Genomic DNA, 72,089 nt, shown 5'->3' on the forward strand with positions numbered 1-72,089 from the left:
AGACCACTGCAACTACTTGTGCCATGGATGAATTTGGCCAATTAGTAACTACAATCATGTAAAATTTTAAAGTTATGGGTTGCATTTTCAAAAGTTAGTAGTGATTTGGGTGCCTCCATTTTGGAGTGTCCAACCTGATACATATTAATAGGACATAATTTTCAGAGGACAGTTACTCATCACTTTCTGAAAGTCAGGCAAAAATCAGCTTGGGCACCTCAAATCATTATTCTCATTTGAAAATTTAGCCCACCATGTACAATGGAAAATACTATGATTTTCTGGAAAACTATTGTTATTTGTACAATCTCAAGCAAAGAGTATTTGTTTTATATTTTCTCATTGTAAAGTTGTATGTTCTATATACTACAGCCTAGGGATGTGTGAACTAGTCTGAACAAAATATATAATCTCATTCTGTACTCAGAACTGAAACTGAATCAAACCTTTTTGGATTTCGGAAACAGTGCCATGCCAATAGAAGTTTGTTCATTAGTAATCTGGTATTTATAAAGTAATTTTGCAATACTAAGCCTACAGACCTGGATTTAAAAATGTCAGGTAAACAATTTTTGCATCTTGTTTCCATGCAATTGGAGTAATTTTGCAAGCAAGTCAGGGAACTGTCCATGTAAATTACCATGTTGGCACCTACAGTTGCTCATGCAATTACAATTCACAAGTCAGTAACTGCACTAACAAATTAGGCATACAAAAAAACCCCAAAACAATTTGTATAGCTTATTTCAGAATCAGGCCCATATGGGTTGTTTTCATAATTATGCCAATATGTTCATAATTAATTAAACATTACTACTTTATACACTTGAAAAATATATAGATTTGCAGAATGGTAACATCCCATATAGCTCTCCCTTTGACCTTCCACTATATATATCTTCTCACCTATTCTTTTGCTCTCATTTCCCTTTGCTGCTTTCAACAATTCATTCTTGCATGTAGCACTGACTCACCAGAGTTAAATGACATTTGAATGTAACCCATTTGCCACGTAATTAATGATACACTAGTGATGTACACTTTTACATGCAAACATTGCAGAACTACAAAACAGCAAGAAGAGGTGCCAAAAAGTAGCTTACGGTCAAACCAGAGAGAAAATATGGGTATGAAATGACCACAGAGCAGTGAAAGTGGAAACGAATAAACTTTAGAGGAAAGTAACAGTAATATTCTAGGTGGTAAATAAAAGTATTACCCTCAAATATTTATACTGGTTTGCTCAAATGAAAATGGGATGTTTGTCACATGTGGCAAATGAAACCAGAGTGCAAAAGAATGAGAATGTGATGTGTCTTTTTTCAGCTGTTCCTACAGCAGTAGGATTATTTCTCTGATGTAGCCCTTTATAAGTTTATAGTAATTTCTAAGAATCATGACATTAAGTATGTGTGCTATGATGGAACAGCAATCTTAACATGCAATGACATCTCATACTTTTAAAAATAATCTGTAGGGACTGTAATAATAGAATCACTAATGCACCACTGCAGAAATATTTACCAATATATTGTCATTGGACAGCAACATTTTATTTTCAGAGAAAAACACTGAAACAGAACAAAGATACCAACCAGCTCAGCATTTTAATATTTAATGGCACTTGAATTAATGAAGAAAATAATTATAATGACCTAAAGAAACAATTACAAGATTATTTAATCTTTGACTATTTAACTTTTTATGAACTTAAAACCTCTGTGTGAGTCCAGATTCTGCCCAGTTTGTTTATTTAAACTGGGAAGGAGAGGCTGGGATTTCCATAATGTAAAAGGGGGACATATTAATATATTAACAAACAAATTAGGGAAATACAACCTAGATGGAGCTACAACCTAGGTGGGTACATAACTGGCTGGAAAACCATTCCCAGAGAGTAGTTATCAGTAGTTCACAGTCAAGCTGGAAGGGCATATCAGGTGGGGTCCCACAGAGATCAGTTCTGGGTTCAGTTCTGTTCATTATCTTCATTAGTGATTTAGATAATGGCAAAGAGAATACACTTATAAAGTTTGCAGATGATACCAAGCTGGGAGGGGTTCCAGGTGCTTTGGAGAATAGTATTAAATTTCAAAGTGAGCTGGACAAACTGGAGAAATGGTCTGAAATAAATAGGATGAAATCCAATAAGGACAAATGCAAAGTACTCCATTTAGGAAGGAACAATCAGTTGCCCACATACAAAATGGGAAATGACTGCCTAGGAAGGAGTACTGGAGAAAGGGACCTGGGGGCTATAGTGAATAAGAAGCTAAAGTGAGTCAACAGTGTAACATTGTTCCAAAAAAGCAACATTGACTGAGTAATGCCTTCAGCCTTCAGTAGAGTATAGGTGGGGTGCCCTAGATTATGTGGGTAACAACAGAGAGTACACATATAAAGTTTGTGGACAATACCCAGCTGGGAGGGGTTGCAATGGATTTTGACAAATAGGTAGAGAATTTAAAAGTGGAAGGCAGTTTAGGTGAAAGTGATCACGAAATGGTAGAGTTCATGATTCTAAGGAATGGTAGGAGGGAAAACAGCCCAATAAAGATAATGGATTTCAAGAAGGCAGACTTTAGCAAATTCAGGGAGTTGAGAGATAAGATCCCCAGGGACACAAGTTTAAGGGGAAAAACAATTAAAGAGAGTTGCCAGTTTTTGAAAGAGAGATTATTAAGGGCACAAGAGCAAATTTATCCCACTGCATAGGAAAGATAGGAAGTATGGCAAGAGAACACCCTTGCTTAACCAGGAGATATTCAATGATTTGAAATAAAAATAAGTAAATAAATAAATAAATAATAAAAACAGACCTACAGAAATTAGGTCAAATTACAAAGGATGAAATAAACAAATAACACAAGTACGTAGGGACAAAATTAGAAAGACACAAAATGAGATTAAACTAGCAATTTAACATGAAAATATTCTACTAATAGGTTAGAAGCAAGAGGAAGATCAAGAACAGGGTAGGTCCATAACTCAGTGCGGTGGTGGGGGAAGGGGGAAACAATAACAGAAAATGTGGAAATGGCAGAAGTGCTGAAAGACTTTTTTGTTTCGGTTTTCACCAAAAAGCTTAGTAGTGATTAGACATCTAACATAGTGACTGCCCCTGAAAATGAGGTCGAATCAGAAGCTAAAAACAGGGAAAGAACCAGCTGAAAATTACTTAGACAAGTTAGATGTCTTCAAGTTATCAGGGCCTGATTAATACATCCTAGATTGCTCAAGGAGCTCACTGAAAAGATATATGAACCATTCATGATTATCTTTGAAAACTCATGAAAGATGGGAGAGATTCAAGAGGACTTGAAAAGGTCAAATATAGTGCCCTTTTCACAATAATCCCTAATACATCTGGGATGTATTAACAGGAGTGTTGTAAGCAAGTCATAACAAGTAATTCTTCTACTCTACTCCATGCTAATTAGGCCTCAACTGGATTATTGTCTCCAGTTCTGGGTGCCATGTTTTGGGAAAGATGTGGACAAATTGGAGAAAGTCCGGTGAAGAGCAACAAAAATGATTAAAGGTTAGAAAAAAATGACCTAAAAGGGAAGATTGAAAACATTGGGTTTGGTTAGTCTAGAAAACAGAAGACTTGGGGGCATCATGATAATAATTTTCAAATACATAACAGGTTGTTACAAGGAGGAGGGAGAAAAAAAATTCTCCTTAACCTCTGAAGATAGGACAAGAAACAATGGGCTTGAATTGCAGCAAAGGCAGTTTAGGCTGGAAATTAAGAAAAACTTCCTAATTATCAGGGTGATTAAGCACTGGAATAAATTGCCTAGGGAAATTGTGGAATCTCCATCATTGGAGATTTTTCAGAGTAGGTTAGAGAAATACCCATTAATCTAAATAATATTTAGTCTTGTGCTGAGTGCAGAGGATTGGACTAGACGACCTTTCGAGGTTCCTTCTAGTCCTATGGTTTTATGATTCTATTATTCTGGGGACATGGGTTGGAATGAAGTCGTTGGAAATGAAATGAGAAAAAGGACAGAAATGAATGATTTAAAGGGCTTTTTGAAAAGTTATCTTTATTGTTGGCTATCAGATTCAAAATTCAGAGTAGTCAGAACAGAAAGAGAATGGAAACCAGTCTAGAGAGATTTACATAGTCACTGTACAGTTATAGAGAAATAACCATCCAGTTAGTATATAAACTCCTGCCCTCCAACTGGGTTCCAGCCATTAGCCAAACAAAGAGAAGCAATTTGCACACTATACAGTTCCAGAAACTGTAACAGGAAAACTAACCATTATGTATCAGTAATTGTAATATCCCTTCACTATGATTGACTGAGACAATATCATTGTAGTATAACAGAGAGCAGAGGGAATGGTGTTTTCCATTCAATTGTTTTAAGCTCTGAGTTTATTTTCCATTGGTAAAGGGATGGAGGGGGGCAGCCACAAAATGTGAAAAAAATTCAGAAATTTAGGTTTTAGATGTCAAATTACTGACAATTTAGAAGGCCCGCACTGTATATAACATATCAATTACACAACTTCATACACTATTATGAGTTTAAATGGCATATAACAATTTATCTGACACAGGCAACTTTACCGGTAAATGATAACATAACAATTCAATAAAAAGAACGAGTACTTGTGGCACCTTTGAGACTAACAAATTTATTTGAGCATAAGTTTTCGTGGGCTAAAGCCCACTTCATCAGATGCATGCAGTGGAAAATACAGTAGGAAGATATTTATTCTTTTGCGTAGAGACTGTCTGGTTTGGCCAATGTACATGGCAGAGGGGCATTTCTGGCACATGATGGCATATATCACATTGGTAGATGTGCAGGTGAATGAGCCTCTGATAATGTGGCTGATATGATTAGGTCCTATGATGGTGTCCCTTGAATAGATATGTGGACAGAGTTGGCAACGGGCTTTGTTGCAAGGATAGGTTCCTGGATTAGTGTTTTTGTTGTGTGGTGTGTGGTTGCTGGTGAGTATTTGGTTCAGGTTGGGGGGCTGTCTGTAAGCGAGGACTGGCCTGTCTCCCAAGATCTGTGAGTGTGAGGGATTGTCCTTCAGGATAGGTTGTAGATCCTTGATGATGCACTGGAGAGGTTTTACCTGGGGGCTATTTCACATTTGGGGACAATGTATACCTTCAAGTCAGCGGCACTGCTATGGTTACTCCCATGGCCCCACAGTATGCCAACATTTTTATGGCTGACTTAGAACAACGCTTCCTCAGCTCTCATCCCCTAACGCCCCTACTCTACTTGCGCTACATTGATGCATCTTCATTATCTGGACACAAATCAGATGTCAAGAATTATAACATTCAAAAAGCAGTCGGAGAACACTTCAACCTCCCTGGACTCTCAATTACAGACCTAAAAGTTGCAATTATTCAACAAAAAAACTTCAAAAACAGACTCCAATGAAAAACTGCAGAACTGGAATTAATTTGCAAACTGGACACCATTAAATTAGGCTTGAATAAAGACTGGGAGTGGATGAGTCATTACACAAACTAAAAACTATTTCCCCATGCTAATTCCACCCCTACTGTTACTCACACGTTCTTGTCAATTGTTTGAAATGGGCAATCCTGATTATCACTACAAAAGTTTTTTTTTCCTCCTGCTGATAATAGCCCCCCTTAATTGATTATTCTCTTTAGAGTTGGTATGGCAACCCCATATTTCATGTTCTCTCTCTCTCTCTCTTATATATATATATAATCTTCCTACTGTATTTTCCACTGCATGCATCTGATGAAGTGGGCTTTAGCCCACAGAAGCTTATCCTCAAATAAATTTGTTAGTCTCTAAGGTGCCACAAATACTCCTCGTTCTTTTTGCTGATAAAGACGAACATGGCTACCACTCTGAAACCTATAACAATTCAATGTAGTGCAATATAAAGAAGAAAGGATCATTTTAAAAGATAAGGTATATTTACCTTTCATGCATACACTATTATTAAGTAGGGTGAGCTGGCTAAGTTCAGCAGTTGCCATTGTTGTGCTTTCAGGGTGTATGATTACGTTTCTCTTTGGGTATTTACAGCTCCAAGCAAACATTGCGTGGTACTGAAATAAGTAATAATTTTTCTTGAGCCACATACACACGTCAGATTGTTCCTTCGCTCAATAAACTCATTTTCTATCCTCTTATAATGACTAGCCTCTTTGCTGGACCATGGACATTGGACACCATCTCAGATAAGCAACATCTGTGTATGTTTCTCAAATGTCTTCATATCCCCTGGTGGTTTTGCACATGCCTCATAAGTGTTCATTGCCTGTGTTGTTCAAGGAGTTAAGTTGTTCTGTGCCTTGTTACTGAGAAGCATATGACAGCAAATGTCTGCAGTAACAAAGTTTTGGAAATTGCTATGATAATCAGTGCTAGGCAGTGAGCTGAATTTTGTAGTATGCCATCTGTGACAGTCACTGCAAGAATAATACATTTGCTTGAAATGACCAAACAGGAACACATCCAAACATTATCCACTGATAGACCAGACAGTCTTTGTCTTTAAAATGTTTTTAGGATTTTTTGTATCAGCAGCTCTCTTATGTCAACTGAAATTAAAACCACCGGTGAAAATGGGGCTAGAAAACTAAAAATGCAACTTAAGGCAATTTATTGAGCGAAACAGAATTTTTAAAACCACCTGGGTGATATTAAAATTATTGAGACCGAGAGAAACAATTGTTTAGACAATAAAAGTATCCTTGGGTAAGCCAGCAACTTTTACTTCCACATATACCACTTTGTGTGAAAAGACCCACTCCACATACCAGTTTGCAAGGGATGCTGGGACCCTAGACAAACAAAATAGGACATCAGAAATAGGGCTATATTAAACAATGTGCCAAATTTAGAGACAACATCATAAGAAATCTTACATTCCCTATACTAGCTATGTTGAAGATTTGCCATCCACTCTGTGCTGTTGCCCTACACTAAACCAGCCTGTTCAGTAATGTCAATGGCACTGATTATTAGTAGCATCAATCTCACTGCAGTGGAATGGGTTCAGTCACTTACGGTTTAGCAAAACGTGAACAACCTGTGGCCTGGAGGTGGTATGCTCTAATCTCCTGTAACACTGAATGCTGTGCTAGTGGAATTTCCTTTACCTTCATTGCAATTTCAGGTGTTTTGTCTACGCTGATGACTCAGATCTACGTCACACCCTTTATCAGATTCCCTTCGTCCACATATCAGCATCTCTGACACCCCTGGATGTTTCAGTAACTTAAACTTCTAAAAGTGAGGTCATTTTCCTCCACTCAAACCCCCTCCTCTTCTTGTTATTCATGACATCCCCACTATTCATTCTGTTGCCCATGCTCACAACTTGAAATGTTTTTCTTTCACCTCTTCTCTCACATCAAAGTTGTGTCCAAATCCTGCTACTATTTTTTCCACAGGATTTGAAGATGCCATTCTTCTTCTCTGCTGTGACAGCTGTATCTTACATCCATGACCCAGTCAACTCCTGACTTAATTAGCCTAATCATCTCGTTTGACCTACAGACATGTGACTTACTTCCTTGCAGCCTATAAAAAATGAAGCTGCCAGTTTTCATCCATGCTGCTGGATCTTTCTTGATCCAGGCCACCAACCACTACCCTTCTCATTTAGATCCCTCATGAAACTAATTTCTTCCACAATAAGTCAGTAATATTCAGTTTGTATCTTTCACCTGTTTGTTTTTATAAAAACAAAGAAAATACGTGAACATGTATGGTCTTATCACCACAAAACTTGCCCTTCCTTGGCCTGCTTCCTCCATACTCTTTTTTAAGTTGATTTGTTATCATACCTAAAATTTAGATAGTAGGTTTTTTGGGGCAGGAGCCATTTCTTTACCTTCTGTGAAGCACCTAGTACATAGGTTCTTAACCTGAGAGTTATGACTCCTGTAGAGATGACAAACAGCTCCAGTTGGATGGTGACCCCTCCTCTGTGATTAAATGGAATGGGGTGCCCAAAACTACTTTATGGTGTAATATGCATTCATAGTATAGAGACATTTTAACACTCACTGACCTAGCACACCGTGGTGTACTATTGTTAACAAATAAACCCAATAATGATATTATAAACCAATGAGCAAAGAAAACACAAAGAATTCCCACACCAATGCTGTTCCTTCAGTGATGTCATCCTTACCTCTTATTATCTTGTAGACTGCAATAAAGAGAGTCCCTGGACCCTATTTTTGCATGGAGTGCTGCTATTGAATATGCTCAATATACTTTCTACAGCAGGATCAGTGAGTATAGTTTGAGGGAATAGATGGGTTGTACATTTTGCTCCCCTACCCTTTCGCATTCTGGTTTGCACTTCATTAGATTATTGGTCCCCTCTCTGTTTACATGATGTGATGGGGAAGCTTATTGTTTAAACAAGTCTCCTTTTCTGCCTTTATATTTGCTAGGCACCATGTTTGCAACTTGCAAGCTAACTTTCCCAGATGGATAGCTCCCATTGAGAGCATGGAGAAGAAATTAATTCATCTTATTCTCCCCATTCATTTTGCCATATATTTTTGAATTACACCGCATCACAGTGAAGCTGCATTAGTTTTTCATCGATTCATAGAATTTAAGGCAACAAGGGACCATTAGATAATGTAGTCTAACTTCCTGTATATCACAAGACACTACATTTATCCCTGTATTACGTTTGACTAAAACATATCCATATTTGTCTAAAGCATATCTTCCAGAAGAGCATCCGGTCTTGATCTGAAGGCACCAGACATGGAGAATCTATCATTTCCTTTCAGAGTTCATTCCAATAGTTAATTGCCCTCACTATTACAAACTTGTACCGAATTTCTAATTTGAATGTCTCTGGCTTCAGATTCCAGCCACTGGTTCTTGTTGTGGCTTTTGTCATTAGATCAAAAAGCCCTTTAGTACCTGGTATTTCTTCCCATGAAGGTATATTTGCACTTTAATGAAATCACCTCTGAATCTTCTTTTTGCTGAACTGAACAGATTGAATGCCATGTCTCTTGCTGTATGGCATTTCCTCCAGCCCTGAAATTCTTTTGTGGATATTTTCTATCCCCACTATTTTTCAGCACACTTTTGGAAACACCCCAACTATGTGCAGTATTACAGTTTCAGTCTCACCAATGCCATATATGTAAGAAAGGGGTAAAAATCACCTCTTTATATCTCCTTACTGGGTACTACCCCTCTATTTATACATCAAAGAATCACATTAGCTATTTCTGCCACAGCATCACACTGGGAGCTCATGCTCTTTAAATCCCTTTCATTCTGTAGGATTGACCTGTGGTCCTTGTTCCTACATTTATAACTTTGCATTTGGCTGTATTAAAACACATTTTATTTGAATGGGCCCAGGTTATCCTGCATGCTCTGTGTGACTGCCCCATCTTCATCATTTACCACTCAGAGAATCTTTTAGTCATCCACAAATTTTATCAGCAGTAGTTTTCTTATTGATTACCAGATCATTACTGAAAATGCTGGATAGCACCAAGTCAAGTACCAGTCCCTGCAGAATCCCAGGAGAAAAACCACAGTTCAATAAAAGAAAAGAAATACTTGTGGCACCTTAGAGACTAACAAATTTATTAGAGCATAAGCTTTCGTGAGCTACAGCTCACTTCATTGGATGCAACACGAAAGCTTATGCTCTAATAAATTTGTTAGTCTCTAAGGTGCCACAAGTACTCCTTTTCTTTTTGTGAATACAGACTAACACGGCTGCTACTCTGAAAACAGTTCAATAAAGACTCCATGCTGATGTCTACTTTGAGATTTGTCAGCTAGCCACTTCGTAATCCATTTAATGGGTGCTTTACTGATATTGCATAGTATCTCATACAGTCTGATTAAAAAATGAGCACCAAGTTAAATGCCTTACAAAATCTTAAATACATTACCTCTAATCTCAAAGGATTAAATCCCATTTGACAAGACCTATTTTCCATATAAAATGGATCTGGCAAATTTCTGCAATATCCTGAGCAAACCTTATTGCATTATGATTCTTAAATATATTGTATTAAAATGCAAATGTTTTTGTAACATCTCTAGGAGGGAAGACATGATTAATGCAAAGGCTTGGAAACGTTATGAGCTTCAAAGGGCTATTTGAAACAATGTGAAATTTTAAAGTTATGTGGGTTTTCTAGGAAATCCCTAGGATGAGGTGTATGCAAATATGTACCCCTTCTGCCTATGCAAGAACTCAGCCTTTTGTTGCTTTTCCCTGTCTGTGGATCATCTGTTATACAAGGTCCAAACTACACAAAGGAGTAACTCACAGATTTGCGTGCGTTTGTTCTTAGTCAAAGTGGTTATAAACTTGTAACCACAGGAAATCCCTGTGTGGGAGTTGAAAGACTGTTCACTTACCAGAGCCCTTAGTAGAGCTGGTTGATCTCTAGTAAACTTATTAGCTTGCATCTAGATTCTTTTATTGATTTTAATATGTTTTTTCTCTGTAATGATTCTGCCTTAGGAATATATGTGCTTGCTTAGAACTGTGTGGTAATTTAATTGTGAGCAAGCAGACTGTTTATAACCTCGAAGGAGAAGGCAAAGTAGGCCTGCTTAGGCAGCTTGACTTTGCTGGGGAATTCACAGTATAAGCAGGAAACTGTGCAGCCTGGAAATACCCCAATCTAGAGGGAGAGACAAACTTGTCTCTACCAAAGAGAGGAGGTAGTTGGGGAGTTAGAAGCCTTAGACTGGCTTGCTCGACAATAGAGAGGGTACAATACAGGTACAGTTGTCCAGAACTGTGATACCTGTTACTGTGGCTCAGTGGGTCACAGCTGAGGATGCTAAATTCAGGACAAACTGATGAGAAACACGGCAGAGTCACCCCAAACTGGTGGATATTCTATCATTAGATCATATTGAGACAATAACAAAAGTAAACTTCTGTCTCACTATATTGGTTAGCAAAAAGCCAAAGATGCAGTCTCCTTAGGCATCCCAGCCCTTGTCTCATCACCCAGACATTGGACTCTGTGATGAGTGGTTACTGAAAACCAATTTAATCAAATATAGGGTCCTTTTGATCTCAAGAGTTCAGTCACCTAGCCAGGTCAATATATATAACTCAGATCTTACCCAATAATCATACCAATGTCAATCCTTTAGTGACTAAAACCAAGGGATTATTAATAAAAGAAAAGAAGAAGAGAGTTAATAATGGTTAATAGATCATATACATACAAATAATTGCAATGCCCATATATCAGGTTTGTAGCAGTCATAGTATAGACTGCTGGCTTGTAAAGTCTGTCTGGTAACTTCCAAAAGATAGGAATGTCCTCAGTCCATAATTCATAGATGTGTTGTTCAGACACCATATGCCTCAAAACCTCTGTGGCTTACCCGGCTGGCTTGCCACCAGTAGCTCAGAATAGAATGTCCCTTTGTCATTCAGGAACCTCCAGGATTGTCATGTCCTCCAAAATATAGAATGACTGAAAGGACTGACAAAACCTTAGGTAGTAAACCAAGTGCTGGTTACAATGGTCTCTAGTTTTTAAACATATAGCATCAGTAAATTTCAGCTTGCCATTGTGTGTACACTCTTTTCACTCTGCTTAACTCAGTTGTGTCTAGGAAACAAAATATTCCACTAAGATTATAGGGAAGTGGAATTTTACATGGTATATTTTTTCAGCCTTGAGATTGCACGGACACATTCTTCTGAAGATGCACTGAAACTTTGTTGAAGTACTGAGACAATAATGTACTGTTTGATATCTGCTTTCAAGACAGTCAACATCTGCAGACAGTGACATGGAATAATATTTTTAATAAGGTGTGCAACAATATTTATGACAGATAAATATATAGCTGTGGTCTATCACGGATTATTCAATTCTGTATTTGCATGCCTTTTTAGTCCTTCATGCAGAAATGCCCTAAGATTAACTCACACTAAACTAGAAATGTAGTACAGATCCACCAGTTTAGTGCTATAATGTAGACCAGGGATCAGAAATCTTTGGCATGCGGCCTCTCAGGGAAATCCGCTGGCAGGCCAGAATGGTTTGTTTACCTGCAGCATATGCAGCTTCATCTGATCACAGCTCTCACAGGCAGCAGTTCACCGTTCCAGGCCAATGTGGGCTGCATGAAGCAGCGTGGACCGAGGGATGTGCTAGCCACCACTTCACGCAGCCCCCATTGGCCTGGGACCATGAACCACGGCCAGTGGGAGCTGCAATTGGCCAAACCTGCAGACACTGCAGGTAAACAAACCATTCTGTCCCACCAGCGGATTTCCCTGATGGGCCGCGTGCCAAAGGTTGCCCGATCTCTGATGTAGACACTTACTACAGTGATGGAAGGGATTCTTCTGTCACTGTAGTAAATCCACCTCTCTGAGGTGATAGCTAGGTCTAAGAAAGACAATTATGCCTCATGCAACTCCCCCACACCAGCTTCACAGCGTACAGCAAGAGTTCTTCATTTACTGCAGAAAGTTCTGTAGAAATACATTCATAAACATACTGTTCCCTCTCTTCCACTGGTTAATGCAAGTCTATAATGTTGGTGCACAAAGCATCCCTGATTTCTGTTGTCTCTGTGCATCCTGCTTCAGCTGTGACAGGTGTACTTTCTGGTTGAGTGTGCCAGTTCAGCAATCCATTATGGTCACAGGTCCATTCAGGCCAAATGGCTCACCTCTGGATTCACAAAAACTGAAGAGCACAGCAAAGCCACAATAACACAGATAGCATTGATAATACTGGTGTGACCCTGGGTGCTGGGGTAACCATCATTGAAAATGCCAAGGTCAGAGCAGGAGCAGATACTCCCAAAACTGTCGGTTAACACTGACGTTAAACTCACCAACCAGCCACAGACTATGCTTCTGATCCCCCCCACTGGTTATTGCCAAGCTGTAAAAAAAGAAAAGAAATAACATAGCCCCATTACTGCATTCCAGTTCTCTGGCTCCTAAGCACTTAGGTCCAGTACAGTGAGAAGTTATTTAAAAAAACTCTGCTCACTATACAAAATGTTCTTCTGAATCCCAAAAGGCCAGGCACATTTCCAAGTCAATATTAGGTTGGATCTCACGCAAAATAACACGCAGTCAGCCAGTATTTAGTGTCTAAAAATAAGCTTTATTAGAAGGAAAAAAGAAAGAACAAGAGAGATGTTAAATGGTAAAGCAGTCAGATACATACAGAGACTTCAAAGTCCCCATATCAGGTTTTTAGCAGTATTGGTGAGTTTGCTGGCTTGAAAGTCCCTCTTGAGCACATCCAAAGCTTGGATGAGTCATTCAGTCCTTTGTTCAGAGCTTCAGTTTCTAGAAAAGTCACTCCAGAGGTAAGAAGCAGGATTGAAGACAAAATGGAGATGATGCAGCTGCCCTTTATATTCTTTTGCCATTTGGCTTGTACTTACTGTGTCCCCCAAACACAAGCTTTACACCGCATGGCATGGAAAAGCCTTAGAGTTCTGTCCATAAGCATACCGCATGCCTTGCTGATTCATAAGGTGTATTGTCTAGTTCCTTTCAATGGATTAATTGTACAATTGATATACCCTTGATGGGCCATTGAACAGGCTATGCAGTGCTGATACCAATCTCTCTGGGGTCACCCATAAACACAGCACAAGTTTGAAAATACAGATATACCATACATATCTATAACTCATAATACAAAGGTAATACAAACATATAAACAAGTTTATCATACTTGCAATTTATAACATTTTCACAGATACCTCACACAGCATATCTGGTCAGAGTCCTTGCAATTTTATGATATTTATATCAACAATATAATAGTGTTCCCATATTCTAGACAGTGTCACAATTGGAATTGAAACAGTTCTGTAAACAGCACCAGCAAAATTTCAAATCTGTCAAAAGTGCATTCATCCACCATTCTATGCCTACTGTGAGTGTCATTAAACCTTCTTTTTCCAGGGCCTTTGAGATCAGGGTATATTTCCATAAGCCAGGGCAAAAGGGGATATGTGGGGTTCCATAGAACAACAGTAGGGACAGTTAATCCATTTATGACAATGTAATTTGGTGAGACTAGTGTCCCAGCCTGTCCATGAAGGTAGACTCCTGATCCTTGGAAACCCTGGAACCATGAATGTGTCCAGTGCAGCCCACGTTGCTGTCCATAAAAATCAGCCTCTGTGGTCCATAACAGCCTGCATAACAATGGAGTAGTACGTTTTGCAGTTTATGTACTCATGTGCTCTTTGAGGAAGGCAAAGTATGAGCACATGAGTCCCATCAATGGCCCTGCTGCAGTTTGGAAACCCCATTCTCTCAAAACTAGCAATTATTCCATGGATATTGTTTATACCCAAACACCTTTGGGTAAATCATGTCCCTGGTTGCTTCCAAGACCTCTGCTGCCATTTTACCCACAGTTGACTTTCCATCTCCAAACTGGTTAGCAATGCACTTGTAACCGTATGGGGCTAGCCAGCTTATGGATGGTTATAGCGACCTGCTTCTGGACCAGGATGGCCACACTCATGCATGTGTTGTGATACCACAGGTTCAGAGCAAGCTGCTCACAAAGCTCTAGAAACATAGCTTTCTTCATGTGTAAGTTCTAAATCCTCTGCTGATCATTCCAGATTTGCAGGACAATTTGATTTCACCAATCTGTGCTTGTAGCCCTGCTCCAAAAACAATGGTCTATACAGGGGACATTGGTGGGAATACCAAGAGCTGTGAGTAGCATCAGCCAGTTCGAATCTGCCATGTCCATATTGCCTTCCTCCAACAGGGGCCTCGGATAGGTCAGAAAACAGTGCCAACACATCCATCAGCAACCCATGGATGCTCTGCCCATTTCCGGAAACAGGAATGAAAGTCTCAGCAGGACAAGTTCTTCAAATGTTGACTCCTCCATGTTACTGACTTATTTTGCCAGGAGAATACAGACCCAAAAGATGGCTCAGCAGGATGTCTCAGTGGGCTGCAACAGCTGTCTGTAATGTGCCATGGGAAGGACAGTCAAGTTTTCCAACAGTGTACTATTAGCAAGAGAGGTTACAGCTGCAGAATTTATCATTCAAATGACAGTTGCAATGACAGCAACTGAAGTTGAAACAAGCAAATAAAAGAATGAAAAACATTTTAAAAAAGAAGGAAGGAAGTTGAGACCGTATATAGCAGCTGTCGGTCTCCCAAGATTTTTGTCATAGAAGATGAGTGTGTAAGAATTTAACAACTCCTTTGAATAATTACTACCCTCAGTACAATTTAACTGTGACAACACCAAGTGTACAGACTGAGGAAAACAGTCAAAATGGTGTTATTTTTAAATGGAATAGATTAGACACACACAAGTCATGGAGGCATGGCATCTCCATAGTTAAGGATATATCCAGATTTCCATTGTAAATCCTATCTTGTACTCTTCCTCTAACTTGTGATTGAAATGGAAATGTGTTTAAATTTCAGAATAGATTAGAAGAGATTCCCCCCCCCTTCAGAATATAGAAATTGGATTAAAAAATCCTTTCATATAGTGCTTAATCCAGAAAAGTTTTACATTTATATCTCACAACTTTTGGGTGCCCAACTCGAGATACTTTACAGGAGCCTGATTTTCAGAGAGTGCGCAACACTTTCTGAATCTCAGACCCATTAACAGTATCTCCCAAAAGTGCCAAAAGATATTGAGGCACTCCCTCACTAAACACTTTTGAAAAACCCATAGGTCTACATTTCACGGTCCCAATTAATAGAGGTTTAATCACTAAGCAGTTAGCACTTCCAACTAAGTGCTAATGCCTGTATATGCAAAATAGCCATGGATGAGGGACAGCAGAGCAGGGTGGGTCATGGGAGAATGGGAATGGATTTGTGGAGTGGGGTGAGGACAGGGAAAGGGGAGACTCCCAGCTTGCTGTGCAGTCACTGCAACTGGTAGACCTAAGTACAAGGGAACAAGGTTCCATTAGTACAGATATTAGCAAAGGGAAGAGAGTAGCCATTGAAGGAGCCAAGGAAAAGGGCCTGCTGGAGGCTGAAGCCAGAGGGCAGAGCTGGCACTGGGCTGAGGAAAAGAGGAGGAAGAAAAAAAGCTGGGAACTGGACAACAAGGACTGGCTGCAGAACCAAGGTTGGAGACTGTCTAGGACAAGGGTTTCAAACTCAATTTACCTTAGGGCCCCTACCAGTTCTCAAATCCTCCCAGCAGGCCAATAATGTCACTGACGATGGTGTTCAGAAAATAAAATGTTTATATTGTATTTTTTATTTTGTATTTCTTAGAAATAATAAAACTGTCATACAACTTTATATAATTTTTCACCTGCCAGAGAGTTTTTAGTGTTTGCCAGACACCTGGCAACGCTTCAGTTCTGTCAGTTTGTTGATGTTTCGCTTCAGTGACTGAGCAGTTGAAACCTTCAGGATTGCAGCAAAGGGTGCATCAGATAGCTGTGTTCAGTATTTTGACTTGTTTATATTCATTGTGGAAAAAAGTGACGCTGCCTCCATGGCTGACTCTACCTGCCAACTAATGATGGTATCTCTGTGCCTCTTGCCCAGCCAATAGGAGTTGCAGGGGGACTGCAGCAGACACTGCCGGCAGCGTGGCTGCATGCGTCTCTCCTCCGCGGGCGGCAAACGGGTGGTTCTTGGGCCAGGATTTGAGACCCCTGATGTAGCAAGCTGGTTTGGCAGAGAAGTTGAGCCAGTAAAGCAATCATTTACTGTAAAGAAAAAAATTCATACCCCAATGGAAAAAGGCCTAACGGATACTCAAGCTTTCACCAAAGTATACACAGAACTCTTCACACAAAGCTCTGGATGGGAGCCTGGCATTGTACAAAGAACAGTTATAAAAAACAAAGGAAATCCCTAAGGAGACATTGTCTGGCTATACTAAAACAAGGACAGGAGACGTTTGATATGATTTTAACCAGGCTGCAACTTTATTATTAGATATCTGGGACTACCTAGCAGATAAAAGTGTACAGTGCAGGTAACCCCATGTTTATTCCATAATGCCCAGGGAGCTTCCACCAGCTCCCCCTCTTTTTCCATTCAGGTTTCCCCAACCAATCCATTGCAAGGACCACACCATCCACCCCCGCCCCTCACTCTCCCCTTGTATCAGAGTAGCAGCCGTGTTAGTCTGTATTCGCAAAAAGAAAAGGAGTACTTGTGGCACCTTAGAGACTAACAAATTTATTAGAGCATAAGCTTTCGTGAGCTACAGCTCACTTCATCGAATGCATTTGGTGGAAAAAACAGAGGAGAGATTTATATACACACACAGAGAACATGAAACAATGGGTTTATCATACACACTGTAAGGAGAGTGATCACTTAAGATAAGCCATCACCAGCAGCGGGGGGGGGAAAGGAGGAAAACCTTTCATGGTGACAAGCAAGGTAGGCTAATTCCAGCAGTTAACAAGAATATCAGAGGAACAGTGGGGGGTGGGGTGAGGGGGAGAAATAGCATGGGGAAATAGTTTTACTTTGTGTAATGACTCATCCATTCCCAGTCTCTATTCAAGCCTAAGTTAATTGTATCTGGATGGATTCTGGGTGGACTCCTCCTGAAGGTCGAAACGGAAGCCTGGATTTCTACATAGAGTGCTTCCACCGACGTGCACGAGCTGAAATTGTGGAAAAGCAGCATCGCTTACCTCATAACCTCAGCCATGCAGAACACAATGCCATCCACAGCCTCAGAAACAACTCTGACATCATAATCAAAAAGGCTGACAAAGGAGGTGCTGTCGTCATCATGAATAGGTCGGAGTATGAACAAGAGGCTACTAGGCAGCTCTCCAACACCACTTTCTACAAGCCATTACCCTCTGATCCCACTGAGAGTTACCAAAAGAAACTACAGCATTTGCTCAAGAAACTCCCTGAAAAAGCACAAGAACAAATCCGCACAGACACACCCCTAGAACCCCGACCTGGGGTATTCTATCTGCTACCCAAGATCCATAGACCTGGAAATCCTGGATGCCCCATCATCTCAGGCATTGGCACCCTGACAGCAGGATTGTCTGGCTATGTAGACTCCCTCCTCAGGCCCTTCGTTACCAGCACTCCCAGCTATCTTCGAGACACCACTGACTTCCTGAGGAAACTACAGTCCATTGATGATCTTCCTAAAAACACCATCCTAGCCACTATGGATGTAGAAGCCCTCTACACCAACATTCCACACAAAGATGGACTACAAGCAGTCAGGAACAGTATCCCCGATACTGTCACGGCTAACCTGGTGACTGAACTTTGTGACTTTGTCCTCACCCATAATTATTTCACATTTGGTGACAATGTATACTTTCAAATCAGCGGCACTGCGATGGTTACCCGCATGGCCCCACAGTATGTCAACATTTTTATGGCTGACTTAGAACAACGTTTCCTCAGCTCTCGTCCCCTAATGCCCCTACTCTACTTGCGCTACATTGATGACATCTTCATCATCTGGACCCATGGAAAAGAAGCTCTTGAGGAATTCCACCATGATTTCAACAATTTCCATCCCACCATCAACCTCAGCCTGGACCAGTCCACACAAGAGATCCACTTCCTGGACACTACGGTGCTAATAAGCGATGGTCACATAAACACCACCCTATATCGGAAACCTACTGACCGCTATTCCTACCTACATGCCTCTAGCTTTCATCCAGATCATACCACTCGATCCATTGTCTACAGCCAAGCTCTACGATATAACCGCATTTGCTCCAACCCCTCAGACAGAGACAAACACCTACAAGATCTCTATCATGCATTCCTACAACTACAATACCCACCTGCTGAAGTGAAGAAACAGATTGACAGAGCCAGAAGAGTACCCAGAAGTCACCTACTACAGGACAGGCCCAACAAAGAAAAGAACAGAACGCCACTAGCCATCACCTTCAGCCCCCAACTAAAACCTCTCCAACGCATCATCAAGGATCTACAACCTATCCTGAAGGACGACCCATCACTCTCACAGATCTTGGGAGACAGGCCAGTCCTTGCTTACAGACAGCCCCCCAATCTGAAGCAAATACTCACCAGCAACCACACACCACACAACAGAACCACTAACCCTGGAACCTATCCTTGCAACAAAGCCCGTTGCCAACTCTGTCCACATATCCATTCAGGGGATACCATCATAGGGCCTAATCACATCAGCCACACTATCAGAGGCTCGTTCACCTGCACATCTACCAATGTGATATATGCCATCATGTGCCAGCAATGCCCCTCTGCCATGTACATTGGCCAAACTGGACAGTCTCTACGTAAAAGAATGAATGGACACAAATCAGACGTCAAGAATTATAACATTCAAAAACCAGTTGGAGAACACTTCAATCTCTCTGGTCACTCGATTACAGACCTAAGAGTGGCTATCCTTCAACAAAAAAGCTTCAAAAACAGACTCCAATGAGAGACTGCTGAATTGGAATTAATTTGCAAACCGGATACAATTAACTTAGGCTTGAATAGAGACTGGGAATGGATGAGTCATTACACAAAGTAAAACTATTTCCCCATGGTATTTCTCCCCCCCACCCCACCCCCCACTGTTCCTCTGATATTCTTGTTAACTGCTGGAATTAGCCTACCTTGCTTGTCACCATGAAAGGTTTTCCTCCTTTCCCCCCCCCCGCTGCTGGTGATGGCTTATCTTAAGTGATCACTCTCCTTACAGTGTGTATGATAAACCCATTGTTTCATGTTCTCTGTGTGTGTATATAAATCTCTCCTCTGTTTTTTCCACCAAATGCATCCGATGAAGTGAGCTGTAGCTCACGAAAGCTTATGCTCTAATAAATTTGTTAGTCTCTAAGGTGCCACAAGTACTCCTTTTCTCCCCTTGTAGGAAGGTTAAGGGCTATAAGAAAGATGGGTTGGCTCCCTAGAGTACCAATCATAGGAGTCCCCCACCCCACCCCGTTATTCCATTCCTTTAATGAACACCTCCTTTTAAAGTTCTATTCCAAGCCATTTATCTGGTCATTGTATATCTTACCCATGGAGTACCTGCACTGAACATCCTCCCAACACTTATATTATGAGTTGCAACATATATCGTATCACCCTTCATGCTATGCATGAACAGAGCCCTTCCTGAACCCGCTGTGAGGAAGGTGAAAAAAAAACAACTTGACCTAGGCCAATCTGGTGGTAAGGGAAAAATTTCTTCCCAGTCCCCCTATAAAAGGGGGCGGCTAGTGCAATACCCACAGGAGGCGTTGACCAAACCTGATATTTCACTACTTAAAGGAGAAGGAGGGTCTGTGCTGGCTTAGCCTGCTCTGTGTAAAAGGGGCTATAAGCACAGGGCTGCCCCTTTACAACCTCTCGCCCACCTGGTTCCCAGGGGATGAGACAATGTCACCCATCCCTTTTTGCAGCAGTTTTCCTCTCTGCCCCCCCACCCCAGCCATAAAGCACTGTTACCTTCATTCGGTGAGCCAGCCAAATTCCTGCTCTCCACCCCCGCTTAAATGCATGATGCAGTCATTTGTTAAGATACAGTTAATACAGCTAAGTCACAACTGTAAAAAAAAAAAACAACCCACACACAAACCAAGACTATGGAAATCACAAGCTACAGTTAGGTAAACAACGCTGATACTTTTTAGTGCACAACTTACACACTAAAGTGTTCTTAATGACCATCTCACAAACAACCTTAACTGTACCCAATAACAAGACACTGACAAAACTACAAAGTGTGAATAAACCTTCCCCACTCATCACATAGCTTTCATTCAGACTGTGAATAAATAACCTTACTTTCAGTCGTACAAACTTTTTTTTAAAAGTTTGGCCTTTCATACAACCATAGACAATCCACAAAATTAAAGATGCTTTAACAGTTCCAGGCTCTTTCCTAGGGTTCTTTGTAATGCTTGTCACCACACTGTAGAAGCACATCCAAATCTAGTCCTATGGAGCTCATTTATTTAATTAGATACATGAAATTAATATCAGAGGCAAAACTACTGTAAGAACATATACTATATCACAAAGTATGCTTAGTGTAAGTTAAGTCCATATTAAAACAGAACTATTTATGTCATAATGGACCATCAAAACATGGTAATTACAGAACGAATATTATGCACTAAAGGTCCGATCCCATTTACGCTCATGTAAATCTAGAGTCACTCCACTAACATCAATAGAGTTAACTTCAGAATTACACTATTGTAAGTGAGGGTAGCAACTGGTCCATATATTCAGTTACCCAAAGTTGCTGTATTAAAATGGTATATGAAAGTGACAATTCCAACTCCAATTAAAGTCAAAGGGAAGATTGCCAGCTTTTAAACAGAGCTGTGGATTTTGGCCTAAAATAGTAACATAGGTCCAGGGACAGAGTTTAGATTATTTGTGTGATTCTCATTGACAATGATCCAGTTTAAAGGCCTCTACATGTGACAGAGCTGTTAAGGTAACTTTAGCTTGTGATTTACATGCATTTTCATTATTTGTTTAGTAATAATCTCCTCTTGAATTGTGCTTTGCAACCTTAACTGTAACTCATGCTGTTTTTAATTTGGGATACGTACTTATAAAGAAAATAACCCAAGATACTTAGGGTTTTTTTTTGTCTGTTTGGTTTTTTGGAATACTGAGAATAAAGTAGATTTAGCATTAATAGAAAACTCTGTAAGTCTACTCATGCTCATCTCATGTATACTACTTTACATTTACATAACTACTGACATTGCCAGAGTTACTCCTATGAGACAGGTGGTACTTCTATGGCAATGATTCTTCCTAGACATCATTCCCTGGATGTTGCCATCACTGCAAAATCAGTCTGGAGTTCAGAGTGTGGCCCTCTGGCTGTATGTCTCCAACAGAGTGGATATAAAGCAGTCCAAATGTAAAAGGCAAACAAAAGAGTCCTGCAGCCTACAAAACAGTCCAGGCTCACTCCAGAGATTCCCACCATCCAAAGGTAAAAAGTCTCTGTAATCTGAAGCAGACCTGGACTTCTAACTCCCTGTGGGTCTGAAGGAACTCTAAAAAAGGAAAATAAAGCAGATATGGTCCTTCTGCTTCTTCAGAGGATCCAGGCAACAGAGGCTCTTCCTAGCCAGCAGTACCTGCTCTGGGGTGCTAGGGAGCTCTGTATTATAGCTCTGCTCACCTCAGAACAGCACCCTGGATTGGGTTTGAATCCTCCCTTTGAAAAGATCCCACTCCCACCCTCTCCAGAATTGGCAGGCCCCACAGGTACACCAAGTTGGGGCTGATTGCGCCTAGAGGAGCTCTTTAACACTTTCCTGATTGGGATAGGGATCGGCCCTCACCATCTCCTAATATACTGCAATGTAAATGAGAGAATTGTCAGATAGATTACATGGGGGAATAACACCTTTTGCTATTTGGTAAAGTGCTAAAAATACTGGACCAATACATCCGCTAAGTCACAATGGTGTAAATTCAAAGTGATCCCACCAATTTGACAGTCACTATGAATTTGCACTTATGTAACCGAAGACATAATTTAGCCATTTCTATATTTAATTAAAATTAATTTTACTTTCCCCCCTTCAATGTTTCGTTTTAGTTACGCTGTTTATTGATTCACATCAAGTGACATCTGAGACAAACTACTGAGGAAAAGGTGCCTTACAGAGGTCATAGGGTTCCTTTCAGTTGGTAAGACACAATCAGGCTCACAAAAATATAGGTCTGTTTCATGGAACAATTATGATGACAGTCACAGGGGGCAGAGAGTCAGTGCTGCATGGGGAACCACACAATAAGGGGGAGATCTTCAAAAGGCACAAAGGGGAGTGAGCCACCGAACTCCAGTTAAAGGGATCTGGGGGCTTAACTCCTCTTCGTGCTTTTGAATATCTCACCCTTAGTGTACTAATGCCACTACTGTTCCTCTCTGTATGTCTGGGCATCTGCTGGTCCTTATTGTCAAAACTGTGTTTTAGAATTAGTACACCATGACACATAGTATGCAACAGGGTAGGATGATTATCAGGACATCAGAATTACTTGGTATTTACAAGAGATAGCTCAAGGTCCTGGACCTCATTCATAGGTTCAGTGTTTATGGAAAGTTGTGGGTTTTTTCACTAAGCCTTTGTGATTGTGTCTCTAATCCAATTACACCGAGCAAATTGGCAAGTGAGAGGCAGCTCAGAAGTTGCCTTACACTACCTGAGGGGAACATGGGGTCGGGGGGGAAGTTAAATGCTAATCTTAACAACCTATGGAAATAAGTCTACTTTGGAAATAAGAATTTTAGTTAGTAGAATGCAGGAAATATGAAAATTAAAAGAATGCCAAATCATTCCTGTGAGGAGGGCCCCAGTGAGGCCTATGCCCCGCTTCATCAGTCAATTTTGTAGTTAATTCTTACACTTTCTTGGTGTAATTTTATCACATGTAATATGAAGAGGCGTCTCTTCTTTGCACCATACTACAGGAAACACAGAAGCACTAGCTACATCCCCACTTAGTGTCATCAGCGGATTTAGTATTGCTTCTGTTTTACTGCTCATCAGTGGAGATCAGCGCCCAACATTTCCAAAAGTGACCACTACTTCATACTGCCAAATTTTGCACCCAGAAACTGAGCGCACATACATTCAGTGACCGCCTTTGAAAATGTTTACTACCAAACTCCACTTATGAGCAATAAAACAGAAACAGAAATACATTGGCTGACACAAAGTTGGGAGGTATTGTCAATATAGAGGAGGTTTGGATGACCTGGAGGACTGAAGTAATAAAATTAAATTAAATTTAATAGTACAAAATGCATATCTTCTGTGTGGGGTTTTTTCCTCTTCTTCCTCTTTTCTCTGAATGATCAAAGCTGGAGATGAGACGCTGGACAAGGAAGCCCAGGGCTCCGAGGCAGTGCTAAGAATTCTCTCTCAGGTGCATGGCTTATGGGTCTTGCTTGCATGCTCAGGGTCTAACTGATTTCCCTCCATATCAGATTGACAGGAACTTGTCCTTGACAGTTTTTTGCCTGCCTCTGCAGCATGGGGTGCAGCTCCGAGTACAGGGGTATATCTCACCAAGCTTGCTATGATTACAGGGGTATATCTCACCAAGTCAATCCCTGCCCTTGCTGGGGCTTTGGTCATTAGTGCACTTCTGTCTCACCTATTCTCTGCCTATGACACATAATATTTTCACTTCCAGAGGGTTGTAATATTTTATTCTAATTCAGATTATTGTGTTCAATATGGGGGTAATTGTGTAGTATTTATTGGCCTGTGATATACAAAAGGTCAGACTAGATGATCTGGTGGTCCCTTCTGGTCTTAAATACTATGAATCTTAGATAGAAATAATAAAAATGATAGAGAACAAGTGAAAGAATGAAATATTTATTATTGTCTAAAGCTTTTCTTGTGCTAGTTCAGAGATATAATGATACTCTGATCAAATGAAGAAATAATTTTTCTGAACTTTATATTGTTGCACTACAGGTAGAATATTGAGCATAGAGAACCCCAAACAATACTGCAAAAAGAAAAAGGAGTACTTGTGGCACCTTAGAGACTAACAAATTTATTTGAGCATAAGCTTTCATGAGCTACAGCTCACTTCATCGGTTGCATGCAGAAGAAAATACAGTGGGGAGATTTATATACATAGAGAACATGAAACAATGGGTGTTACCATACACACTGTAAGGAGAGTGATCAGGTAAGGTGAGCTATTACCAGCATGAAAGCGGGGGGGGGAGGGGAAACCTTTTGTAGTGAAAATCAAGGTGGGCCATTTCCAGCAGTTGACAAGAATGTGTGAGGAACAGTAGGGGGGGAAATAAACATGGGGAAATAGTTTTACTTTGTGTAATGACACATCCACTCCCAGTCTTTATTCAAGCTTAAATTAATTGTATCCAGTTTGCAAATTAATTCCAATTCAGTAGTCTCTCGTTGGAGTCTGTTTTTGAAGTTTTTTTGTTGAAGAATTGCCACTTATAGGTCTGTAATCGTGTCTTACATACTTTTAATATAAAAATGTAACTACATATCAATAACAAAATGAAAAGAAAAAGGTAGAGATGTAATCCATTATTCATCCTTTAATTTGGTATGACAGGCAGCCTACAGTAATAGCAAAGAAAAATAATAGTTTCATAAACTTTCAAAATTACTATGTTTCAGGTCAACAAAAACACTTTTCTAGTGAAAATCTACAAGATGTAATTCTTTTTTGGGAAAAATGAAACTAGACTTGGGGATACAATATAACATGCCAAGTGCTGTGATGTTATAATGTGTTACGTGACTCCTGCAGGCAGAAACTATATTAATTAGAGCTGAGCCAAAAATTTACAGTGAATAAGTTTCTCGTTGGATGTAGCGTCTTTTTTTCTTTGCAGAATGTTTATCAGCTGATTGTTATTCAAATCTACTCAACCATTTTAAAAAAATGTATATTATGCTCTGTGGGTCAATTGGTAAAAGTTCAGTGACACTTCACATTTAACATTTAATTATGATTAGTCACATAACGCAAGTCATATGTTGTTTTCCTCCAGCTCCCTGATTCAACAATGAAATTTTTGGTAGTCAGGAGGACAGGTCAAGGACAGGTAGGAAATTTGGGGAAAATTCTAAATCTTTTCTTTCCTAGGCCCAAGGCAATATTCTTAATAAAATTAGTTTATTCTAAGATTTAATAGCCAGGTAGTGACTAGTTAAAATGTATTTTTTGTCATCACATTTGCCCCTAAATAATTGTCCATGTAGGCAATTAATGAAGAATTTCTTGTGCACCCCAAAATTAAATGAGCTCAACAACAGACCGCGTAGTGACATTTACCAATGATGTAGAGGGCCAACTCTACGGCTTCCACACCACTTAAATCATAGAATATAAGGGTTAGAAGGGACCTCAGGAGGTCATCTAGTCCAAGCCCCTGCTCAAAGCAGGACCAATCCCCAATTTTTGCCCCAGATCCCTATATGGCCTCCTCAAGGATTGAACTCACAACCCTGGATTTAGCAGGCCAATGCTCAAACCACTGAGCTATCTCTCCCCCCTCACAGGCTAGCACTGAGGGGCTGCGGGTTGAGCATAAGGATTTGCCCACGAAGATCCTGTTGCTGTATACAGTCTCAATTTTGCAGATCCTAGAGCTAGGAATAGTTAAGATGAACTTCCAAGCTTTTTGGTGCCTAGATGAATTTGGCCTTCAAGCAATTGGAATTTTTCCCATTACTACTACTATTGAGTATTAATACACTACTGTGCCCAGACAACTAACACCATCCTCCCAAACACTACCACCCAGTTTCAGTCATAAACAGCCATTTCTGGGTTTTATTAGTTCATCATATTTTGTTTCTTTTGTGCTTCTAGGTCAAAGACAGCACAGAATGAAAAGACACTTATATACACCACTCAAAATCCCCCTATAGAAATGAAGCAAGCAAAATAAAGATTAACATTTTAATTTGTTAGGCATTTAATTTTCTCCAGATGTCATGCTACACTGTTGAAATTTCACACTCATGGTTGATTGTGCCTACCTAATCTACTTGTGTTTATATTGAGATCTATTACATCTTGTTTTCCTTTTATGAAGTTTGATAAGCCTTGATTGATTCTTGCCCTGTGGTGCTTCAGTGTCACATAAACACTTATATATCTTTGTTTCACAAACATATGCAATATCTTAATTCCCAAATGGTATGTTAGGATACTGGCAGCTGGAAGTTTATATTCAATTTGAGGAGGGTGCCAGAAGTACAACAGCCTTGTCCCATTCCATAGAATGCTTTGATTTAAATTCTCAAATTTCATCAATTGTCCAAACAGTTGGACAAGCTGAATGAAAGCTATATTCCCAATTAAAACTAGCTTTCACTAGTGCATGTGCTGGGACTTAAACTATACCATCATTTCCCCATTTCTTTTTATATTCTATTTTGTTTCCCAACACTTTTCAAGTTGCCACACTCTGCAGCTAATACCTAAGCAGTCTTCTGCAACCTCTCTGTTCCTTTGACAGTCTTGTCTCCCGCTCTGGCATTTTACTTCTCACTTTGCATTTTTCTTTCTTTCTTTCCTTACTTTCCTACTACTTCTTGGTAGTTCCCTTCCCATCAGAAATCCAACATGGCTTTAATCCCCGTACACATTCTCCTCACATGAACACTCTGCAACGACTGCCCCAACATTCTCCCCAAATCCATTTACACTGCCCCCCCACACAAGAAAAATTCACTAACCACTTCAAAAAAGATATTAAGTAGCGTAAGATGAGCAAACGAGAGCTTTGCCCAACAGCAGAAACTCTGCATCAAGAATAGGATCGCAGGAGATGGAGACCATGGATCAGTCCCAGGTATGGATCATGGATCAACAATAAAATATTATGTATCAGGAGTTAGAATGTTATAAATTTTACTTATAAGTCATTTACTCTTTCTATCTTTGAGTCTCCTTTCTTCTCTCCCCGTCCCTTTGCAAAATATTACCAGTGGCACTACAGAAAACAAGGTATATTTCATGGAAAATCTTCAAGTATGTTATCTTAGAAATATGAATTGGCACAACTCACTTACCTGCAAGCGTAGACTAAATTAACTCAAAGAGAATTGGATGTGGTATGCCCTTGTCTATGCTTGAAATTAAACTATTCCATCACTAGCTCAGCTGCACGAATAACTAGGATGTGTTGTTGGTAATCGGAACTCCTATGTTTTAGGCAAGATTTATAAGAAAGTGAATACCTATTCCTGATGCTAGTTCTTGCTTGTTTCATGCATCTGAGGTGTCTGACTCTACTAGGACTCTTCACAAAAGTGATGTATGCAGAATTTGGACTTAGTGATATACTGTTATACTAAAAATAGAAAATGAAGACCAAGCAGTAGAGTTATGCAGCTTTGCTTTTTAACACTAACATGTAAAAATAAAAATAAGTAGCACTATTGTTTTTTTTTGTTATAGGTCAATGACATATTTCTTCAAAAGGATGAGAACATTTTTACTTACTTTACAACTTGTACACTCTGCCAAACAATTTGATCTGTTTCAAGTTCAGTTTTCCATTTTGCATTAATTTGAAGTTTTCCAAGTGCAATCACAGTTTGTTCCTCAAAAATTGAGTTGAATTTTCATTCTTGGCAATAATGCAGCTGTTTATGGAGGTAATGTCAGATGATGGCACATTTTAGACCAATAAACAGCTTGTCCAAAATTCCTATTAAACTGATATATCATTACCTTTCAGTCTTTGTGTAAATCCCTCTGAAGTTATCTTCCATACAATATATTTTGAGATCCTGAAATTTCTCATTATAGAGCTGACTACGATCACAAATATAGCTTTACATGTATCCGCTGGAAAAAAAAACAAAATAAAAAGCTTTAACACAAAGCTCTCTCAGGTAATATTACTCGCCTGACTCTCTACTCTCCTCTAGATCTGACCTCTTGCCAAATTACATTCATCTGATTTCAGGTCTGCTGTCCATTCACACAATGCTTTAATGATCTCTTTCTCGAAACTATAAATTAGGACCAATGCAAAGTGACACCCCCTAGTTCACAAAATATTCATCTTCTCTCATATGATGTGTGGTCAAATTAACCATCCCATTGTGCACTGACTAACAAACAAAGAGGAATAACCAATGTAAGGAGCTGATCAAATACCTTAAAGTTGTATGCATATACACAACGTATAGTTTACACATCTAAAGATTAATTCAGCTGTGATGTTCAGTAAATGCTGTGGACTAACTTTTATTTTATTTTTTTTTAAATATACTCCTTTTCAAATCTCTAGGTGCCTTAACTTAAGCATACAGTAAATTAAACTACAGCAGTATTGCAATCAGTTCCGCAGGAACCTGTCTAGCCAGCTAACCAACTCACCCCTTCATCTAAGATACAATCTTTCCATGCAACTTTAGCTCTCCCCTTCATTGTCTCTGCTAAGCTGACAAGCCCTCCGCCCATCAGCATTCCAGGATGGCCTTTTTGGTGAAGCAGTGAAGACTGAAAGTGGCTCTAACCTCCTACTGCATGAGGAAGTAGCACTTTAGCTGTTACTAGCATTATTTTGTTTCATGAGCCTTTCCAAAACCAGGCAATTTTCAACAACTAAAATCCTCTTTACTACAAATATTTTGCTCTGCTCAAGTTGTGCACTTACCCTCTCCCTCATTTTATAGCAGCAGGGCAAGTAAACTCTCCTCCTGCTCCTACATATTATTATTTATTTGTATTAGCATAGAAACTCCTAATGCTGTGGGACTGAGATGAGTGGAGTAGGCCCTTGGGCTGATGTTCCCAAGAGCCTATCTATTGCCCTTGGAGGATTCTCGGCCGCAGCATGTTAAAATGCCAGTGCACATGGAGAAGTGTTTTCTACTTCTACTGTCCAGTAGGGGAGAGGGTGTTCCAGGTTACTCATTCCTATGAATATACCCTGCATTATGAGGAACCAGACCTAGTGGGTGCCCTAATCAGGATACAGATAACTATCTACCTGGCTTCTACAGGATGCAAGGAGTGGAAAACCTTCAAGTTTCTCAGCAGGTGAGGAAAGGTCAGAGGTCACTGGACTGTCCATTAGTAAATAACTCTAGGAAAGAGGGGAAACCCAGGCATGTAGGACTCTCAAGTCAAAGTTGTCTTACCCTGGACTCCAGCCAGGGTTGGGGAATTTAATCTGCCTTCCCTGCAAATACTTGGGTGAGGGGGACAGTATTTGGTTATAGTGGAAGAGGGAAAGGAGAATTCCAGAAGGACCAGCCAGGTGATTTGAGAGAGATTTCCTGTCTCACTTTGAAATGCAGGAGAATGAAACAATTGGGATTCTTTCCCTCACCCCCAGCCTGAGGCTGAAGGAGCATTTCTCCCACTTCTTGGATGCGAGTGCTTGTTAGAGCTAGGACCACGGATGTACATTCTGCCAGGGGTCAGTGCTGCTGCCATCAGCACAGTCAAATCTTGCAAACTGGAAACAGAACTTGAATTCCAAAACACAGTCTTATTCTCAACTTAAAATCCATGATTGTTCAGTGGATTCTATTTCAGCAGAAGTCTGCTATCCCTGCTAATCACTGTTCAAAGGTGGATTAAGTTCATATAAATGAAAAAAAAATCAAGAGCTTTGGGGATTTGCCTGCCTTTTTTTCTTTGGCAGTTTTCACTGAAAAAATTAAATTGGACAGGCAAGCTGAAAATGCAGCAGTATTCATGGAATACTATCAGAGCGGTAGCCAACTTAGTCTGGATCTGTTAAAGCGTCAAAGAGTCCTGTGGCACCTTACAGACTAACAGACATATTGGAGCATAAGCTTTTGTGGGTGAATACTAGCACACTTTCTGCAATACCACTAACAATATAATTGTGACACTGTTCTCCCTATGAATTGCAAGTCTTTTTTATTGAAAAAAGAAAGCTTCAAGATCAAAGGACTTTGAAGCTTTGAATTCCACTTCTCCTTTTGAGGATTTCCTTGAATACCATGGAATAACACTGAGCTTTTGAACAAGAACTGCCTTCTTGCAAGATTGGTGGAACTTTAAGGCTCTAGACTTGCATGCATTTGACATGTTTGGCAAGAGAGACAATGAATTAATTATGCCCTAAGTGTTCAATTTCTTCAATGCAAGCTTGTGTGTGTCAGTTACTATTACTGTGCTTAGCTTCACTTTGAATCTTTAGATATTTCACTTAAATCAAGAATAAACTGCTTTCAGAGAAAACACACAAGACATTTTAAGTCTTCCTTTATTTTTTGAAACAGCATCTCCAACTTATATATCTGCAATGAGAGTTGACCATTGCCTTACTTCTGTCAGGGAAAGAGGAAAAATGTGCAACTTGAGAAAGAAGATCTGTGTCAATGTTAATTGCTTCCTTCCTCTTTACAAAACAAGTCTCACACAGGCACACACAACCTCTGAGGAATGACTGACTGACCATGTTGCTTTCCTGTTTATTAAATCTTGGGATAAATTAGATACAGTAAATATCAAGTGACTTAGAACACCACAAACTAAAACACAAGTGGTTTTCTGCATCACAGGAACAGCAGGATAAAACTTGAGTGCTTGACTGAGAATCAGACTGCAACTCTGCAAGCTGCCCTGGATAATAGACAGTGTAAAGCTGCACCATTGCAGGAGCAAAGCAGAGCATAACTTAATTGATATTGTTCCCTTTGCTCTGGGGAAAGAGTAATTTACTTCACTGCTTTTTGTGGAGTGGCTTACTCCCCTCTGTGTGTCAAGCCAGATATTATAGCTGTAAGAGCCAGGACTCCAACAACTAACTGCCTACTTGCCTGGGAGACCTCCTACTCTTGTCCCCATTGCCAGAGACACAATCTAAGCAGGGGAGTAACGGGGCGGGGGGTCCTGTGTGGACACAAAAAGTCAAAGGTGTTATGTAGTCCAGTCACTGTCCAACATTCAACAGTTGAAAACTAGGTTTGAGTTTGGTATACAGAGACTTCAGCCTGTGTAGTAGCATGGCAAACACACCATTATACATCCGTTTAACCTTTTCTTAAAAATACAGAAAAGGGAAAAAACAGTTATCGCATTTGAAATGTATTAGATAAAGCTTTTATTTTACCAACATACCTTACCCTTCACCTGGAGGCAGTTCTTAGAAGGAAAAAAAACATTTGACAGTATTTTATATAGTATCAAAAATGGTAATAACTGGGGGAAAAGAGAAAAAGAAAATAATTGAGATCAGCTGGAGCTATTTTTTGTTAAAGTCTGATACTGTTTCCAAAGAAGGCAAAAGGGGAGAGAAATGAAGAGTCAAGACAGAACATGCAGCTTCTATTTCTGGTGATAACTTTTACTTGCAAGTTCACTGCTGGAAATCACTAGCCCACCACACGGTCTTATCAGACACTTTAAGACTGGGCAAACCTGTACAAGCATCACGCTGTTTCGGACATTGTTTTAATTGCCTCTATCTGGACACAGGTTTACAGCAGTGTTGCTAAATGCAGTATTTTCCAGCTAAGCCAGACTTAGACAGAAGCAAAACAGAGAGGGATAGGAAAGAGAAGAAATAAGGTAGGGAAGGAAAAGAATACATAAGAGAGAAGATGACAAACTCTCACCTCCTAGGTGATGTTTTGGATTTAGATGGAGCTGGTGAAGGTGGCAGTGTTGGTGTCATCTGGCTTCCTCTCTGGTCTAGTCTCATTAGGACATCTCTCAGGGTTAGGAAGAAGATGATCTAGGATCCCAAGAAACAGTAGGGATGGCAGCCATGACAGTGAAGCTCTGTCCTTCCCTCCCCTTCGCTCACTGTTCAGTCAGCCAAAATTTCAGTAGCCACCGTTCCCTCATAAAAGTTTCTTTCCAAGGACCCCAAAAGAGGAGTGATGGGTGGAAGAGTCCATCCTCACAGTTTGTCCATCAATGAGGCTTGGTTTCTGACAGACCAATTTTAGTTCACCGATTTACATAAGACCATAAGAACAGATATACTGGGTCAGACCAAAGGTCCATCTAGCCCTATATCCTGTCTTCTAACAGTGGCCAATGCCAGGTGCCCCAGAGGGAATGAAGAGAACAGGTAATCATAAAGTGATCCATCCCCTGTTGCCCATTCCCAGCTTCTGGCAAACAGAAGCTAGGGACACCATTCCTACCCATCCTGGCTAATAGCCACTGATGGGCCTTTCCTTCATGAATGTATGTAGTTCTTTTCTGAACTCTATTATAGTGTTGGCCTTCACAACATCCTCTGGCAAGGAGTTCCACAGGTTCATTGTGAGTTGTGTGAAAAATACTTCCTTTTCTTTGTTTTTAACCTGCTGCCTATTCATTTCATTTGGTGATCCCTAGTTCGTGTGTTATGAGAAGGAGTAAACAACACTTCCTTATTTTCCTTTCTCCACACCAGTCCATGATTTTATAGACCTCTATTATATTCCCTTCTAGTCATCTCTTTTCCAAGCTAAAGAGTCCATATCTTATTAATCACTCCTCATATGGAAGCCATTCCATAACCCTGATAATTTGTGTTGCCCTTTTCTGAACCTTTTCCAATCCCAGTATATCTTTTTGAGATGGGGTGAACAGCAGGCACACAAGTAGCCGAGACCCTGAAATGGGGAACACCGCACATTACAACACAACATTTTCTGCAGCTTCCCATGGAAGGAAGAGTTATTGATGGACAAAGGCATAGCAGGGAGTATGTCTATGGATGTGCACAATGAACAATGGATCACAATTACTTTGTGTTATTCTAGATCACTTGATATTTTCAATACCTGCATGGTGCTGTGTCCCATATTACTTCTTTCACATGGTATACCTTAGAAATTATTACCCAATTGTACTGGCAGTGGATTCTCTGCTTCAATGTTGATGCTCTTCAAATGAAATAAAGTCCTTTTATGAATTGTCAGACTGCAGTATAAAAGATGCATAATTTGAGGGGCATGGTATAGCTCTCCTTACTGGATGGACACAGCATCTCTTTATATTTCCCCAAAGAGCTATTTGATCTCTATGATTAATTGAAGGAAAAAAATATGACATCCCCATAAAAAAAAACTTCCATGAAAACAAATCAAAACTCAAAACAAAAATCAAATCAAAACATATCAAACTGTTTTTACTCTGTCAATTTATGACTATTTGGTAACTGTCCTCAAGACTCATGCTTTGAGTGAAAGAGATTTAATTGATCCTCTGTGGTATGTTTCCTACCGACAGGAAAATGTTCCAGTTTAAACTGAGTGGTGTTTCTAAAATGAGAAATACCTCAGAGCTCATACGCATGCCCAAACAATCAATTAAATTGATGGAAGAGGGGGAATGTGATGAATATTAACCATTTGACTTCCTCTGCACACGCCTCATATCTAGTTACTTACCAAGACTGAACATTACATCAATTATGTCTCCTGTGGTAGTGCCAAGTAGTTCTAAACTGGTACTAGGGTTTCATTGTACTAGGTGCTCTGTACAAACTAACAAACAAGTCCCTCCCTCAGAGAGCTCAGTCCATTGCCTACATTTTCCTGAAAGCTTTGAATGATAAATTCTCTTCTCAGGAAAAGCATGCAGAAACTATAAGACCAGTTACTATCATAGGGAAGGGTAGAGACTTGAGTCTAGTTCTTAAGCAACATAGAGCCCACTCATGCATTAAAATGAGTGAAAAATACAGGGACAAGATAAATTATTACAGAACTAATGAGTGCATGTAGCTCAGCCTTATGTTGCAAAGTTCGTCTGGACACTGATACAGTTTAACATTGTTTCTGGATTTCTTTCTGAGATTGATTTTTGGCATGGTTGTTATTATTTTGTATTACTGTGACCTAAAGGAGTCTTAGTTATAAACCAGGACCCATTCCGCTAAGCGCTGTACAAGCACAGAGCAAAGAGATAGTCCTTGGACCAAAGAGTTTACAATCTAAATAGAAGACAAAAGGCAATAGAGATACTAACTGGGGAATATTTGATTACTTAGAGCATCCTGTTTGCACTCTTATATTTTAAATTTGGAAAAATTAAAGTTTTGTACTTTTTTTTTAAACACACACATTGGTGGAAAAGAAATTGTATTTAATTTTTTTAATCTCTCCCCACAACATAACTATATAGGCTGATACCCACTTTCATTGTACATGAATGGCACATTTTAATATATTTTGACAGGTATTCAATCAAACATAAAAATTCAAAAGCTGGCGTGCTCTTACATTTAATACATTGGATATGAGCTCTAATTATCACAGTGGACCCAATGCTGTGTGGTGCCAAGCACTCAATTTATGCTGATTTCAAGGTGAATTAAGAGCACTCAGCTGGTCTTAGCAAATGCTTCTAGGATCAGATACAATATTACCATTTGTTTGTTTTATACTTAAAAATCCTCTTGCATTAACTCTGCTGGTATCTAAAATATGAGTGTTTGCAAGTTCAGGAATTAGACCAAAAAAGGGCAGGGCAAAATGCAATCTCCAATAGACTTTTATTAAGGTTAACATAATGATTGGAGAAGGTGGAACGTAAGCATAGACGGGTAGAATTACTCTGGGGGATTATTCCACTGGTTAGCGTGCCAGAATGCTTGAAAGAGACTAAAACTAATTTTTAGTCTTTCAAGTGTTCATAACTTCCTTATGGTTTAGCATATGGAAAGCCCATGCTATGCAGGTTTTCTCATATTAAATGTCTCAACTTGCAGACAGTGATTTGAAATTTGGGACTATTTCTCTCTAATAACTTCATCTTTAGTTGCTAAACACTGGCCTTAACTTCATTAGGAAAAAGTGTGTGTTCTCAACTCAAATTAGCTTACTTGAGGTAAAATCCTAGTAAAGACCAGACAGTCTAATTTTAAAAAAAGTTATCAGGTTTAGGTAAAAACTTGGCTTCCTTATAGGAATTAAGTTGACCTGCTAATCTGTGTGCAAATGAAACTGCTTTGTCTTCACTAGGATTTTACCTTGAGTTAGCTGACTTAAGAACACATCTTTTATTCCTAGTGAAGACACAGCCAAGCACTATTAATATAGAATCATAGAACTATAGAGCTGTAAGGGACCTCAAGAAATCATCAAGTCCAGCCCCCTGCACTCTGACAGTACCAAGTAAACAGACAATCTCTGATAGTAGTTTATCCAACCTGTTTTTAAAAACCTCCAATGATGGGGATCCAACAACCTCCCTTGAAAGCCTATGGTATGCTTATAAGAAGCCCACTAAATCTTTTTCAATGGGATAAGGCAATACACTGCATTTATTGAGCGTACAATTTAAACATAAAATCAGTATGTGCTTCCATTAACCCTCCCACCCACCCACCCTCATACCAAAAGGTTCTGCAGCTGGATCTTATAGTTACCAGTCCTTAGTGTTGGTCAGTCAGTTCCAGTGGCCAGCTGAAACTATACACAAGGGAAGGGAGGAGCTGGAGCTGGAGCTGGGTCTCTGTTGGATGTGTCTGAAGCGCCAGTGTTGACGCAGAACAAACCCAAAGTTCCATGGCAATACGCTCTGCTTTTATAATAAAAAGTCCCCATACAAGTCTATGGACCTTGCTCTGTCACACCAGAGCTGTTAACCACAAGGTAGTCAAGGTTGCTCCCAACCAGCATTTTGGGTTGTTACTGGGAGTATCCACAGCTGTTTCTTATCTCATCCCTCTAGCTCCACTCTTGGGGTGTATGCCTTTGCTTTAGGGTCATCAATCTGCCATTGGGGTGATTCTGATAATAAGGTTGGTGCCTTTCAATTTCTCCACTCCCCTCTGAGCCATCCGACCCATCAGTACTGGTGCCTCCTGTCTCTTCTCATGCCATTCATTCACTCACACACACAAAACAGTAAATAATTTCAAAAGCAAGAATTACAGCCATAACACTTCTATTCTTCTAAAAACAAACACCAAGCAAAGAATAAAACTAAAATTTCTTTTTACTAATTCAGACCTAACATAATAAGCAAAATGGAGTACAATTTACTAGAGACAATCTCTCCCCATTAGGCTTTTGGCCTACACCTATTCCAGAGCTTAATGACCCTTACACGTAGAAAGTTTTTCCTAACATCTAACCTAAAGCTCCCTTGCTGATGATTAAGCCCACTACCTCTTGTCCTACCATCAGCGGACATGGAGGACAACTGATCACCATCCTCTTTGTAACAGCACTAAGCATATTTGAAGACTTATTAGGTTCCGCCTCAGTCTTCTTTGGCAAGACTAAACATGTCCAATTTTTAAAATCTTTCCTCATGGGTCAGGTTTTCTAAACATTTTACTATTTTTGTTGCTCTCTCCAGTTTGTCTACACGTTAGGAAAATGTAATGCCCCAATTTGGACATAGTACCCCAGCTGAGGCCTCACCAGTGCTGAATAAGTGTGAAATGATTATGTCCTATGTCATATTTGGCAATCCTATTAATACATCCCACAATGGTATTAGTATTTTTCACAGTTGCATCACATTGTTGACTCATATTCAAATTTGTAATCAACTCTAATCCCTCTGATCTTTTTCGGCAGTATTATCACCTAGCCACTTATTCGTCATTTTGTAGCTGCATTTGATTTATCCATCCTCAATGAAGTACTTTGCATTTGTTTTTATTGAATTTCATCTAGTTGATTTCAGACCAATTCTCCAATTTGTCAAGGTCCAATTTGAATTCTAATCCTATCCTCTAAAGTGCTTACAACCCTTCCCCGTGTGGTGTAATGTGAAAATTTTATGAACATACTCTCCACGCCATTATCACACTAAAAGAATATTTTCCAGATTCAGAGAGAAACGGAGACACGGCTCCATGAGCCTGAGAGAGGAAGTCTCCTTCTAGCAAGCTTCATAGTTTCTAAGCAGACACACTGTACTAGGGAAATCAAAAGCTTTGCTCTTAGGGTCCTGCGTCCAGGTATGCAATGCAGTAACTTCTGCTGTAAATCACAAACTCTACTACACTTGCAGTTCTTCTACTGCTTCATATGGATTTTTTTTTTGCGGGGGTGGGGGAGGACTTTCTGAAGTGTCAGAAAAGTGCCACCCCAGCCACTTGGTTTGACATTCATGCTGTTCATCATTCAGTTCTGTGGCTTCTGAGCTGCCTTCCCACATTTGGCACTAGTATAGACAACTGGCTGGCTTGAAAGGGTAGCTCAGAGGTAGCAAAATCTTGAATTCCTTATTCATTATAAAATGGAGATATTTCACTTTTTGTCACATTCACAGGCTGTAGATGGAACAATGAGCTTCTCCAAGTGAAACCACAACTTGCTCATAAGATATATCTCCCTCTCACTGTTGTGGACGCTTTTGAGGATGGGGGTGAGGGTATAATTAGAAAACATTTTGAGTTGATATTTTAAATATCATGTGCCTACAGATATGTCACGTATTTTATTCATATAGCTCTATAATTTTATGAGTTCATAAATTTGGTTTGGAAGGATTAGATTTTTAATTGGTAAATGCCATACACACAAACTGATGAAAAAATATTTCAATTGATAATGAACCAGATTTGCAGATAGGCAAAAATAAGAAAAATGCTGCTTGAACTTATTAGACTTTGATTTAAGGATATCTACTTTGCATATTTTGTTGTGTAATGTTGACAATGAGTTTTTTTATGGTTATAAAACTTTTGATACCACTGATAATTTCCAGCCGTAGCAAAGCACGACTCACCGGTACAGCGCCTCTCATTGGTCATCCTGGGAATTAATTCTCCAGCCTCCAGAGCACCCTCTATAGGCTGGTGTCCTACTTGCTTCAGGCCTCCCGTGTCCCTCTCAGACTGTGGTGCTCCTTCCCTCAGGTTTCTGCTCTCTGCAGTCCCTGGGTCTCCCCACCCCAGGGAATCCCCACCATCTATTCCCACCTTGGGGAATTGCAGCTACTGCCAGTCCTCATCTAGCCCCTGTACACTGGGGCAGACTGCAGTCTGTACCACTCATCATCGGCAAGGAGGATTTGACCTGGTGCCTTTACCTAACATTGGGCTGCCCCTCTACAACCCCAGTACCTGCTTAGGCCTTCAGAAGGCCTGCAGGTTGGGAGTTTTCCTGCCTGAAATTCCACAGCTCTTCTGGCCTTTCCCCAGCCCTGCTTCACTCTAGGTACCCTGGTGAGCTTCCAAGAAGCCAGGCCTGTCTCTCTATACAGCTAGAGAGAGAGACTGCCTAAGCTCCTGGCTCACAGCCTTTTATAAAGCCAGCTGTGGCCTGATTGAGGTGTAGCCCCAGCTGTTGCTGCCATCCCCATCAGCCTAACTGTAACCCTTTCAGGGCTGGAGCAGGTGACCACCCCGCTACACCGACATGAACATTTTGATAAAAATCGGAAAAATGATTAAAACTAAACACTGATATTATCCAAACAAAATTACATTTTAAAAAAATGGAATGCTGACAGGTCTACTTATAAATTATATAGGGTTGTAGAGTGTGCTTGTGTTGTAAGTGAACAGTTTGCCTCATCCTATGGTCATATTAGGGTCAATGGGCTTTGTGTAGAGTGTAAAGACAGCAAGATTGTACTCAGTGCAACATCTATTTTGTCTTTTTTCCGTCTCTCAACTTTTTCAAAAGAAATCATGCTGTATGTGCATGCACTCATAGGATATATACAAGGTGCAATTAAAGATGAGTTAACCTTGTTTTGTGGATAACAAGTTCAATGGAAAACTAAGGGGAGAAAATGCACATACTAGGCCCATCACTTGCTAAACGCTACATTATTCAGACAATTTTCTAGAAATTAGATGTTCATTTTAGCAACAATGAACTGAAGATGTCTCCTTTGAACAGAAATTATGGCTCCACCTGAAGACAGACCTATACTGACAAAATTGAAGTGGCCAATGCATTATACCATTTTTCAAGCTGCTTTTAATTTTGGACATCTTCCTTCTTTGGAAGAAACATCACAATCTTGGCTGCAGTTCAAGAGTGCAAGGTTTTTGGAATAAACTTTTCTGTCATTTTGAGCTTTACTTGTAGAATCGGAATATGTGTTTGTACTGAGGCACCACCCCGCCGAGGGAAGAACCTCCCCAGACACCAAAGTGTGCAGAGCAAATGGATCCTGCGCCCGCCCCCCAGAGGTCAAGGCGCAGGACAGGAAGTAGAAAAGCCCAACCCTGGAGCTCAGTTGGGCAACATCAGCTGGAGAGGCCAGATGCCCGTGGCCTAGCTCGGGAGACCCTGGCAAACCGTGGCCGACCCGAGGAGTGGCCGAGGCTACCCCTCGCCAGCTACCCAGAGGAACTGCCAAGTCTACCTCTCGCCGGTGACCCAGAGGAGCTCATGGTGCTGGAACCCTCCGAGGACACCACTCTTACCCAGGTACCCTCTGAGGGGGAGTCTGGAAGTAGCCCTGGGGTAGCCGACCCCAGTCTGGCTGCAGCACTTCCAGAGCCAATGTCAGTGTGTTGAGGCCAGGATCCCCACTGACACAGCAGTGGGTCTTCGACTCCTGTTACGGCCCCTGGCTGGGATGCAGTGGAGTGGGTGGGCCTGCGTTCCCCCCCCTGCCACGCACCTCGTGGGTGGCAGTCTCCCCTTCCCCCTGGTTGCTAAAGCCAGGGCCTGGGCCTATATTGAACTATTTGCTCAGCCCCTGCCTGAGGGCCTGAGCCCCTGACTGTTTCTTTGATGCCCCGCCATGACCCAGGGCCTGGAGTTATATTTAACTGCTTGTGGGATGCAGTCTGAAGGTCTGGGCCATAGACTGGCTATTCCCCAACCCAACCAAGAGTGTAGTGAGGCAGTGTGGTGCCCCACCACGCTGCCAAGGGATGAGCCCCAGCTGAGTTCCATTACCGTGTTGTATCAAGAACTTTGTCTTCCTTAACTAGAGTTAGAAACTAAAGGCTGCTCTTATTTACAACAATGTAAATTGAGAGTAACTCCTCAGAAGTCAATGGACTTATTCTGGATTTAAGCCCGTATAAATGAGATCAGAATCCGGTCATAAGTATTTTGTTTTTTTCTCACCACTTTCTGATGAAAGGAACTCTATCATTCATCATATTATAATTATGGCCTTCTTGTTTCCTAAATTAGTTGCCTTGAGAAATCTTTCAAATAAAAATAAATGTCCATTTCTAATTTTTTTACACTCCATCAATCAAAAGGAAAATACACAAAGTACTGGATATTTTTCTCTGCTCCAATCTTCTGATCAATTTCTGGTGAGGAACAGGAGAGAATACTAAAACTCCAATATAAGACTGCAAGAGAACATTGGCCCAAATAAAAATAAGCTCTTAAAAAACAAAAAACAAAATCCTCAACTCAGAGCAGGAAGAGGAAGAAAGGAACTTGCCACTTTAGTTCCCAAATGTTCCACTGGGTTAGGGTTTGATATTCTATCAAAAAAATCAGTATTGTCTCATTATTCTCCAGGAAAAAGAGCATGATATTTGCTTTATCACATAAAGCACTGAGTACTGGTACAACCTTGATATGTCTCCTTGTTTTTGTACATTGAGATGCAGTCTTGAATTATATAATCACATTACTTTTTACACAGGATCCCTGCCCCAATCAGTTGCCAGAGTGGAAATGCTTTGGGGATGAATCAGGGTTGAACAGTCAGTGAGACTGTTTGAAGGACACCTCTGATGTGTTGCATAAATTGAAGGTCTAAAGTGAATGAATCTGCTGAATGCAGCAGGAGAAGATGGTCTTGTTACCAAGGCAGATGAATGCCACCAAAAGACGGTGCTGTAAACGTCCTAAGTGAAACTGCACATGTTACTTCAAGCAAAATGTTTGCAGGTGGCCACTAACTGAATCTTGTTTTCTGGATGCCCAGCATGAGACCCCAGGGACTAATATGACTAAGTACTGAGCACTCACCACTGCAACTGAAATCCATGGGAGCAGCTGTTGCTTAATACCTCTGGAAGTAAGGAAATCTGAACGAGAGGAATTAACGTAGATCTGGGAGTCAGGCAGTCCTGAGTTCTAATTCTGCTACTGACTCTGTGGGTTGTCTTGGGCAAGTCATTTTGCCTTCTCTTTCAGTTGCCACATCTGTAAAATGGCAAGTAAGTGTTATTTCCATTACCTCACAGGGAGTTGTCAGGATTAATCAATGTCAAAACCCATCATTTTTATAGAACTACATATATTGAAATCAAAACTCAAAAATCAAAAAATAAAAAAATCATATTTAAAAAACAACAACAACAGGCCCTAGCTATTTCAAGTTGAATGACCAATCATTGAACATGCCTGAAATTAATGGGACTTTGCAAATTTTGGCCTTACTCTCTCTAAGAATGTAAGAATGGCCACAGTGAGTTAGACCAATGATCCATCCAGCCCAGATTGTGTCTTCTGTCAGCAGCCAGTGCCAGATGCTTCAGAAGGAATGAACAGCACAAGGCAATTATCAAGTGATCCAGTTGCAGCTTTTAGCAGTCAGAAGTGTAGGGACACACAGAGCATGGGGTGCCTCTGTGACTATCTATGAAACACTCTGTACCTCACGGAAATGCTGTGAAAACTAATTAGTGAATGTTTGGATACTGTGGTGATCAGTGCCATAGGGAAAGCCCATGAGAAAGCTATTTACTGTACCAGCCATACTCTGTCTCAGATACTGAATTAAAGTACAAGGGCACATACTGAATGAGCAAAAGAAGAAATATTGAAAAGCTGCCTCATTCCCTGACCACTATCCATCCTGTGCATTGAGTGAGGCAAGAATCCTGTAGGGAAAAACAGAATATGCTCATGTAATTAAAAACTGGTATCATATGCTGACTTAGTTGCATAGGAGACCTTGATTCTGACTGGTCTAGCTTTTGAGAGGTTGACTTTGCAACCTCAATGGCAATCTTAGCATTGTTTATTTAATAAACCTAATACATACTCCTATATGTATGGGAGAAAGTTCTAAATGATTAAGTGACTCGACTAAACTCGTAAAAGTTGATTTAAAACAGCTTCCCTAAATATACTCTGCTAGTTAAAAAAAAGAAAAGGAGTACTTGTGGCACCTTAGAGACTAACAAATGTATTTGAGCATAAGCTTTCGTGAGCTACAGCTCACTTCATCGGATGAAGTTCCGATGAAGTGAGCTGTAGCTCACGAAAGCTTATGCTCAAATACATTTGTTAGTCTCTAAGGTGCCACAAGTACTCCTTTTCTTTTTTTCAAATACAGACTAACACGGCTGCTACTCTGAAATCTGCTGGTTAACTGATTATGCATATACAGGAACATACAGGTTAAGTGGATGTAGCCAATGTTTATTTACACATGTACACATGCACACACACTAAAGCTGAAATTGCTGGAGGCAATCCCACAGTATATGGCACATTAACTTCAGTAAATTTGCAACAAAAAAAAACATATTATAGTTCAAGAGAGGCCAGCTGTCCTCTAGGTTGAGTGGGTGTTAAGTACACACCCAGTGCTTAATTTGCAATGAAAGAGGTGCCCTAGCTCAAGCAATTAGGTGCCAGGGCTTAAGCGATTTTTTTTTTTTGTGAAGAACTTTCATAACTGATGCGTCAAGCCAAGGAGTACCAAGGCTATGAACTGACAAGCCTAGAGGTGCTGGGGCTCAGACCTGGCACAAATTAAGCACTGCACACATCCACCCACCCACCTGCACAGAACAGTCAGTGATTTTACTACTTAAAATAATCAAAACATCTGCATTTCCAAGCACAGTGATGGGCCCCAAAGAAGCCCAGATCCAAGTATTTCAAATTCTGGGGGCTAGGAAGATGGAGAGGTGAAATCTCAATCTAGATCCAGCTGTGAGTTTCTTGGGTTGGATCAATTTGTGTCATTACTGGTCCGTCTCATTTTTATATATTTATTGCCAGTCCTAGCCGATAGATGACTTTGCAAGATTCTATGTGTATTTTTTACCAGTACATCCCTTCTAGTAAATTTTTGGGCCTCTTCTGAGAGGGAGCTGATAATCACACTGATATCTATGTCTTTATGAACACAACTAAAGGCAGAAGCTGAGGGTATATATGAGTAGCAGTATACATTTTAAAATGTAATGCCAGGACTATGCAGGAAAGGTGTTTCATTTCCACCACAACATCTGTGGACTCCTAGTCAGCAGAACTGTTGTGAACAGTCTAATACATTCTGGCTGTCTTTTATTGATTTCAGTAGGAATTTCAGTCTACTTTGTGGTTAGGATGGCTCAGATTTAGACTGAACTATGCTCTGTCATGGGGACAGAGATATCTAGAGGGGATAAATGTTGAGTTTTCTTTGCTTCACTTGACTTGCTAAGGATCTAGAGGTCCTTAAAGAGCTGAGGTTATCATCTACAAATTGGTCCCATTTACCACTTGGCTGCAAATCTACCAGTAAAAGCAAGACATCTTTGATCTCATTCACATTGATATAGTTCTGGTGTAACTATTGATTTTGGTAAAGTTACTTTGGAATTAATCATGCCAGGTGTCAAAATGTACTCTTAGTGGTACCAAAGGCAGCTGACTGACCTAAACAAATTGGCATGAGCTCTTGATTTTAATGAATCTCCAGAAGAGAACAGTTAACTAGTGAGACCAATGTAGTGTCTCTAACATACTCACTCCCAAGCTATCTGGAGGAAAGTTAAGGAAACCTGAAAACTCCAAGTAATATCAGAATAGTTTCTCCATGTTCTCTATAAATTTCCCAAAATAAGGAATATGGAAACTAGGCAAGAATTGGAAACTAAAGTATAATGAGGTATTATATTTCAGATTTGGATTTCACTTATATCAGTGTAAATCCACGGTAACTTCATTGACTTGAAGAAAGTTTCCAGCTTCTCTTAAATAATAAATATTAGACCCTTTTTCTCTTGACACGTGGAATCTCATCAACTGTTACTCAATATCTAATCTTCCCATTTTGGGAAACTATAAATAGAATTGGTTGAAAAGTTAGATGGGATTTTTGTGAAAGCTTTATGAATTTGGCTTTTGCTGATTTTTTTTTTTTACCAGTAATGAATAAGGTGGTGGTAACGAGAAATAAGTTGTTTGTGTGAAGAAGTAATAGAATTATATTCCCAAAGCACAGCAAATGGGAAGCTCCTCCACACACATCAAAAAGTACTGTAAATCTACTGTGTAATCAAAGTATGTTACCCTGCCATGTTGCCCTTTAGTTAAAACAAGAGTGAGAGAAATAAGGGTTTGGAGCTTTAAACCAGAGTGAGATACTTTGCATTGTAATATGACTATACAAAGTACTTTGTACTTTGATCTACTTTGTTGAGAAATTAAGTAAAATTTAAAATCTTCCTAAAAATAAGAGTCTGAATAATATATGTATAAAAATGAAGAAAAATCTGAAAAATCAAGTTGTTTAAATGTAAAAACTGAATTCTAAGATACATGCTTTTCCCATACCTGGATCTGAGAGAGAAAGATTCCACCGCCACCCCTCCAGCACCAGTACTATTAGTACACACTCGTATTTCCCTATGCTATAAAAACCCAGAGTAAGACACAGGCTTGTTCTCCCGGGACAGCATTCAGCAAATGAAATTATCAGATGTCTTAAAGTAATGGAATAATAGAAAGAAACAAATCACAACTGAAGTAATGTTGTCAGATAATGATACATTAGCAGACGGGCAAAATGTTTTGTTTTAATGTGCAAAATGCATTAAAATATTTTCAGTAGTGCTAAATGGCAGCAGAGCGATGCATGGATAAATGAATCATGATTAACTATATTTATGATTCAGTTTTGATTACTAAACTCTTAATTTAAAGGCTTTTTGCTCTTCAGTATAATGTACTAGTTCTGAGGGATTAAGTTAGTCTAAGAAAACTAATTTTTCCCCTATCAGAGTGCAAAGAGAAGATTTTACAGAAGATTTAATAACTTACAATGAAAATAAATATTTAGAAATACCTGTGACACTTCTGTAGCTGTGAATGGCTGACTGAATTTCAGGAAGGCTTCCATTTTATTGACTTTTCAGAAAGTGAAGTCACCACGTAGAGAGGATCTCACCTGAAAGTGGAGGGAATTGAGCTATCAGGGAAATAATCTTTCTTGCTGGAGTAGGGATTAATCCTCTGGGTATTTTTGGAGGGAAATGAGGATATGTTATCAGAGTGAAGGGGAGATGTTTTAGTGGCCACGTGATAAACGTTTGATTTATTCAGGGTCAGCTTCCAGAAATACATCCAGTATTTTCAGCTGTTGTTGACTGCCTCCTAGAGTTGCAATATTTTAAGATCAAATGTATTTGACCACTGTCCTGATCTAGTATGGCCATATTAAAAAAGGTAGATAAATAACCTAGAAACATGTACAGTATACATGGTTGTGGTGTTCAAGTTAATCAGTCAGGAGTTCTGCCTTCTCTAGGATAGTGAACTTCTTTCAAAAACAGAAAAGAGGGTCAAACAGGATCATGCCTTCCAAGTGATACTGCACCACTGAGCTAGCAATCAAGGGCTGAGGTAGACACCAGAGCATGAGAAGCACAGATGAATGAAATATTTATCTCAGTCCTTTTGGTACAGAAATAACATGGTCTAGAACAATTAACATTTTCTGGTTTTTGTTTGTTTTTTTTTTTAAATCACTTTGCAGTAATGTGGCACTTATACAGCACCCTCCATCAGAGGATCTGGAAACACTTGGCAAAAGTTAAGTTAGCTTCAAAACACCTGTGTAGGGAAGGGGGGGAAGTATTATATACATTTGAAAGAGACGGAAACTAAAGCAGAAGATAGTGATTATCCCCTTCCCCATCACTCAGGATGTTCCAGGAACCTATATACCAGGTCTCCGAATTCCTTTTCCTATGCCAAAGCCACAAGCCCAACTTTCCTCTTCCTCTCAGTGTAACAAGATATCCTCATGAAACCCTGAGAAACTGAATGTTAATTATGTGCTGCATTATATACTTACTTCTGAAAACAATATAGTCTGACATTTGTGACTGTTCTACCTGTGTTTGAAAACAAATGGGTTATTTCCTTGCATTTGCTTAGCTATTCAGTTCATGCTGGCTCACATTAGTTTCCTTCAAGCTACATCATTCTGTCTACCGTTTCAAACAGACAACAGACTGTAATGTTAGAAAAATGTGACCTAACTAGCTGTAGTAGACTTGGCCTTCACCTGCCGTGTTCCCTGCCAGTGCAGAAACAGCTTGGTCCTGCTATTTCTCTGCCTCCTGCACTGCTGGAGTCAGTGGCTACTGGGGTGTGCATTTAGGGTAACCAGATAGCAAGTGTGAAAAATCAGGACGGGGGTGGGGGGTAATTGGCACCCATATAAGAAAAAACTCCAAATATCAGGACTGTCCCTCTAAAATCGGAACATCTGGTCACCCTATGTGCATTCCTCCAGGTGTCACACTACAGCACTGCAAGGAAGTTCCCTTTCATAAATGATGTAGAGCAGGCGTTCTCAAACTTCATTGCACCAAGAGCCCCTTCTCACAACAAACTTTACTACACGACCCCAGAAGGGGGGGAACCAAGGCCTGAGCTCACCTGAGCCCCACCGTCTCAGGTGGAGGGGCCAAAGCCTGAACCCCACTTCCCTGGGGGGAGGGCCAAAGCCCAAGGGCTTCAGCCAAAGGTGGAGGACTTGTAATCTGATCCTTGCTGCCCAGGGCTGAAGCCTTTAGGCTTCAGCTTTGGCCCGAGGCAGTGGGGCTTGGGCTTTGGCCCTGGGCCCCAGCAAGTCTAACACCCGCCCTGGCAACCCCATTAAAACAGGGTTGTGATCCACTTTAGGGTCCCAACCCACAGTTTGAGAACCACTGTTGTAGAGAAAGTGAATTAGGAAGTATTATTTATCCTTTCACATACCACATGAACCAGAGTCACCCAATCAAATTAATAGGCAGCTGGTTGAAAACTAACATAAACACATACATAACATTCACACAACACACACTCAACCTGTGGAACTTGTTGCCAGGGGATGTTGTGAAGGCTAAAAAGTATAACTGGGTTTAAAAAAGAATTAGATAAGTTCTTGGAGGATAGGTCCATCAGTGACTATTAGCCATGATGGTCAGGGATGCAATCCCACACTCCAGGTGCCCCTAAACCTCTGACCGCCAGAAATTGGGACTGGAGGACAGGGGATGGATCACAATAATTGCCCTGTTCTGCTCATTTCTTCTGACACATCAGGCACTGGCCACTGTCAGAAGAGAGGACACTGGGCTAGATAGACCACTGGTGATCCATCATGGCCATTTTTATGTTCTTGTGAACCTGAATGAGCAAAGCTTGCTCTTCCTGGCATCCAAAAAGGTGAAAAGCATTAAGGCTAGCTCTGCTTAACACTTCTGAATGGGCCTGTAAAGCCATTTTCATCCTCCATAGACAACTTTAGTCTGCAATTATTGCACCTCTATACACAGGTCTGGCCTGAAGATTTGAGCAAGTTTAGCAAAGTAATTCTTCAGGAGCCATACTCCAATCTGACTGATATTCTCTACATAAGTATGCGTGTGTTTTATCGCTGTGCTGGGGCTCCCACTACTTCTGTATTAATCGCCTAGTGACTGGCTGTTTACATCTCTTAACATCATCCAGTGTTAACGAGGGTGGGCCTGGATTCCCCTACCAGCCACTGCAGGGAGTGGCATGGGCAGGGTAGTGAAAATTGACTGTGGCAGTTTGTTTAGAGAGACTTTGATATGCTAAAAGGGGGGAAACTATAGTGACCTGGCTGGAGGGCCAAGCCATGAAGAGGAAATGCTGCAGCTTGTAGGGATGAGAGAAGATGCTGAGTGACAGATTGGGACAAGAGGCTGAGAATTCGCAAGAGGAGGCATCAAACAAGTGGTAAGCTAATATTCAGATGAGCCACAAGGAGATGCTACAGCAGTGAGTGGCACGAACCCTGTGACAACCACATAGGGAAATCTAGCAAGTATTGTTATGACAGAGGTCACCAGATGACATAAATATTTCTTAGATGTGTGCAAGTATTTAATCTTGGATGAAAAAGGCTGTGGTCTTTGCAAGGGTTTTGTTGTGATACAGTTACTTTGGGAAGATCTGTGGCAAGCATCAAGGGAGTTTGCTCTCAACCTTAATCTTACTAGAGTCTGTTATTGAGGCAAAGTTGTGTTTTGCAAACTGGACACTAGTTCTGGGCTGAAATTCCTGAAAGAAGGAATTTCCTGCATGCTATCCGAGCACCTCTCTTAAGGGACGTGTGTGTGTGTGTGTGTGTGTGTGTGTGTATAAAAAAAGTTACACTAAGAATATATCCAGTCACTCTACTAGAGATCTCTCTACAAGAAGCCAACCCACAAGGCCCTGACCTCTGCTGTTGCTCAGCAGAGGAATGAGTATATTCTATTGATAAACATATCATATCGAGATATGCAATTTCAGGATTTGGAATTTGTATTGCACAATTTTTATTGGTTCTATAATTAGCCCAAACTGGTGGGAGAATGGGACTGGAACAGGAAGTCGGTGTTTACGGAGTTCAGAAATGAAGGGAAGATCTCTGGTAAACCCTCACTGTGAGCTGGATCCCACTAGGTTTAATGGGGCTGCTCAGCACCTTGCAGAATTGGGCCTTATAAGATGAATGAGGCTGGATTTGTGAGTGTGAACACTGAGCCTGGTGCTCTGCTGTATCCCGTGGGGACTTACAAGACCACTAAGAAACAAAATAACTTTAGCCACATGGAGGCCTAGCTACACTGCTTTTCATCACATAGTTGCCACAACTTTTAACTGACTTGCTGAGAGGTAGGACATAGATGGTAGCTGCAATATCATTTTTGGTAGCCTGTTTTGGAGTTACAGGAGGAAATCAATTTGGTAATATTTTTAAAAAAGATTAAGCTATTCACATATTAGGCTAACAGGTCTTCTGGTTCCTAATCTATCAAGGAAGGTCCCTTTAAAACAATTGCCTACCACCATTTGCTTAACTTGAAAGAGATTGATGTACTAATAAGGTAATCGGATGAAATAAACTGAAGAGAAATATGTCTTCATATTGAGAATTGCTCAAATTCTTATGCTTCAGATTTAATATGAATGTTGCAGGCATTTGTAAAGATGCATTTACCTTGGTTAATATGATGGTTTGGGGGTGAATCCTTCATGTTTATGTAATACACAACACCTTGTATTCCAGAGCTAATTGTTTGGTTATTCAAATGGTTTCCTATTCAGATTTCTGGTCTGATTCTGCATTCCCTGCCTGTAAAGGTAAAATGCCTTTTAAATTATTGGGATTGTTGCTTGAATTATAGTTCTGCAGGTGTGGACCATGATTTTAGTTATATATAATTTATTCCATTACTCCAAATCAAGTAAACTGTAACTGACTCTGAAAACTGCATAAAAAGTGATTTGTGCTTACTTTTCTGCACAGAGTGTCAGCCAGTAATGCTTTAATTAAAAGCATCATCCCTGAGGTGCACGATAAAAACTCAGATACTGCACATACAATATCAAGTTATTTTTAAAGATTCAAGTTCCAGAAACATGCTTTAAGTTTAACAAATTCTGTGTGATGTTTCTGTATGCCATGCCACTGTCTTCCAAACAGTCTAATACAAAAGAATTTTAGATGTGCTATGTGTACTAGTGCACTGTCCCCATTCTTCTTTATCTTGCTACAGATAATTGTTAATTAGTTCATCCTTATAGGTGTCTAAAGTTCTAGAAAAAAGAAAAGGAGTACTTGTGGCACCTTAGAGACTAAAATTTATTTGAGCATAAGCTTTTGTGAGCTACAGCTTATGCTCAAATAAATGTTAGTCTCTAAGGTGCCACAAGTACTCCTTTTCTTTTTGCAGATACAGACTAACATGGCTGCTACTCTGAAATAAAGTCCTAGAGATTCTTTGGGCCCTAGAAATAAAAAAGTTTCACGGAATGGATGTGTTTGTTATCAGGCTTCCTTCCTTGATTTGGGTAAAAAATTAATCAATTGTTCGACTCTATGGCCTTATGCAAATGGAAACTCTTTGGTGAATGCTTCTCATCAAAAGTAACGCTATGTCTATGCTACAGCCAATGTCAACATAACTTATGTCACTCAGGGTGTGAAAAAACTACCCCTGTGAGCAACATTAGTTACACCAACCTAACCAGGGCTTGTGTGCACGGTATTATATTAGCAGGAGCATTTCTCCTGCCAATATAGCTTCTGTTGCTTCTGGAGGTGGTTTTATTATGCTGACAGGAGAGAGCTCTATGCCCATCAGCATAGAGCATTTTTATCAGAGGCGCTGCAGTGGCACAGCTATATTGATAGATATAGCCTAAGTGTCTCACAATTGGGTCCTAGGCATGAGAAGATTTACTCTTCAATTCCGATGCACGTATACCATTTCTAAGACTTAGTGGAATATTCATAATACAACTCTCCCATTTGGCTTAAGATTCAGTATGTTTGAAGTTCAGTCTGGGTTTGCAAAACCTTGGGGAACAGAGGCGGAGGCTAGTTAGAGAGTTAGGAAACCGGAAAACATCCAGCCAGGCACCCAGTAGAGTGGGCAGGAAGTGGAAGGGGAAGGAGTCTCACATGCTCATTTTTTCCAAATAATCACACTCTACAATGACAAAGTCAATAGTTTCTCTCTTTTCTGACAAGCTGTATGTACAATATCTGTGAATGTAATATTACAAGGCTCCCATTCCAATTTATTAATATTTACTGCAGCTTGGTAACACATGCTAACTGGATGTGACTGCAGCTCAAGCCAACATACCCAAGCTAGCAGGAGATTCACCAGAGGCTAGTCCTACAAGTAATTACCCATAGTTCTAGGTGGGTTTGTACAAATCACACCAAAGCTCATGATTACATGACTTCTCAGCTCCAGGACAGAGCTAGAAAGATTAAAGTTAGACAACACCTGGGTATTTCAGGCTACTCATACCCTAACAAAATCCATCATGTACAGTGCTGTCGCTCTAAGTATTCTGTGTATACATCTACCAAACAAGTAGTAACCAGGAAAATTATTCATTACAAATATTTTTTGCAGCATTGAACTGTGCTAGACTACTGTGGAGAACAAATAACTAACAGCCTAAGGCTACATTCAGCTGAATATTTGTCCTGGGTCAGGGGAATTTTGAAGAAACCTAGGGCCCAGTTTTTAATTAACATGCTCTAATTTAAGTGTCTACATTGAATTTGTGCTAGCTTTCTGCTTTCTAATGGATTTAATGCAAAATGGAGAGACACACAAGTTCGAAATGACTTTGGTCTGAGATGGAGTTTGAATGCCTGTGAAGCGAATTACTGGTTTTGTATACAGCCCTAAGTAGGATGGTGGTCAGATGGAAAAACCACTGAAAAAAATAAAAATAACACCTTTAATAGGTGTGAAAGCATCATCAAAACACTTCTCATAAATAATGCATAATGACATATTCCAATACTGCTGGTATTTTAATTCCTGAATTTGTTCTGCATGTCCTTGTCTAGCAGAACTGAGTTTTCTCTGCTATATATAGGGCCACTTCAAAAAGTTATGAACCAAAGGAGCATCTTTGGGAATGGAGAAAAGTTTCCCAAAGACCAACGATTCATCAAATCAACTGGACATAACTAGCAAATTCTTTCCTTTTAATAAGTGCTAGATATTGCTATGTGCCTGGCTGTTTAATTCAAACATAAAAAATAAAATAAATTAATTAATGGTGCCAAAACTAGCATCCTAAGCTTAAGAGATGGTGATTAACAGTTTATGTAACGTGACCTCTAAAGATACAATTATGAATTGATAATGGATTGGTTAGTGAAAATAGGTGCATCTGAACCCATTGGCTTAGTAGGGGAATTTGGTTTCAGAGTAGCAGCCGTGTTAGTCTGTATTCGCAAAAAGAAAAGGAGTACTTGTGGCACCTTAGAGACTAACAAATTTATTAGAGCATAAGCTTTCGTGAGCTACAGCTCACTTCATCGGATGCATTTGGTGGAAAAAACAGAGGAGAGATTTATATACACACACAGAGAACATGAAACAATGGGTTTATCATACACACTGTAAGGAGAGTGATCACTTAAGATAAGCCATCACCAACAGCAGGGGGGGGAAGGAGGAAAACCTTTCATGGTGACAAGCAGGTAGGCTAATTCCAGCAGTTAACAAGAATATCAGAGGAACAGTGGGGGGTGGGGTGGGAGGGAGAAATACCATGGGGAAATAGTTTTACCTTGTGTAATGACTCATCCATTCCCAGTCTCTATTCAAGCCTAAGTTAATTGTATCCAGTTTGCAAATTAATTCCAATTCAGCAGTCTCTCCTTGGAGTCTGTTTTTGAAGTTTTTGGGCTCACTTATCACACAAATAGACAAAAGCTCGTAGAACAGGGAACGGCAACCTTTGACTTGCAGCCCATCAGAGTAAGCCCCCTTGCGGGCAGGGCCAATTTGTTTACCTGCCGCGTTCACAGGTTCAGCCGATTGCCGCTCCCACTGGCCACGGTTTGCTGCTTTGGGCCAATGGGGGCTGCGGAAAGCAGTGGCCAGCACATCCCTCAGCCCATACCACTTCCCGTAGTACCCATTGGCCTGGAGTAGCGAACCACGGCCAGTGGGAGCCGCGATCGGCCAAACCTGTGGACGCAGCAGGTAAGCAAACCAGCCTGGCCTGCCAGGGGGCTTATCCTTGCGGGCTGCATGCCAAAGGTTGCCAATCCCTGTCCTAGAATTTTGTTATAATTGTCAGGAGGCCAGCATATACTATTTGCACCATTGAAGAGGCTCAGGCAGCCATTCACAAACCACTGTGTATCATGCAATCTGTTATATTTGAGAAGCATTTTCTGTTCTACTTAGAATTTCCCATACTGTGCCATCTGAGCGCCACACAAAGGGTCCTCTTCCCCTGTTCTTCTGGATTCCTGACCCCATCTCCATCCCCTTGCTTCCCATAGACAACATGACTCCAGTAGGAGCTGGGCTGCCAAATTCTCCTCCAAACTTAACCTGTCTCTGTAATCCTCCTCAGTGGGTAAGGAACTTGGTAAATTGCACTGATTTTCTCTTCAGGTTTTGGGGGGAGGGCAAGAATCCAGTGCATGTGGCAGGGAAGAGAACTATTCCCACACAGCCCTGTTTCCTCTAAATCCACAAATGTGGGATTCAACTGAGCCTTCACACTGGAGATTCTTTGAGGTGGTGTTCTTTGCTTATGAGCTTCTTAATCCAAAACTTATGGAAACTAGGTCCTCTTGGAATGGCTATGTATTTCCCTCACTCACCTATCCATTCCAAAGAGTTGCAAAAGCCACACAGGAAACCCACAGAAATTTGGCATGCTCTGTGGATGCCTGGGCCTTGGATATGGAGTTCAGGTGAACAAATGTTGTTTTCACAGATTTTAAGGCCAGAAGGTGTCATTGTGATCATCTAGTCTGACCTCCTATATAACACAGGCCATAGAATGTCCTTGAATAAACTCCTGCTTCAGGTTCAATAGTTATAGTTGAACTAGAGCATATCTTTGCTGCAAATGACTAATGGGGCACAGGATTTTCACTTTTTAGGTTCTCCATGCACTCATCTAGAAATGAGCAGTCAGCAGATCTCAAGGAGACAACAGTGTATCAAAGAAGTGGGGTTGTCCATACAATGTTTCTGCTCTATGAAGTCGGTGTGAGGTGGGCCCCACAATGTGGAAGGGTACAACTCAAGCATCAGAATCATAGACTATCAGGACTGGAAGGGACCTCAGGAGGTCATCTAGTCCAACCCCCTGCTCAAAGCAGGAGCAATCCCCAACTAAATCATCCCAGCCAGGGCTTTGTCAAGCCTGACCTTAAAAACCTCTAAGGAAGGAGATTCCACTACCCTCCCTAAGTAATGCATTCCAGTGCTTCACCACCCTCCTAGGGAAAAAGTTTTGCCTAATATCCAACCTAAACCTCCCCCACTGCAACTTGAGACCATTAGTCCTTGTTGTATCATCTGCTACCACTGAGAACAGTCTAGATTCATCCTCTTTGGAACCCCCTTTCAGGTAGTTGAAGGCTACTATCAAATCCCCCTTCATTCTTCTCTTCTGCAGACTAAATAATCCCAGTTCCCTCAGCCTCTCCACATAAGTCATGTGCTCCAGCCCCCTAATCATTTTTGTTGCCCTCCGCTGGACTCTTTCCAGTTTTTCCACATCCTTCTTGTAGTGTGGGGTCCAAAACTGGACACTGTACTCCAGATGAGGCCTCACCAATGCTGAATAGAGGGGAATGATCACATCCCTCGATCTGCTGGCAATACTCCTACTTATACAACCCAAAATTAGTCTTCTTGTCAACAAGGGCACACTGTTGACTCATATCCAGCCTTGTCTGCAGAACTGCTGCCTAGGCACTCGGTCCCAAGCCTGTAACAGTGCATGGGATTCTTCCATCCTAAGTGCAGGACTCTGCACTTGTCCTTGTTGAACCTCAGATTTCTTTTGGCCCAATCCTCCAATTTGTCTAGAATGAAGTCATTCCTTCCCCCAACAACAATGGCCACAAGTGACAAACATTACCCTGAAGAAAACCCTTTTTATACTGGAAAGGAAAGAGATTTCCTCTGCTGTGAGGACTTTACTGCTCTCTCCAATTACCTTACAAAATCAATGTTTTGTAACCTTTAAAAACAGATTAACTAATGGTGAAAATACTACTGTGACGCTGGCTGAAGAAGCAGCACATGAGATTGGCTGGGTGAAAAAGGGGGAACCTGGCGAAGGGGGAAGGAAGAAAAAAAGTGATTGAAGGCACTGTGGAGGGAGTGGGAAAGAAATGGAAGGAACGAGACTTGAGAGCACCAGCAAAAAAGCAGATGAGATAGGAAGGTCCAGGGAAGAGGATGTGGCATAACAAGGCGAGCACAGAGGAAAAGAGTATAGTGGGATGGATGGATAGAATTGAACAGGGGAGAAAAAAAAGAGGCGACAGACCACAGAAGAGTAGACAGTAAGATAGGGTGTCAAGGAGAAATGGACTAGGCAGAAAATATGAAGGAGAAAATAAAGTATGGAGCTGGGTGAGGAGAAGAAATGAAATGCTGTCTCTCCCCACCCCACCCAAAAAAAAAAAAAGACAGAGAAATGTATTCAGAAACAATTGGCACTGAGATAGGACAGAATTCATAACACTGAAAAGGGTTGGAGAATAAAAAACAAACAAAAGTGATTCCTACTTCAGTGCCCGCATTTATTTTTATTTTTCCCACTTCTCCATAAACATTTTGTGCATACATTACAAATGGCAGAATATGGTTGCTGTGAGGATTTATTGGAGGCCATACATCTTGTCATTATTGGACATGTATTTATAAAAATCACCTGCCAAAGGGCTTTGAATCCCATCAGGAAAGTGTCTCCTCTCTTCCCTAACAGTTGGAGGCTGTGAGGATACAGTCCCCAAGACTTATTTTTAAAAACGATCTGGACCCCCTTTTCTTTGTGGCAGCAGCTTTCCACCCATTGGAATTGCTCTGCACTACATGCCTAAGGAGCAGAAACATCTCATAACTGCTCCTATTCTGCTTTGATCCCATTATCCTCATGATTGGTGATTTTGCTGCAGTCATTTAGCATAGTGATAAAGGGCTGCCATGACTCTTACTACCACATGGAAGGAGACCAAGATTTGGAGAACAGTAAAGCAAAACAAGTCTGAAGTTTATAGCTTTATCTGTTGTGCTATATAGACACACATATGGGGAAATTTTAACATTTGGGGAAATCCCCCTCCATCCTTGCATAATTCAGAAACTGCTGGACTGATTTTGCTTAACTTGCTTGTGTGTGATAGATTTTAAAGTATAGCTATGGTACTGATAGTGATTATAGAATCCAAAACAGACCTTGGAAACTGTTCTAATAGTTAACTACCCTCATGGTTGAATGTTGTGCCTTGATTCAAAGCTAGACTAAATCATATTAAACATCCAGCCATATGATCTTGTTATACTTTTGTCTCCTACATTGAAGAGCCTATTATTATTGAACTTCTGTTCCCCATGTGATCAAGTCACCCTCATCCTTCTCTTTGATAAATAGATTAAGCTCCCTGAGTCTATCATTATAAGGTGTTTAACCCTTTAATTCTTGTGACTCTTCTCTGGACCCTCTCCAATTTTTCAACCTCCTTCTAGAAGTGGGAAACCAGAACTGGACAAAATATTCTAGTAGCAGTTGCATCAGTGCCAGATACAAAGGTAATGTAACCTCTTTATTCCTACTCAACATTTCTCTGTTTATTGATCATATTACACTTTTAGCCACACTGTCACACTGAAAACTTGCGTTAAGCTGATTATCCAGCAGGACCTCCAAGTCTTTTTCGGAGACGCTACTTCCCATCCTGTAAGAATGACCTCTATTCTTTGTTCCTACGTGTATACATTTACATTTGGCCATACTTGTTTCCTTGCACCCAGATTACCAAGTGATTCAGATCACTCTGTATCAGTGACCTGTCATCTTAATTATTTACCATTCCCCCACTCTGTCTGTCATCTGCAAACGTTATCAGTGGTAATTTTATATTTTCTTCCAGATCATTGATAAAGAATGTTAAATAGCATAGGGCCAAGAACCAGGCCTGGTGAGATGCCACTAGAAACATACCCTCTTCATGATGATTCCTTGTTTACAGTTACATTTTGTGTAATATATCAGTTAGTCAATTTTAAGTCCAATTAATGTAAGGCTATGTCTACACTACAGCTTATTTCAAAATAACTTATGTTGCTCATGGGGGTGAGCGACATAAGTTACACTGACATAAGCATCAGAGTGGACAGCACTATGTTGGTGGGAGAGCTTCTGGAGTAGTTAATAAATATTCTCACATGCTTCTAAAAGCAGAATAATCTATTAACCTGGGGGACTGCTTGAGATGTTTAGAACCTCATGCCAGAATAGATGGATGACATACAATAACTATTCTAGAATTTATGTCTAGAACTGGGGTTCCCAAACTTGGTTCGTGGCTTGTCCAGGGTAAGCCCCTGGTGGGCTGCAAGATGCTTTTTTTACCTGAGTGTCCACAGGTATGGCCACGCGCAGCTCCCAGTGGCCGCGATTTGCCGTTCCTGGCTAATGGGAGCAGCGGGAAGCTGTGGCCTGGCTTGCGCCGCTTCCCAAAGCTCCCATTGGCTGGGAACGGTGAACTGCAGCCATTGCAAGCTATGAGCGGCCATACCTGCGGACGCTCAGGTAAACAAAGCATCTCACGGCCTGCCAGGGGCTTACCCTGAACAAACCGCGAACCAAATTTGGGAACCCCTGGTCTAGAGAATATAAAGAAAATATCAATGTAGGCTTTTTTCCACTTTCTTCTGAGCTGTACATTCAAACATAGTTAGAAACATGAGCTTTACCAGACTGAGAATTACAGCTGACTCTGATAACTTCAGTTCCAATTTATTTTTCTTATGTTATTTCTCCTCTACAAATAAGCATTATTCATTCAGAGATATCCTTTAAGTATGTTCCTCTGATCTTTATTAGATGAAATTTAAATCCTTAAAATTCTTGACCAATGCACAGTCAAAAACTGGCCTAATCGAAAATCGTAGCAGTGAATTAGGGGAAAAAAGCTTCAGTGACAAGCAGTACTTTGCAGTAAGCCACTGAGTGAAAGCTTTGAGCCATGCAGAGTACAAAATCTGTGGTTAAGGTTGATTAGGCTTCAGATTGTAAAATGCCCTTATAGTGTCAATAAATCAAGACAAAATTTCACACAAGAGAGTGACTAATAATATTTTGTTGTCGCATTAAAGTGCAAAGATGTCTGAAAGCATAGCCACAAGGTTGAGATTTTAATTAGTTATTAAGGTGCTCAAATTAATGTAAATTATGTTTGCCCTTTCCAGCTAGACAATTAGGATTGGGAACAACATTAGCATTTTCATTAAATTTTGAACAAACAATAATCTGGCAAGCTTTCTTTAGGAACCTGAACAGAAAACAGACCAGAGTTATCTATGAAGGGGGGGGGGGGAAGGTGAACCTGAAGTTTAGGATTCCCATTTGTATTCTATTACTCCACCACTAAATGGAAATTCACAGTATAACAGTAATAGCATAACACTTCTTAGAGTTTACCTCAAGGGATTTGAGTGATTACAGTAATTCAGAAATGAGGAAGGGAAAAAAAAGCAACAACAGGTAAGTAGTTCTCACCAGTCTTCATAAACTGGTGTATAAATTAGTGTGAGTGTGCTATAATTGCCATTAAATGAGACTCGGCCTGTGGCCAATATAGAAAAGATTGCTCAGTGTAAAATAGTGGGTTCATTCTCACGTACATTTTAAGAAGTCAGAATCATGAAACTCTTATGCAATATGTTTTGTGTTTAATGTACATAAAAAGAAAATTGGATTTGCATATGAAAAGCTGAAAGCACCTTGCAAAAAAATTTCACAATACCCTAACGAGTTAAAGAGGTTATGTTTGGCACTGATTTACAACCTGTACAACCACACCGAAGTCAATGAGTAAATGCAAGCAAAAAAGGTTAAGTAACTTGTCCAAAGTCACCCACAGAGTGAGTTTTGTTAAACCTTGTGTATATATATAAACGTGTGTGTGTGTGTATATATATGTACACAATAAGTGGGTGGAAGTGATAAACTGGATAGGCACATGCTTTGGCATTTCCACTTACCTATGACTACTCACTAACTCATTTCCTGATGACTTCTTATAATAGTCCAGTCTCCTGAGCAGTTTCTAACACGTTGTGGGGAAGAGGGCAGGAGAAGGGGGAAATGAATAAACTTGGCAAGGAATTGCTTCTACCACTTCCTCCACCAAAGTCCCACCCAGATGCAAAGCCTAGAATATGCAAGGTTCAATCCGGTGCCATTGACAGGTTTTTCTACATGTAAAAATACAATTTTAAAGTCTGTTTATCTCTCTGCCTTTGCAGTGCTCTAAAATGTAGTTTTATACTAGCGGGAAAGGAGAGTCCCCATTTCCCAAAGAGACACATGGTATTTACTTCTAATCTTTGAAAGGTTTCTCTTATCTCAGACCATAATATTGCATGTACAGAAAAGTTAGTCACTCAGAGGTTTTGATGACTCCATCTGAGACCTGCACAGCCCACATTCATGGCAAGTGGAAGGATACAAGAAATAATCCCTCTAAAACTCTTAATTCCAAAGCATTCCTACTAATCCTTTCTGTAACGTGGCATAAAAGTACATGAAATGGCACAAAGACTTTATTTCCAGTCAGTTGGATTGATCTGCATTACTTACTAGTAAAACCAAGAGTGAGTTAGGTGAGCAATACAAACTGATTAGAAAGGACTAGAAAACATCCTTGAGTGATAGACTCAAGAAGTTCAATCTATTTAGTGGTTTCAGAGTAGCAGCCGTGCTAGTCTGTATTCGCAAAAAGAAAAGGAGTACTTGTGGCACCTTAGAGACTAACAAATTTATTTGAGCATAAGCTTTCGTGAGCTACAGCTCACTTCAAAGAAAAGGTTAAGGGGTTACTTGATTACAGTCTACAAGTACCTACTTGTGGAAACAAATATTTGATAATGGGATCTTCAATCTAGCCAAGAAAGGTATAATATGACTCAATGGCTGAACACTGAAGCTGAACAAATTCAGAATGGAAAAATGGCATATATTTTTAACCATGATGGACAATTTACCAAGGATCATGGTGGATTCTCCCCCACTGGAAATTTTTAAGTCAAGATGGATTTTTTCCTAAAAGATATGTTTTAGGAATTATTTGGGGGAAGTTCTATAGCTTCTGTTATACAAATACGTCATACTAGATGATCAGAATGGTCTCCTTTGCCTTTGGAATCTATGAATCTGTTATACTGAAAGCAATTATACATTCCATTATATAAATACTTATACACACAGTGTATTTCATTTTTTAAAATTCTAATTCTGAGCCACATCAAGAAAATTAACAAAACATAACCCTACATTTCCTGTATAGATTCATGTTTGAGGCTAAGCAAGTTTTTATAGGTGCAACTAATTTTTAACAGTAATTTTAAACAAGTGTTAAAATCTGCTTTTCTCCCTCCCTCCCCCAATTTGGAATCCTCACACTGAAAATTGGGGGAACCATTTGTATCCAAGTCAGAATCAATAGTTACTCCTTCAAAGTTATACAGAAGACTAAAGAAATTTATGCAGAATGAAGGGAAATGCCCACTTCATAGATTAGCATACTCAGATAATGTTGTGCATATTTAGCAAGGTTGAAAATGGCACAGAATATGTAAAAATAAATGTGATTGTACAACAAAATTAACTTACTATAATTCTTCTGTATGAGTTTGTCTACATAAACCAAATTGTCTTTGACTCATCGTCCTCTGACGTTTAATGAAAGCTCTGTCAATGTGCATGAAGGCAATAAAAATAAATAAGTTCTTCATCTGTACTGGCCTTCCAGATCTAAAAATGATTGTTGGGAGAAATGCACACAAATGTTTTGCTAAATGGTAAACATTACCGGTTCAAAAGCTTAACCCAATACTCTTGGGGATAAACAGTTTCCACAATAAGGACCTGGTATTGACTGGAAACGTCTAGCTCTGTGGAGTTCCTCCTGGTCCTCTTCACTCTGGTATCCGCAGCCTGCCCATCCTAATCTATCCCCAGTGTAGAATGCCATCATGACCTCTTGCTCCTGGTGGTTACAAACCATACAACCTCCTCCGACTTTCCGACTTTCTCTCTCTCTCTCTCTCTCTCTCTGACTCCTGGGTGGCCAGCTCTTTTCTTCCTTGAATCTGGGGTACTGATATTTGCTGAACCTTATTGTCTGTCTAGGAACTTCTCAACATCTCTGAATCTCAATTGCCCCTCCAATACAAGGACCTCCTCCCGCAGTCATCAACTTGCACTTCATACATAGGAAGTCCCTTCTGGCTTCAGGCAGGAAAGAAAACAGCACTTCTATTGCACATCACCACCATCCCGTGGCCTTTCTCCAAGGGTCACCAACAACAGTTTACCAAGGCACCAACAAACAGAACTCTCTCAGCTGCATATTCAGGAGTGCATGGCCCAACTATTCAGCCAGGACACAGAGAGCAAAACAACAAACAACCCACAGATAGACCAAGAAAACCAGTCACCAAATCCCATACCAAGCCTCTTTCATGGCTCTCATGTCAGACTAGATTATCACAATAAATCCATCTAGTCTTGGAATCAATGAATCCTTAGTAGTTTGTGGGCAATTTAAGAAAATCTGGGGGTGGAAAAGACTAGAAGAAGAAAATTCAGCTTAAAAAGTGTATATGTACTTATTCTTTATGGAGCACTGTGGCAGGACCTCAGAAACTGCATAGGAACCTTTTGACTGAGCCAGTTAGTAGGCATTTCAAACCTAATTTCTAAGGATGAGACTTGTCAAGGTTCCTTCCCCACTCTGAACTCTAGGGTACAGATGTGGAGACCCGCATGAAAGACCCCCGAAGCTTATTTCTACCAGCTTAGGTTAAAAACTTCCCCAAGGCACATAGTCTTTGCCCTTGGATTAGGTAAAACACTGCCACCACCAAGTGTTTTAGACAAAGAACAGGGAAAGGACCACTTGGAGTTCATATTTCCCCAAAATATCCCCCAAGCCCTTACGCTCCCTTTCCTGGGGAGCCTTGAGAATAATATCCTCACCAATTGGTTCAGGTGAACACAGATCCAAACCCTTGGATCTTAAAAACAATGAAAAATCAATCAGGTTCTTAAAAGAAGAATTTTATTTAAAGAAAAGGTAAAAGAATCACCTCTGTAAAATCAGGATGGTAAATACTTTACAGGGTAATCAGATTTAAAACATAGAGAATCCCTCTAGGCAAAACCTTAAATTACAAAAAGACACAAAATCAGAAATACACATTCCCTCCAGCAAAGCAAATTTACAAGCCAAAACAAAGAAAAACCTAACGCATTTTCTAGCTAGATTACTTACTAACTTTACAGGAGTTGAAGGGCTTGCATCCTTGATCTGTTCCCGGCAATGGTATCACACAGACAGACAAAAGCCTTTTTCCCCCCCTCCAGATTTGAAAGTATCTTGTCCCATCATTGGTCATTTTGGGTCAGGTGTCAGCAAGGTTACCTTAGCTTCTTAACCCTTTACAGGTGAAAGGATTTTGCCTTTGGCCAGGAGGGATTTTATAGCACTGTATACAGAAAGGTGGTTACCCTTCCCTTTATATTTATGACAAGGCTATTGAGTAAATTCAGCTGAGTCATGGGGAGAGGGGGCAGGAGATGCACCTTGTCAGCTCCATTACCTATCCAAGCTATTTTATTGGCAGTCGTATGTATTTTATTGCTGTGGTAGCTTACCACAATACAGGGGGTGTAATCCTTTTTTTGAAAAGGTACTCTCTTTCTTTTCAAAGGGCAGTATAAAATGCTTGATTAGAATTGTTTTCACTTTAGAAAAAGATACCTATCGTGGGAAAGCTAACTCAAAGAAAGGAATCTGGCAGTTAGCTGTAAACATAGCCAAGGTAGTGATTACCCCCCTCTTCTCATAGTAAGTGACTTCCAAAGCCTAAGTTTATCTCCTGCAAAAGTTGCCATTATGCTTACAAGCTTCCCCATTTTGGACATGTCAGTGTCCATTGTTCATTTCATATCATTGGCATGGTGGGAGAAGCAGTTGCTTGGGTAGAAAGTAATGCTTAATGCTGTAATGAAGGAGGTGCCAAGGCTTGAGCTGGGTGGCCAGAGAGTGGTGGCTGCTGGCCTAGAACCCAGCTCTGAAGGCAATTCCACCGCCAGCGCCAGAGCAGAAGTAAGGGTGGCTTGGTATTGTGTATTGCCAACCTTACTTCTGTGCTTCTGCTGGCTGTGGCACTGCCTTCAGAGCTATGCAGCCAGAAAGCAGCAGCTGCTGGCCGGGACCCCAGAGATACTGGGGCTATGAACTGCCATGCCTACAGGTACCAGGACTCAGGCCTGCACAAATTAAGCACAAAATCAAAGGATTTTGAACAGCAGGACAGAGATCTTGACCTGTACTCTACTGCATGGGGAGCCAGTGCAGATGGAAGAGACATGTGGTGTTGTCCTCAGTGACCTGTGCTGCTTAGATGAGCTGACACATTTCATATTAGTTGGTACTTTTTTAGGAGACATGATTTCATTCTTTGATAGGAGTTGAACTAACTAAGTCTTTGGGTCCCTGTGGCTGGGCTTGTGTCTAATAGGATGGGACACAGTCTTCTGGCCAGTTGCAGATAGTTATGGGCATTTTTGGGGTACTCTGGGCATTTGGGGATGCAGCAGCTGTAAGAACTCTAGAATGCCCCAAGGCTGTGGACCTGCACCTATATTGTTAATGATGCCCTCTATAGAAGATGAATACAGAGGTGGCACATTTTCTTCCCACTAGCAACCCCTCTGGCTGCCTGGGTTCAGAATTAGACTTCTGCTCTATCTCCATTTGCTACATTTGTCTAGGCATTGAGACACTGGGAGATGGTGCTGATGCATTTGATGTATAAGGGATGTAGTGCTGGGAATTGTCAGAATGATGCCCACGCTTCTTATTCTAGATCAAATGAGACACACAGGATGAAGGAGAAGGCTGAGCCTTCTGGGAGTCTACCAGCAAGTTCTGGAGATGGAAGCACTATCTCAGTTTGGTCTGAAAGAAAAGACATGAACTGTTTCAGGGCATTTCCCATTCCCCTCTAACCTCTTGGAGTGGCGGGGTGGGGAGGACAAGGAGGTGGTTTGCAGTAGTAAAAAATGCTTCTGAAGAATCAAGCAGAATGAGTATGGGTATACTTTTTTTTGTGGGTGGGAAACCGTCTAACAGAGGATGAACTGCTGTCTGAAGCACTACTGGTCAGGATTCAAGATATTGTCAACCTTTATGTGTCATTAGAGATAATTTTGCTATCTTATTAATTAGCTCATTAGAGAAAGGGAAGCTAGATTTTGGTCATAGAAATTTATTTAGTGCCAAGTAATGGTCTCTTTAGTATTGGTTAGACTATTGCATGTTACATTCTTTTCTGGTTTGGCTTATTACTACAATTATTAGCCTGGCATCTGTGTTCATTTTCAGAGGTGTATTAAATACAGTGACCCATCTTACCACACATGGTTCATTTTTCATTTTGCCCCATAGGTGGTAAAGTAAGGAAGTGGGGAGGGAATAAAATGTGCTTTGTTAGTGAAGACTAGTTCATAGAAGCATGCTTTGAACCTGGGACACAAAATGGTGAGGTCTGAAATAATTCTTAGTTCCTGGTAAAAATGAATTCAAAACTCTTTGACCAGTCTCCAAGAATTCTCTGCCCTTTTAACTTTGTCCTTGTGATGCTAAACTCATTTGTGCTGGTTTTTCTTAAGAGCAGACTTGACAACTGTGGTAATCATCCATAACATGAAGTGATCTTGAATATCCTTGACCTTGACTGTTAAAAGCATTTTACATGGCATAATATTCTATGAAGAACCAGAGTAGAGAGCAGAAGATAGGTTTGACATTCTTCAGGTAACACATGAGTGAGGAAGCGTGCTTCTATGTTCTGTACTGGTTGTAGTTTGCTTAGGGCATGAAGGTCAGATAGTGCTGTGTGTCATCTGCATACTGTTTTGACACTTGAGCCTTTGAAGTCTCATCATTTTTATTGATTGGGTATTGACTATCTGTTTAATAAAGACCCCAGATGATCTCGGCTCTTTCACTATCCAGAAAGGGCAAGAATCAGTCATGGATTGTAGCCCTGATTGTCATCAGCACTTCCATGCCTACTGCTTGTGCAATAGAGACACAATCTTTGAAGAAGAGCAATTTATATTTTAACCCCAAGAAACTTTTCCAGATGCAAATGACCCTCTCCATTATGATAGTTTTCTACTATAAAAGATGGTAAGTTATGAGGTTGAGCAGAGAAAGCTGGGATTCATAAAACAATTTACATAGTCCAGAAAAGGTCTTCAGAGTGTGACTTTACTCCTGTACAACACAGAAGGATCTTATCTAAGCAACGTAGAAATGTTTACCTGCTCCCAAGCACCTGTTTGTATTAACCTACTCTCTTGTGGGGTTCTTCTCTCCTCAATGCACAAAACAGGCTTTACTTTAGCTAGAACCCTTTAAAAAGTCACTTCTCCCTTTGAGATTGTGGGCATACAATACAGGCAGATATAGTTTGCAAACTTGAACTAATCTCTGCATAGTAGTCTGTATTCCTTCACATTCCTGTTTGCCCAAAGTCTTACAGCTAATTCTAACCTGGAATTCAGGTGCCAAGAAGAAATTGATCATTAAGTGATGCTAGCTTTCAGAATTTTTCCTTGTCCCTTAACATCATTTATGAAACAGATGTTCTTGTGTAATGCACAATATGAGAATGCAGGTCTTGAAGTCTCTTGCTGGTTATTAGAAAATGTTTAGGCAAGTTAGAAAAATCCTGATGAATGCTATACAAATTATATTTGGGCTGCAGGCAGAATGCCAGAAATCTGTATGAAAACATCACATCAAACAGGAATTCCACAGGCATCATCAAAATATATTTTTCATAAAACATATTGCTCTTTATATATGTCTTGTGGTTATGTGAAGACAAAGCAATCTGCTTGCTCATTTAAAGCAATAAAGCATTTATTGCTGAAGCTGTCTAACCTGGATAGAAGGAACTTGAAATTAAAATTGTGTTTGTGCTATGCTTATGGTAAATACAAATTAAACTAATGACAAATGTTAGTGTAGCAATGAAAAATAAGGCTAATAATTCTATGTGTTTCTGTAGTATCTTCTATACAAGGATCATATAGCTATATACCAGTTATAGAGCCTCTAAAAATCTTAACTGGTTTAGGGCTTGTCTACACTGCAAAGTTGTTAGCAAAACATTTGTCTTTTGCAGGTACTTAAAGCCGCCCCTCCTCCCCCGCCCCCCCCCCCCCGCAAAAGACAAAAGTTTTGCCAATGCAACTGGCAGTGTAAATGTGGCTTTGTTGGCAGGAGTGCTCTCCTGCTGTCAAAACTAACGCTGATTGCGGTGCTGGAAGTATTTTGTCGACAAAAGTGCCGGCAAAGTGCCGAAAAAGAACGTTTATACACGCTAACTTTTAGCGACAAGGCTTGTCGCTAAAAGCTGCGTGGTATAGACAAGCCCACACGTAATCCTTTAGTAACACTATTTAACACTATGCAGCCTTAACTGGGGTCCTTGTGCCTATGCATTATGATATAGTCTTCAATTTAAATACAAGATCACATATTATTTCTTTTGCAGAATAACTGCCTCATTCAGTGACTGGGCATCTATTCAATATTTCACTTTATCCTCTTCATTTAGGGTCTAACCCAACAGCTTATTTAAGACATCACTCAAACCTTGCACAGATTACAAGATGTATTAAATGCTCAGGGGAGAAATCTATGATGTTCTCACTATAGTATCTGAGTGCTTCACAAATATTAAATTAACTTAACTTTGCAATACCTCTCCGGGTGATGGTATCATCTCCATTTTATAGATGGGGTGGTCTGACACATAAAGAGACTAAGGCCATAAATGTCTAGAGTTCACTGTTGGGCGCCCCGCTTGAGATACAAAGGGCCTGATTTTTCAGAATACATACAATTATATGTATGTCACCATGAAAGGTTTTCCTCCTTTCCCCCCCCTGCTGTTGGTGATGGCTTATCTTAAGTGATCACTCTCCTTACAGTGTGTATGATAAACCCATTGTTTCATGTTCTCTGTGTGTGTGTATATAAATCTCTCCTCTGTTTTTTCCACCAAATGCATCCGATGAAGTGAGCTGTAGCTCACGAAAGCTTATGCTCTAATAAATTTGTTAGTCTCTAAGGTGCCACAAGTACTCCTTTTCTTTTTGCGAATACAGACTAACACGGCTGCTACTCTGAAACCATACAATTATACAGCACTTTATATGTTCTAAGCACAGCTCCCATTGACTTCAGTTGTAGTTGTGAGTGCAGTTGCACTTCTGCAAATCTGTCCCCAGGATCTCATGTTCAACTCCCAAAAAAAGAACATGTGCACTCAGTGACCACCTCTGAAGAATGCGGTTTAAACAATTTGCCCACAGCATTACACAGGAACTCTATGGCAGATGCAGGAATAGAGTCCTGTTCTCCAGTATGGCCTTCAGTTTCCTTAACCCAAAAGACCATCCTTTCTCTTCTTGCAATCCCTTCCCTCATTCCTATACCCCTGTGACTCTGTGCCTGCTGCTGGAGATGAAGGAGGTTGCTGCTGAGCTTCCTCTTTGCTGCTGTTGCAGCGATGAAAGTGGGGAGCAATGTGTGGCCATCCCACCAGTCCATCCACTCCCCACTGCTCCTCCTGTTGCTGAAGATCATCTGCTGACCTGCTTGCTTGCTTGCCTGACTGTCTTCACCCCCCGCCTACCCTGGGAGTCTGTAGCTAGGACTAATTTTGCAAACACACACAGGTGCACATACCCCCTTGGCCTCCCCTCCTTCCCTCACCCCAGTTTATATCAGGCCAGTGGGCCTCCTTCTCCTCCCTCTTCATGCCCATAAGCCCCTCCTTCTCCCAGGTTGCCACCTCCCCCCAGTCTCACATGACCCTCCTCCCCGCTTGCAGTGTGCTGCTTCTCCCTGTCTCTTGTATTTCCCTCTCCCTGCAGTTCACTGCTTCTTGCCTGCCCCAGTTTGTTACCTACCTCCCTTCCCCCGCCTATAGCCCCTATTGTTGTTAACTTGCCTGTCTCTCCTTGTTATTTTGGTACCTGCCCATCCCAGCCTCAGCCCCCTTTCATTGTTTGTTCCCTGCCCCACCCAGATCCCTTCCGCTTGCTGTTGTTTACTTGCCCTTCCCAGGCTTCCTCCTCATTGTTTGGTACCAGCAAGTCAAGCCCAGCCCCTCCAACTTTTCCTGTTTGTTCGCTGCATCACCATCTTGTTCCCTGACCCACCAAGCCCTGTGCGCCTGTGCTTTCACACTGCTTCTGATTGTACCCAAACCATTTTGTTTCACGCCCTAGTCACTGCACCCTCTCACGCTTACAGCCGCTCCTCACCCAGTACACCCAGTGCCACCCCTCTAACATTAGCTATCATGTCCTGCACCTACCTTGATTTATTTCTTTAACCCCCCTCCAGGTTTTGTTTGTTTGCACCCTCCTCCCCCATGGATAGCCTAGTGGGAAGGAGGGGTCAACCTCCATTTTCAGGGTCGACCATGGGTTGCTGTGTGGCTCCATGGGGTGGATGATGTTCCTGGCCATGAAGATCCTCAATCCCCTAAATGAGACATACCACCTTTGCATTGCTGAACATCAAGAATTGGAGGGTGAGTCTCCACACATGTCAGGCAACTCCTTCCTTCAAGTGAGGGAGTTGTCTGTGATATTCCTGCAGTAGGCACACGGATCCAGCCACTGAAGCCAGCAGATAACTTGAGTGGGAGGACAGGGTATACTTCAGCCACCTCAACAATATCTCGTGTAGGGTCACCCTATTGTCCCTGGACATTCAGCCTGAGGTCCTGGGGGTTGTCGAGATAGTACTGGGATACGGGGGAGGATGCTCTGTGACTGTGGGGTCTCCTTCTGATCCCTTTTTAAGTCACATGTCTGAGTGGGGTCCTCTGACTCCTCAGATATCTCTAAGGAGCGGTGGGGGCTGTTGGGGGTTCTCTGCTTGGTATCATCTTCTGGTTACCTGATTTTCACCCTAGGACTTTCACTCCCATCCCCATTTTTTCATTTGCTGTCCCCATTATTTACCTGTAGCCTCGGTTCAATGGCCCCTTACTCTCAGTTGAGCGGGAGAGCTGCTAGCTATTGGCAGGTTTAGACCCAATCTCTCCTGGCAACCATAATAGGTATACACCTTTCAACTTGTACAAAAAATGAGTCAGAGGTCCTACAGATAACAGCCTCATTCACTATGCCATCCTAATTTTTTCCCAGAGTACCATCCATCCTATGCATTGAATAAGGTGAGGCCCTCAGGTGGGAAAATGTACTCTGTAATTAGACTGTATCAGTGCATATGCACAAGGGAACCCAAGTAAGGTTACCCCTACAACCTTAATTCTGTCATTTCCAAGGTTGATTTTGTAACCTTAAAGCTCTTTCTTTCAACAAATTAGGGTGGGGGAACTTATGTAGAGTCATATTGACCTTCCACTTGAGTCATAAGGAGGTTCGGGCCTTTAGTCCACAGGACAGATCTCTACCATTTGAGCTAATAGAGTAATTGGTGTCAGCAGTAGACAAGAGTCACTAGAAAGGAATCTCTCTCTCTGTCACACACACAATTTGCTCGTGGGTTTCACAGCTATTTCCAGATAGAGGAATGTAGAGACTCAGATCCCCTGAGTTCAAGTCCAGGTTTTAGAAGGGAGTATGACTTAGTGGTTAGATCTTCCTGCCCCTACACTTCCAGCCTGTCTTTGCTACCCTAGCTCATGCCCCACATTCACTCTTCTTCTACACACCCACTGCACCCCAGCCCTCTGCATTTGAGTCAAACGGCTTCCTCCTTTGTGCTGTGTGGGTGTCAGGAGGTGGAATATTGAAAGAGTCTCCTTGCTCTCATTCCCTGCACCAAGCATCAATACTACTCTCAGCTGCCACCAGAAGCAATTGCATGGAAAGCCCTGCTCAGCCTTTGCTTCTAGGCAGGAGCATGCTTGATGCAGCCAGAATCTTCACAGAATTGAATTGCAAAACTCTATCAAGTCGCTCTTGAGTATATGCAAACAGATTTTTTCAGCGACTTTTTTCAGCAAAGGGGTCCTTGGGAGACAGCCTTACGGCTGTCTTCTACCATGACTGAGCTGTGGGAACTACCTTTACACCAGTGATTTTCAACCTGTGGCCCTTGGACCCCTGGGGATCCTCAGACTATGTCTAAGTTGTCAGCAAAACATTGTCATTGCAATCTAACAGTGGTTTGCAGCCTGTAGTCTGTGGAGCACTGGGGGGAAAACAAGCTATGTCTAATATTCCCAAAGGGTTCCACACCTCCATTTGAAATTTTTAGTGGTCTGCTAATGAAAAAAGGTTGAAAACCACTGCATTACAGCACTCCAGACCACTTGCGTAGTGTAAAGGAGCCAGAGTAGTTGGAAATACCATCCAAGGAGTTGAACATGGTTAGGAAGCATAAACCAGTAATGAGCAGAAAACCTATTAACTATGACAACATATAAATCCAGAAATCTATAGTGTCTTTATTAAAATGCAAAAGCTGAAAGTTCATATTTTAGTTAACGGTGACACAGGCAATGAAAAATCCAAGTAGCTTCTAAAGTAAAGAATGGAATGATGACCCATGAATAGAGAACTGAGGGCTTATCCACATGGAAACTTAGTGCGTGGCAAGGCAGGGTCTGAATCTATAGAGCTCTAATATACACTGCACTAACTGGCTGTGTCAACCCTGCTATTATGCACTAAAAATTCTATAGTCAAAGTGCACTAGAAAACCTTTAATTCACAGTAGCAGGGTCCACATGGCTAGTCAGCGCATGGCAAGATGTGTGCTGCAGAGTCACACCCTGACCTACTACGACTAAATATCCATATAGACAAGCCTGGAGGATATAAAATGTGAATTTCAGAAGTTGGAGGAAAAAAATAAATCACAGAACAGCTGAAGGAATATAAACATTCAGAAGAGAATTGTGGGGGCTAGAAGGGACCAAACTAGTATTGGAGCAGTCATCTAAATCGTCCCGTGGCTATCCCTTTGCCTGAAGCAAGACTGCAGTCTCCTGTGAAGAGGACTAATAAGGTCCTGAAATTCTGTTTTCAAGACCTGTAATGCATCAGTGTTGACATTTGAGATTAACCTTGGCATTTTTTAGATATACTTTACATCATGCTTTTTTCTGTGTGAAAATATGAGAGGAATGAACAGGTAAGAATGACAATTAGTGTTGTGAATGTGGCATGATCTTAAGCAATAGACCTGCTTGCTGGGTATGTTCAAAATCTTATTTTGTGCCTTTTTTGATGTCTAACAAACAAAAAACAAAACAAAACCTACTTATTCCTTTTATTGCTGCAGAGCCTGTTCAGCTGCAGGTGAGTGAGTAGGATTCTATCCTGTCCCAGGCATCATTATCTGAACTATGAGCTAAATGAACAGAATTTCTTATTGCTGGTGTTGTACATGTAAAGAGATTTTTTTAAACAGATTTGACTTGGAAGTCACTGACAGACAATACATACGGAATTCTTTCATACATTAATTTTTCAATGCCGTGGAAAACTGCCAGTTACACTTTATAGCACAGAGACTGATTCTATTGCAGTGGCAGTACATCACATTAAGGTTTTTATTGTTTTGTGTGTGGGGGGTTCTGTTTTATGATAACTAAATAACACTCTCATAACTGGGAAGCTATTTACATGGATAAACTACTTATTACCTCTTTAATCACAGGCTTAGTACAGTTATCTTTAGAATCCAGATGCATTAACTACATCAGATTTACACTGTAATTAATCACATAGAATTTTTGATAAATAATAAATGATTACTGATAGCAAAGCATAAGCACTGGGTAATCAATCACTGTATGAGAATGTGTAAATTTTGTAACTGTACCAATAAGCTCTGGAAAAAAGAAACACAAGTTAAAT

The sequence above is a fragment of the Dermochelys coriacea genome, chromosome 2 (assembly GCF_009764565.3).
Source record: "Dermochelys coriacea isolate rDerCor1 chromosome 2, rDerCor1.pri.v4, whole genome shotgun sequence".
Lineage (NCBI taxonomy): Eukaryota > Metazoa > Chordata > Testudines > Dermochelyidae > Dermochelys > Dermochelys coriacea.